Source organism: Eptesicus fuscus, chromosome 22 (genome assembly GCF_027574615.1).
Source record: "Eptesicus fuscus isolate TK198812 chromosome 22, DD_ASM_mEF_20220401, whole genome shotgun sequence".
Classification (NCBI taxonomy): domain Eukaryota; kingdom Metazoa; phylum Chordata; class Mammalia; order Chiroptera; family Vespertilionidae; genus Eptesicus; species Eptesicus fuscus.
Genome location: NC_072494.1, coordinates 35,708,765 through 35,779,648, shown reverse-complemented (window position 1 = coordinate 35,779,648; position 70,884 = coordinate 35,708,765). Strand labels below are relative to the sequence as shown.

The window sequence follows — 70,884 nt, the reverse complement described above, 5'->3', positions numbered from 1 at the left end:
CTCCCCATCTTAGGCTTTTTTAAGGGGAAGAAAGACCACCGTTTTTCTCAACAACCTGCTTCTCACTTACAGCAACAGCTTGGGACAATGGAAGGGGAGGAACATTTGTTGGACACCTATTGTTTTCTCTGTTTATCACCTGATCTTTACAGCAATCTTGACAGGAACAAGCATTACCAGCTGTTTACCCTACGGAGACAGAGACTCAGAGAAATTAGAAAACTCACCAGACTCTCACAGCTCATCAAGAGGATCCTGAATTCAAACTCAGGTCTGTCTGACGCCAAAGCCCACATCCTCTCCTCTCCAGACCACCAGGCTTCTAAGACGAGCTCCGGCAGCCCAGCGAGGACCCACCCAAATGGCTATGGGTTTGGGCGTCCCCGTGAACGACAGGGGAACTGGGCTCCCCCAGCCTCAGAGCCTAGTCGTTGGGTGAGGGGAGTGCGGGCCACAGGCAGGAGCCACCAACATGACATCAGTGACAGCTCTGACAACGACACATCATCACCCCTTCCCCCCTCCTGCTTGCTTCCTCATGGCTTGCTATCTCTTTTCATCACTTATTAGCTTTCCTTCGGGAAGGTTCAATTTGCATTTAAATAGGATATCTCTGCAATGGCTCCGATATAACGTTAAGGCACTAATTACAAATGCATTCCTCTTTAAATATTAAGGCACTGCGGTTCGTCTCTGGGGTGATGGAAAGCAGCAGGAATGCTTGGTATTTATGAGTAATGAATATTGAGCTGTTTACTGCAAGGCTTTTATAACTCCCCACCAGCAGAGGGCAGAGAGGAGGTGTTCGCAAGACCCAGGGGCAACGAGGTGGGAGGGGTGCAGGGTGGGAGGAGGTCTTGGGAGCCTAAAATCAACGAAAAATAAACGTGCAACAATAACAATCTTTGAAAGAAGTTGGAAGACAGTCAGCAGCATAGAAGCACAGGTACGTCTGTAGGTGGCTAGATCCCCAAGTTGCTTATAAGCATCTCAGGGCTGGGTCCCTGCCTCTCTTGTTCATCGGTCTCATCACCAAGCCTAATGCCCGGCATGCAGTGGGGGCTCCAGAAATATTTGCCGAGTGATGGATGAGTCAGCCAATCAATCAATTATGGGAGAGAGCATTCATTCAAAAACTACTATGAGTCAGGTGTTGTACTAGATTTTCTTGTCTCCTTGTCAAATGATTTATTTCTCCACATTTCCCCCAGAGCCGTGCAGATGATAGACTAATTCCTCTTTATCTCAAAGAATAGCACTTTGCATTTTACATACTGATTTATAATTTAAAAAATATATTTTTTTAGTTGATTTTTAGAGAGAGAGAGAGGAAGGAAGAGGGAGAGAGAAACATCCATCGGCTGCCTCCTGCAGGCCCCCTACTGGGGATCGAGCCCACAACCCATAACCAGGGAAGTGCTCTGATTGCAATAGAATCGGTGACCTTTAGGCGCATGGGATGATGCCCAACCAACCGAGCCACACAGGCCAGGGCTGATTTATAATTTCGCCTTCCTGTGCCTTGGTAAATAATGACCGTATAAGTGTGAGGTAAACCAGATTTTAGTATTCCCACTTCACAGGTGAAGAGATCAGCCTAAGAACACCGGTTCAAGTGGAGGCTCAGGCAGGACCTGGACCCTGGCCTCATGGTCCCCAGCCTGAGTCTCATTCAAGTGTCACCCTCCTCCCCCCCCCCCCCTCTGTGTTGGGCTGGTTACTCTAGTATTCACAGTGTCACACCCCAAACGGGGAGCCGAGAAGAGCAGAAGACCAAAAAGTTTAGCCCGGCCCCTCGCTGGTGCCCAGGAGGCCCCCACACCTTGGCTTGTGCTCTCTGGGGCAAGCACTCTTCCCAGCGGGCGGAAATCCCATTCATTCTTCAGTGTCAGCCTTAGGGTCCTCCAGGAGCCGCCCACTCTCCCTACAGTAACAGTGATCTCTCCCTGTTTCTAAAAAACTTAATCTGTGCCCTGATTTGGCTCCTTGGATAGAGCGTCGGCCTGCGGACTCAAGGGTCCCAGGTTCGATTCCGGTCAAGGGCATGTACCTTGGTTGCAGGCACATCCCTGGTGGGGGGTGTGCAGGAGGCAGCTGATCGATGTTTCTCTCTCATCGATATTTCTGACTCTCTACCCCTCTCCCTTCCTCTCTGTAAAAAAGCAATAAAATATATTTTTTAGAAAAACAAACTTAATCTGTATCCGTGTTAGCACTTAGCACTGCCTTGCAGGATAATAATCACCACTGATATTTAGAGCACTATGCCAAATTCTTTACGTGTTTTACATAATTTCAACTTCATATGAACTTAATAATAATAATAGTTAAGAAGTAGATGTTGATTATTGAACGTATGTTGATTATTATCTACTGAGTGTGGCACGTGGCCTCCTCTGTCTGCGTGTATCACTAATTGGCATGAGGCCTGCTCTGTCTGTGTGTATCACTAATGGGCATGAGGCCTCTTCTGTGTGTGTAATTTCACCTATAATGTAGGCAGTTGAGGAAACTGAGGCTTAGAGAGGTTAAGAGATCTGCCCCGGGTCACATAGTCAGAATATGCAGTGAAGTCCAGCTTGCCTGACCCTAGAGTCTGCATACCCATCTGCGCAGATGTTCTATCTTTCTTAAGCATTTTGGAGGCAGGAACTGTGCTGTGTGTCATTCTTGCAACCCCCTCAGAACCAAGCACAGCTACTGGTACATAGTTGATATTCAACAAGTTCAGACCAGAAACCAAAAGTTCTGGAGGTTGTGTGTGTTGGTCAGTCTGTGCCTCAGCCAGTGATCTTTGAAGTTAATGATCTGGTTTAAAACCAGCTGGAAAGGAACCTTTGCCTGTAAAGCCAGAGGCCCAGCTGAGGAAAGAATGGCACTTGGAGAGCCGCATGCCTCCGATCCCAGGCCAGCCTGTCTGGGCTGAGCAGTCCTGCTCTCAGAACCCAGCAGGCACCAGGAATGCCAAGGTGACACTCTGCACAGAGGATTGAAGAAAACTCACCTGACCAGGAAAAGGGGACATCAGGTGCCAAAAACCAAGAAGCGGGTGCTGAAGAGGGTCAGGCAGCGGTTGGCTGGAGGCTCCTCCTAGGAGCAGGCTGGGGTAGTGTTGGCATCTGTCTGATGCCAAAGCCCACATCCCAGGTCCCCAGGGCTTCCTGCTGGATTGAGGAGCCCGCTGCTGCTGCCTCTGGCAGATGGGCCAGGATAGAGCCAGGCCCTGTGCAGACGCCCCCTTCCTCCCCCCCAGAGCGCCTGGAAGCAGTAGGGCCCCTGAGCTCCAGGAGGCAGGACTCCCACCAGGAGGCCCTCAGCCAGCTCGCCAGAGCCCCGCATCTTTGATGCTTCAGCCTCGAGGGCCTGCTCAGTAAGGAGAGGGGGTGAGGAGGCGGGCTGCTCACACACAGACAATAACGGCCAACAAAAAGGAGATTTAGGGAGCAGACTCTGCCAGATGGGGAGAATGAAGGGGGAGAAAAAGGGTTGTCCTTTGAGATGCTGCCAGTGCATTCATGCAAAGGGCAGAGGTTCAGTTCAGCCCTAATCCAATCACTGCAGGTTTCCCCTTGGGGATGGTGAGTGGGGCCGTGGGTAACAGGCAGGGGGTGGGCTGAACTTTTTGTATTAGGGTCCCCAATAGCCACCCCATGCCTTTGCCTTTCTTGCTAGGGTGCAGTTAGGGCATCACTGTTCAGAGAGGGCGAGCAGGTCCCTTGAAGACGCTCAGCACGGCTGGCAACGCTAGACAGGTTCTAGCACGCCAAGCTGAACTTTCCAGGGCAATTTGGACCCCGGTGCTTGAGGAGAAGACGGCTTGCAGGAGTTTCTTAGATGACAAGCCCGGTGTTTCACGGGGTCAGAGAACAAGGCTGCTTTTTAACCAGTTCACTGCCGCGCGTCCAAAACGGAAACCATCCCCGCGTCTATAGACGCGTATGGTGTCCAAAGGGTGAAGCCCAGCCTCTCCCGTCCCTGGGGCAGGGCAGCCTGTCCGGAGCTTGGAGAAAGCAGGTGGGGCTCACAGAGGTGAGGTGCCTGTGGCTCCTCCTTTCTGACTCTGAGCTCTGTTGGGGCGGGGGGGGGGGGTTGTCTCAAGGAAAAGAGAAGCTAACTAGGGGGAACTTTTTTATTCTCTGAGGAGGTACTGTTGGGGTAAAAATGTAAACCGAGTACCAGAAATCCCATCCAACTTTTCAGCTGTGAACCCCAGGGCAAGTTTCTTCACCTGGACAATGGGACTATTAGGGTTGTGGAGAGGATTCAATGAGCTAATATGTGTAAAGTACTTAGATCAGCACCCAGCTTAGTGTGTGCTGTTATTATTGCTATGACTATCGCTCTGCCTGGTCCTTCTTTTCCTCAGCTCTAAAATTGAGCCAGTAACACCAATTTATCTCATAAGGATTCAATGTGAGGATTAATTATGAGGCTACATTTGATGGGGGAATGGTTATAAGGGGGTATACATTCGTCAAAACCCATCAAACTATGGGTTTTATTGCATATAAAGTTACACCCTGATTTTTGGATACGTTTATATAATTAGTCATATCACTCGTGGGTGTATAGGACATAGAAACTCTTCATGCTCTTCTTATCCCCTGGCCCTCTCCCTGGGAAGAGAGGAGAGAGAGAGTGACAGCTAGAGGTGAAGGAGGAGGCTTGCACGGAGAGGAGGTGTCTGCACCTAGGCCTTATGGGTTTTGGAGACTCATATTCTGATGTCTCCTGAGGCTTGAACATCAGCCTCTCAGCTGCAGAGGCAACACCTGGGGAACTAAGCTGCCTTCTTGACCCAGCTCCTAATTTCATAACCTGGTAGAAGGGAACCGCACCCCAGTTTGCTCTGCATGTGTTCCAAGAGCCATCCCGTTAGTACCGCCCCTCTGCCGTAACAGTCTCCCAGACACCCACTCCCCGGCTCCAAGCTGCACTTGGGCCCCTGAACGGGGTAGCATGGTGACCATTGGCTGCAGGCTGTCACAACCAATGAAGTGGCCTGGGGGGACGGCCGTCCGTCACAACAGCCCAAGAATGAACGGTGTGCCGCATTGGAAATGCCTGAGACTGCTTCCCAAGAGGAATTGCGTGTGCGTGTGTGTGTGTGTGTGTGTGTGTGTGTGTGTGCGTGTGTGTGTGTGTGTGTGTAGGGACTGGAGGAGGTGGAAAGTAGAATATAATTAAGAATCAAGTAAACCTGATGCCTGGAGACAGATTAGAGACCGAAAGCAAACAGCTTGCCTGAATGATTGCTGGAGATTAGAGCCATGTTTGCCCAAAGGCTCCGAACTGGAGGGAAGCCTGCTTGTCCCTGTCTGTCCTACGGGGAGATGACTATAAAGACATGAATTCCGTAATCCAGAATCTGAGAACAATTTTGAACTCAATCTGTGACCATCCATTCTAAGCAAACGTTTTGGGGGGGCTGACTCGTCTTTATTTTTTTTATTTTGCTCGGGTTACAGGCTGAGAGACCAATGGAAAGGCAGTGGTAGGGTGAAGATGCTCCAAGTGTAAGAATCTTTCAGGATGACTTCCCTTATCTCTTCAAAGATGCTCACATTTGGGACAGGGAAGGAAAGAGGGTGAGTTGAGATTGCAACAACTAAAGCAGCCATTAAGATGACGCCCTAAGTTACAGTTCTGAGTGTGAAGTCCTGGCAATGAGAAGGTCACATTTCAGCTCGGAACCTTCCCGCTGGTGAGAAGGAGCACCAGCTGGTGTGGCCGTGGTCTGCAATTAAGTGAAAATCAAGCAAGCGCGTTCCAGTTGAAATGAGAAGGCTGGAGTCCAGGTTAAAAAGCAAACGAAGGGAGGCAGCTGTGGGAACCCTAATCAGAGAACGCCGGATGATCAAGGCCAATTTGCACTGTGCATGTGTGCAGGCGAGGATGTAACCTGTCTATGTTAATGTAGCATGCAGTCACGAATTGGCACGAGGCCTCCTCTGTCTGCGTGTATCACTGATTGGCATGTGGCCTCCTCTGTTTGCGTGTATCACTAATTGGCACGTGCCTCCTCTGCGTGTATCACTGATTAGCACGAGGCCTCTTCTGTTTACGTGTATCACTGATTGGCACGTGGCCTCTCTCTGCGTGTATCACTAATTGGCACGTGACCTCCTCTGTCTGCGTGTATCACTGATTGGCACGTGGCCTCTGTCTGCGTGTATCACTGATTGGCACGTGGCCTCTGTCCGCGTGTATCACTGATTGGCACGTGGCCTCCTCTGTCTGCGTGTATCACTGATTGGCACGTGGCCTCCTCTGTCTGCGTGTATCACTGATTGGCACGTGGCCTCCTCTGTCTGCGTGTATCACTGATTGGCACGTGGCCTCTTCTGTCTGCGTGTATCACTGATTGGCACGTGGCCTACTCTGCGTGTATCACTAATTGGCACGTGGCCTCCTCTGTCCACGTGTATCACTGATTGGCACGTGGCCTCTTCTGTTTACGTGTATCACTGATTGGCACGTGGCCTCTTCTGTTTACGTGTATCACTAATTGGCACGTGGCCTCTTCTGTCTGCGTGTATCACTGATTGGCACGTGGCCTCTCTCTGCGTGTATCACTAATTGGTACGTGACCTCCTCTGTCTGCGTGTATCACTGATTGGCACGTGGCCTCTGTCTGCGTGTATCACTGATTGGCACGTGGCCTCTGTCCGCGTGTATCACTGATTGGCACGTGGCCTCCTCTGTCTGCGTGTATCACTGATTGGCACGTGGCCTCTTCTGTTTACGTGTATCACTGATTGGCACGTGGCCTCCTCTGTCTGCGTGTATCACTGATTGGCACGTGGCCTCCTCTGCGTGTATCACTGATTGGCACGTGGCCTCTTCTGTCCGCGTGTATCACTGATTGGCATGAGGCCTGTTCTGTCTGTGTGTATCACTGATGGGCATGAGGCCTCTTCTGTTCAAGCGTCTAAGTTGCTACTGACCAGCTCGGTGGGCTGGGTTGCTTTGCACGGCCGCTTTGTGAACCTGCTTTTGTGGAGCTGCTTTGAAGCACCACTCTGTCTGACGGCTCCCGTAGTAGCAGTGGCTACTTGGTCTACAATCAAGTCTCTCCTGTACATGCCTGCGACTTCTCACATCTCTGCCTAATGCCCGGCGCCCGAGGCCCCGTGCTCCCGTGGCAGCCCCGAGTCAGCTGGGTTTGGGGTAGAGACGAGTCTGAGTTTACCTGCAGTTATCAGGATTGATCAGCCCAGGGTCTATTTCTAAGGCTCTTATCTACTCAGCAATCCCCCTCCCCACCTCCCCTCCCCCAAAGCCCAAGCTGAAATATAAAAAGGTGCTGGATCTGAAATCCTGCCTGATTTAAGCTCTGCTCACAAAGGAGGCCAGGGAGCACAGGGACGGGTGGAAATCAAGTAAGGAAATGTCAGCCCTGCCGTTGGGTAGAAGCCATTAGCCAGGCAGAGCATCCAATTAGTAAGCCACTGAATCAGAGCAGAGAAAGAGGGGGCCTGACATCAGAGGGCCTGCGGGAGGGACAGGCTAAGTGGGCAGGAAGGGGCTCCAGGCTGTGGCGGATAGAGGATTACCCTAAGATGTGCAAATAGCAGGAACCATCCAAATGACAGCCTCCCCCCCCCCCCCGCTCCCTGCCCCCCAATGCAGACCCCCTTATAAAATGCCCACATGATTCCTTTGTCCTCTCCTGGATCCTGTCTCAGGGAGCCCAGCCATCTCTCCGGAAAAGATTTCTCCCTTCTGCCTGAACCCAGAGACAAAATGAGCAGCTCTCAGCCGCTCAGACGCAGGAGGGGAGCAAATCCCTTGGCAAATAGTGTCCGGGAGGTTTCATTTCTCCGCTTTCCAGTACAAACCTCCCCAAACAGATGCTGGAATACATGCCTGCTTGTGCTCTCGAGAAGAGAGAACTGTGTTCGCATGGAGACGTTTTCATGTAGCTCGACACTGATTATTTTATTTTGTAACCAGAGGTTGCCACTGCAGAATCTTTTCTCTTTTAGTTTATTTTTTTCATAAACTCATTTCCTTGTCCAGAGGAGAAAAAGATGACTGTTTCTCCCTTTTCTCCTAAATTGGAAGAGTTCAGATTAAGTCCCTGAAAAGCTGCATATGTCAGTGATGCCCAATGTGCCACCAATTCCAGGATTTAGGGGGGCAAATCCACTCTGAAAATGAAAATAGAAAGTAGTTCTGCCCTGGCTGGCAGCTCAGTGGTTAGAGCATCAGCCTGCAATCAGAAGGGCCACAGGTTCAATTCTGGTCAAGGGCACCTACCTGGGTTGCAGGTTCCCACCTCAGTTAGGGTGCATGCGGGGAGGCAGCCAATAGATGTGGCTCTCTCACTTCGATGTTTCTTTCTCTCTCTCTCTCTCCCTTCTATCCCTTTTCCCTTCCATTCCCTCTAAAATCTATGGAAAAAATATCCTCCAATGAGGATTTACCAAAAAGAAAAAGAAAGAAGCTCTGATTTAGGACAATTGAGTTTCTTTTTTTTTTTTTTTCACTTAACAAATTGCCAGTGGGCCGCCCCTGAGTGGCATCTTGGGTATGGTCTGTATGCTCAGGAGCTCCGGGCTCCAGGCGGTAGGGAGCACAAGACATACATCTCCAGGGTGAAAGGAAGCATGTGGTTAGTGACGCGTGAACGGTCTTGCGCTTTGCACTGTGGGAGTGGAGAGAAGGAAGAAACCCTCACCCGTCTGAGGCTGCTGCAGAAGGCCCGTGGGGAAGAAGGCCTGTGGGTGGGGGAGAAGGCCTGTGGGTGGGGGAGAAGGCCGGTGGGTGGGGGAGAAGGCCTGTGGGTGGGGGAGAAGGCCGGTGGGTGGGGGAGAAGGCCTGTGGGTGGGGGAGGAGGCCTGTGGGGGAGGAGGCCTGTGGGTGGGGGAGAAGGCCTGTGGGTGGGGGAGAAGGCCTGTGGGTGGGGGAGAAGGCCTGTGGGTGGGGAAGAAGGCCTGTGGGTGGGGGAGAAGGCCTGTGGGGGAGGAGGCCTGTGGGTGGGGGAGAAGGCCTGTGGGGGAGGAGGCATGTGGGTGGGGGAGAAGGCCTGTGGGTGGGGGAGAAGGCCAGTGGGTGGGGAGAAGGCCTGTGGGGGAGGAGGCCTGTGGGTGGGGGAGAAGGCTCGTGGGTGGGGGAGAAGGCCTGTGGGGGAGGAGGCCTGTGAGTGGGGGAGAAGGCCGGTGGGTGGGGGAGAAGGCCAGTGGGTGGGGAGAAGGCCTGTGGGGGAGGAGGCCTGTGGGTGGGGGAGAAGGCTCGTGGGTGGGGGAGAAGGCCAGTGGGTGGGGAGAAGGCCTGTGGGGGAGGAGGCCTGTGGGTGGGGGAGAAGGCTCGTGGGTGGGGGAGAAGGCCTGTGGGGGAGGAGGCCTGTGGGTGGGGGAGAAGGCTCGTGGGTGGGGGAGAAGGCCTGTGGGTGGGGGAGAAGGTCTGTGGGTGGGGGAGAAGGCCGGTGGGTGGGGGAGAAGGCCGGTGGGTGGGGGAGAAGGCCTGTGGGGGAGGAGGCCTGTGGGTGGGGGAGAAGGCCCGTGGGTGGGGGAGAAGGCCTGTGGGTGGGGGAGAAGGCCGGTGGGTGGGGGAGAAGGCCTGTGGGTGGGGGAGGAGGCCTGTGGGGGAGGAGGCCCTCGGGGGAGGAGGCCTGTGGGAGAGGTCTTTGAGCCGGGCCTTCAAAGGGGTGTCAGATTTTGGCAAAGTAAAGGGCACTCAAGCAGGGACCAAGGAGATCCATGTTTGCAGACTTGGGTGTCGCCGAGACTGACTACAGGGTTGCCACATAAACTCCTGTACATTTGAGGAAGTTACAACTGTATTTTTCAAAATTAGGAAATATACCTCTCAATTGTCGAAACACAATCCTCCGAATTAAAAAACAAAACCAGAAGGCACCCACAGTTACACTAAATCGTGGTTAAAGGTTCCACAGCAAACTTATTTATCCTTCGAGGGGAATTCTATGGTACACATGACAGCAAGGAGAAGTTCAGCCACCACTTCTGTGGCCTCCCTCCACGTGTTTATTTTTCTGTCAAAATGAAATACTTGTATTGAGACATGCAAGCTATGCCGGGAACGCATAATTGCCTATGAACATGTGAAAAGATTTGTACAACTAGTTTGATTTGAAAATGATGTATAAACAAGTATATAGCAATAAAAGAAATCGTCTGGAGTAGCAACTTGAGCAGTTTGCATTTCTTCTAATCCTCCTCTCCAACTTAGTACATGGGGGAAGGCTCACAAGGGTAGGGAAGAAACCCAACCAAAGATGTCCCGATCGTCTCGGCTATTAACTGCCTGCATGTGTGGGGTGTGAGAACCCGGGCACCTCCCCAGCCCCAGCACCCCTCGCCACCCCCCTCCCCGAGCAGGGTCGGGGGGGGGGGAATATAGTGAAGGCCATCAGTAAGCAGACGATGAGCCTTGGGAGAAAAACTCCTAAAGGTGAGCCCAGACTGTAAACAGCTGCAGAGAAGCAGCTAGTGTTTTGATCGCACACAGCTTGCTGGCGAGCACACCGCCCCACCCCCCGCCCCCGGCCCCCAGCCCCTGCAGGCCCTGTTTTGCTTTGTCTTCTGCTCTCTAAAACCCTGTGCTGGGAAATCCTGGGTTCCGGTCAACTTTGCCAGCCGGCCACCCCCGGTGCACACATACGTCCTAATGAACACAGCTAGGCCTCTGGCTTATTTCTTTGGAATCGGCAGGTAATACGCTGAGGTGTTGTGGGACCTGGGCACTTTGCAAAACACTGCAGTAACGGCTGCTACCTGCTGAATGCCTACTATATACAAGCTGCGTATTACCTGCCGCACAAAACCTATGCCGGGGAGAGATTGTAACTTACATTTTTACAGATGAGAAAACAGAAGCCCAGAGTTCGTTTCCCAAGATCATGGAGGTAGTAGGTAGCAGCCCTGGAACCTGAGCCCCGGGAGTCTAATACCATATAGGTAGAAGGTTCTGCTGCATCGCTGGGCCTGGCTAATTCCCGGCCTGATTCTCCAGTGAAGATGAACCTGAACTTCACACTCGCTCCTCTTCTCTGAGCTCACTCTGAAATCTCCTAACCTTCTCCGCAGCCGTCTTCACCCGGTTCATTTCCAACCTCGGCTGCTCGGATGCCTGTGTCTGTGCCCCCGAGATTCTGCTGTAATGGGTCTTGGCTACAGCCTGGGTCACCAGCGAGCAAGAACAGGTGTCGCTGTTCAGGCCCCCTGGGCTAGGGGATTCTGATTCTGAGTCTTCAGTCCAAACCTGCCCCCGAAAGGACTCAGAGGCGATGCTCCCATCCCCACTTAGCTTTGGCCAGATCAGATGTGCCCCGAAGCTGCTGGGCCTTTAAGATAAAGAAGAAAAAATGCTCCCATGCTAAGCCTGGTGGCAGCCCAGCCAAGTCTTGCATTGTGGGTTCCTTGTCAGACAGATAAGACCAAACTGGGCTCCTCGCCAGCAATCCGGGGTCAGGCAGTTGTTTAACCGGTTTAACTGTGGTGCGAACAGAAGGCACCACTGCAGCGGTTTGTGGAATTGGAGCTCAGAGGGACCAGCTCTCCTCCCACCCCTGCCTCGTGGCCTGAACAGTAAAGACAGCTGGTTAAGCAACCTAGCTCTCTCTCATCTCTCAGCTGGCTTCTGTCCACCTTCCAAGAGCCAGGGACCGGGGCCCCCAAACAGCCGGAGAATCTGTGTCATTTCAGAAGAAAGACATCAAAGGAGAATGACAGCAGGGTGATGAGGAGCTACAGGAGACAAACACCCACGTGGCTTTCCCTGGGGTTTCTCTCTATTCTTTGCAAAACTCATAATATTAAGACACGCTGCCCATCATGGGGAATGTGGAAAAGAAAAGCAGAATTTTAATCTTCTGAGGTTTAGCCCTCATAATGCTGTAAACTGAAAGTTAAAATTCATACTCCCTTCTCCCCTTTCAGTATCCGCATACATATTATTATTAATACCTATTTTAATTTCACAATCATTTACCCAGAAGCCTCAGTCACCCAGGAAGAAAAATTATTGACTTCACTTACGCAGCAGAGGTTTATGTCTTCATTTTGAGCTCTTTACTTACATTGCATTTTCAATTCTTATTACAACTGTGTTCCAACTAGCATGTATTGGATCCCTGCTCTCTGCTAGCACTGGCTAGACATTAGAGATGGATCGATGATTGAGACATTGTCTTTGTGCTTTAAGAGGTCATAATCCAGTCAAAAGCGACACACCTACAACTTACATCATGTAACAAGTCAGATCGGGCCAAGAGATGATGATAATAATAATAATAATAACAATACCCAATCGTTCTAATAAGTCTGGTTAGATGGTTTCTCCAACCTACAGCAGATTAGAGTTAGAAAATTCAATTGCTGGAGGCAGTGGACAGCCTGAAAGCAGAGGAAAAACCAAACACCACCACCAACTCACAGAGCACAGAAGTCTGTGAGCATCGAGTGTAGGGCAAGCTGTCCTACAGGCCCCTTCAGACGTCCGTATTTTAAGGCGGTAATAACACCACACCGGTACTCGTAACAGCCAGGCTTTATTGCTGGCGCTGCACCTGTGGATGGGGTTTGCTGTGGATGATTTCATTTCGTTCTGACAACCACCCTGAGATTGACATCACTCCCCCACTCAGGGGAAGGAACTGCTGCTCAGCAAGGCCAGCAGCTTGCAAGGACCCTGGGCTGTTAGGTGGGGGGTCAGGATCTGAACCCAGGGCTGTCCCTCCTTCCACTCCATCCCCAGAGAGATGCTCATGGTTATGAGTCCAAGACACAAGAGTTGGCAGAGAGATCATCTCATTCAATGTCCTCATTTCACTGAGGAGGAAATAAGCATGAAGTCGTTCCAAAATATTCCAAGTTATATTTATCTATATTTATCTATTAAGGTATAATTGACATATAACATTATATTAGTTTCAGGTGCACAGCATAATGATTTGGTATTTGTGTAGACTGTGAAATGATCACCACAATCCGTCTAGTTAACATCTGACACCTTACAAAAAACAATCTGTTCTCTGTATCTATGAATTTGGTTTTTCTGTTTTGTTTCAAATTTGACATATAAGTGAGGTCATACAGTATTTGTCTTTCTCTATCTGACTTATTTCACTCAGCATAATACCAGCAAGGTCTGTCCATGTTGCCACAAATGTCCAAGATTTTATTCTTTTTTATGGTTGAGTAGTATTCCATTGTATATATGTACCACATCTTCTTTATCCAGTCATCCATTGATGGACACTTAGGTTGTTTCCATATCTTGACTATTGTAAGTAATGCTTCAATGACCATAGGGGAACATATATATTTTTAATTAATGTGGGGTTTTTTTCCTTCAGACAACTACCCAGAAGTGGAATTGCTGGACCATATGGCAGTTCTATTTTTAATTTTTGAGGAATCTCCATACTGTTTTCCATAGTGGCTGCACCAATTCACAATCCCAACAATGGTGCACTCAGGTTCTCTTTTCTCTGCATCCTCGCCTGCACGTGCTATTTTTTTTTTTTAATATATAATGCCCATTCTAACAGGTGTGAGGTGATAGCTCATTGTGGTTTTGATTTGCATTTCCCTGATGAGTGCTATTGAGCATCTTTTCATGTACCTGTTGCCCTCTATATGTCTTCTTTGAAAATATGTCATTCAAATCCTCCACCCATCTTTATTCAGATTTTGTTGTTATTGATTGTATGAGTTCTTTTCTATATTTTGGATATTAACACCTTATCAGATATATGATTTGCAAATATTTTCTCCTACAAAAATTATATTTAGAATTCTTTGCTTTAAAAGGCAAAGGGCGGGATAACATTTCAGGAAGATTTCTATCAAATATCGTCCCCATAACAATGGCACAGGTTGGGTTCCTTAGAAGCAGCGCCTGAGGTAGGCACTTGGGACGTGTGGCATCTTACAGAAGTGCTCTTCAGAAAGACCTGCAAGGATCTGGAGCAGACTGAGGGGAAAGAGCCACAGAAAACTGTGGTCCCAGGTAAAGGTTAGCCCTGGCCTGGTTCATGCTGCATGCGTGGGAGGGTGGGGTTCCCAGGAACATAAATAACATTGCAGATTGTTTTTCCATATCAGTTAGTCTTTGGCTGTGGCTGCCCAGGGTGGGCATAACTGACCAGGGGAAGCAGCCCCCATCGAATGAGGGCAACTCTTAGGAGCAGGGCACCCATAACTGTTAGCAGTCAACCACATAGCAGCGGTGGGCACACTGAGCCAGGGAAGGAGGTCTGGGCGGAGCACCAACAGTCTTCACTCACACACTCTGTTTATCTCTCTGCTTCCCCCATGAGATGGTGAACTTCATTATATCCCAGCTCCTAGCACAGGGCCTGGCACGTGGTAGGCTCTTCATAAATGTCAGCAGAATGATACAGAGTTGGGAGGGACATGGCCATGCTCTCAAAGAGGCAAACTGTCGCTATCTGGAAAAGGTTGCCAGCTGGATGCAGCACTGCGGGGCATCAGGCTACGCTGGGCCGCAGAAGGAGACAGGGAGGCTCACTGAGTACAGGGCTACAACCTTCCCATCACCACCGGGGTTTGCTGAGAGTGCAGATCTGTTCCTCTCAAGCAATACTTTTGCGTCCTCACTTTGGAAGAGCATATTAGATCAAAAAGGAGCTTTTGATCGTTTCTCACAAGCAGGAGACATCTGTGCTGTCACTGAGAATTAATCGTAGAAAGCCTCGCCTAAGGAAACGCCTAGTATCTCCCTTTTTGCTACCAGATTTGGTATAAGCAAGAAGCAGCCTGGCAGGTGATTAGTGGTGTGTCCCCTACACCGCCCCCCATGGCCTACTTTTGCAAGCACCGTCCTACCTTTAAGTAAAGCTGCTAGCAAACACAGAACGCTGTCTGTTGCTCTTTTGCTGAGTTGCAGTATTGGGCTTATACGGGAAACACCGTACAGGCGGTCTCTAGAATCTGCACGGCTGTTGATACTCTGACAACATAAAGCCTCTATATCCGGAGATCTCCATGACTGGGTTGTATTTTCCACGTTTGTCAAAAATCAAGAAAGATGCATGATATTGCCCGACTTCTGAGAATGGTGATGAGAATGGACATCAGATAGAGTGAGGAAGTTGATTGGTTTTAAAAGAGGATTCAGGAGATGGATGGCATCAAGTGTGATGCGAGAGTCAAGGACTATTTCACTAGGTTGCCATTAAGAATACAAAAAAAAAAAAGAGATAGCGATAAGAAATAGTGGAGTTTGGGGCTAGAAAAAAACACATTAGGACCCCAACATCTCTGATGGGCTCTGCTAGGCCCACCACCATGTTGATGCCAGGGTACCTGCTACAGTGGAGCATACAGGGTGACCCCCCCCCCAAAAAAAAATGTATACACACTGTAACAGCTGGTAGCTCAATTTTGAAAATGAAATGGCTTTTTAATAAACACCGCCTTTAAAATCATTCAAAGTGTGTGTATACATTTTGGGGCACACCGTATACACACCCTGCCTGCTCTGGCATGTTCTGTGGGCTCCCATGGGCACACAGTGTGGAAAGTCAGGGGACTTGTCCCAGGTACAGCTTGTTTTGGCCACTCCTGTTGCTGAGGGGGAAGTGTGGGGTGTGATTCTGACAAAGGAAGAAGAAAAGGGAGCCCGATGACACAGATGGGCTGTCTATACAGAGGGAGAGGCCAGAGGCCTGGAAGCAGAATCTAAATTGTAGATGTGCTTTGGCCCCAGTTGTCTGTTGCTGTGTGTTTTTAGAAATTTGAATTAGCTGCCAACTTGAAGAATTCAGAAATTTCAGCTAAATATCCAGAAGTTTCACTTTTCTTGAAAAACCTACCCACGTTCCTACATGGCAAGTCTTGGCTGGGCTGGCGAGCCGCCGCCCCTCCAGTGTCACGGGGTGTACCGTCATTCTGCAGTCACTGGGTCACACATTCCTGTGCACAATTTGCCTGGCCCCTGTGGCTGGGGAGACCCCTGGCATTGTGGGCTAATGCTGTGGGCAATTGCTTCTTTTCTTCTTTCCTTTCTTACAGCTGTGGTAACACAGACATAACAAAATTCACCATTCTGGCTGTACAGTTCAGCGAGATTCAGCACAGCCATCCTGCTGTGCAACCTCACCACCCTCTCCAGGACCTTCCATCCTCCCCAAACTGAAACCCTACCCAGGCGTCCTCAAACTACGGCCCGCGGGCCACATGCGGGTGTTTTTGCCATTTTGTTTTTTTACTTCAAAATAAGATATGTGCAGTGTGCATAGGAATTTGTTCATAGTGTTGTTTTTTTTTAATTATAGTCCAGCCCTCCAACGGTCTGAGGGACAGTGAACTGGCCCCCTGTTTAAAAAGTTTGAGGACCCCTGCCCTACACCATCAGACAACAGCTCTCCATTCCCGGCTCCCGCCAGCCCCTGGCATCCACTCTGTCTCCATGGATTTGTATGTCTCCCATTTAAGTGGAGTCATACAGTGTTTGTGCTTTTGTGACGGGCTTACTTCACGGAGCACAATGTCTTAACGGCTCGTCGCTGCTTAGGTTCTGACTCAGAATACCGGCGCTCATTTTACAGATGAGGAAACTGAGGCCCCAGGAAAGCTCTCAGTCCCACAAGCAACCAAGGACAGACGGGATTGGAACCTGGAACTCCCTCCCCCCCCCCCCCCAATTCCCTGCTCAGGGCACTTTCCCGCTCCTTGCCCCCTTCTTAGCCTGGCTTTCAACTTCCCAGTAGTGTAAGTAGGAAAGACATGCTCTTCATAGCGGCAGAGTGATCCTTATTCACGCAGATTTCCAATGTGCCCTTCTCCTGTTTGCCCATCTGATGGGTTGCCCAACATCAAAGGGAAAGAACTGCCCTTCGGTGAGAAATGAACATCAATTACCCCTTCTCCTCCGAAGAGGAGGGGGAAAAAGAAAGGCAAACTCATTCTGTCCCCTCCATATATTGCTAGCTGGTCCTTGCACTCCAGAGGCTTTGAACAATGGCTCTCCAGAAACTAGTTATCACATTGCTCTCTCCTAGAACAGCCCGCTTCTGCTCACGGAGATGGATTCACTCGGCAGCGTGTGTTAGGTTCCACCCACGGCGGAGAACACGTGCAGGAGCCCTGGTTCCTCAGGGCCCGTGGGCCCGTGAAGCGGGAGCTCGTGCACCTGCTGATGAGCGCTCAGCTGTCACACCTGCGCAGGGCGTTGCTCTGCTCTTCACTCACCTGCGCTGCCGGAGGGAGCGGGAAGGAAGCGTCCAGGCTGAGCGCCAGGCAGCAGGGCGGTCCTGGGTGACGGTCACGCCCCCTTCGCGGGCCCTCTTAACGGGTTCGGGTTCCGGTTCGGTTTCGTTTCTCTCTGAGCAAGCCTTTTAAAAGCTAGCGCGGCCTGGTGCACTAATTAGCTTCCCTTTCCTTTTTCTGCCGTCCAGGTTTCTAGGGGGAATCTTCCCCCGAATCAAATGCTAAGTGGGTTAGGCACTTTCTTATTTTAGCCTTGAGACATTGCTTGCTCCAGGAAAGAGTAAAGGTTTATCTTACTTCAAAGATCAGCCCCTCACCTTACTCAAATCAGCAAGACTTTTCCTGGCTGGGTGGCGGGGGTGGGGTCTGCAGAGAGAAGGAAGGGAAAAAAGCAAGAAAAGACAACCTCCCAAATACCAATACTCTTTTTTTTTTTTTTTTTTTGCATGTGGGAATGATCACCAACTACTATAGATATGAACAATGTGGTCTAGCACTGCTTTATTTATCACTGTGGCAATGAAAATAGCTTGGTACGCAACCAGTTATTTTTTAAGAGGTGGTAGCACAGTGTTTCTTTGAATGTCAAAACCCAGAAATAGAGCCTTTTAAGAATTTCTTCCATCTGCCAGACTGAACGTTGGCTGGGCAGAGATTTAAACCGCACACGTGATGGAGTCGGCCTCGTGGCCCGTATGTAGAACACAAGCCCGTGAAACCCGCCCGCCCGCCCGCCCCCGTGTGGCACGCAGCCGGCTGAATGCAGCCCGGCTCCACTTAACTGGTTGGCAGCCAGAGGGAGAGCTCCAGGCTGGGTGGCAGGTCTGACCCCGGGGTCAACAGTGACATTTACAGGAAGGAGCACTCCCCAGCCCTGGGAATGACAGCCGGTTAACAGGATACTCACCGCAGAGGAGGTTGATGGGGAACGCCTTCAACAGCAGTTTGCTCACTTTAGCAACGCCTCCCAGGAATACATAGGAGGCAACATCTGGGGTGTTGGTTCTGTGGTTTCAAATGTCTGGGTTGTAAGTGGCTTGAAAAGGAGGTGGGCTCGTGAAGCCTTCACTTTGAGGAGAGATCCAAAGATGATGGAGATGCAGTTCCCAGCCCAAGGAGCTCCAAGATTTGTACAGGAGGCAGAGGAGTCATTAGAACTAGAGAAATAAACACCCTGATGGCTGGGGGTTTGCTCTCCCAAGAGCAGACTAAATCTCTCTACCGATTCCCCTTCTGTTACCAAGCCCAGTGGGGAGAGAGCCCTGCCTGGGAATTCAATGGGCCCAAGATCAAGAACATGTCAGTGTCATGGCTTCTGCTGGGTCATGTAGCAGCGGATAGAGGGGTGGGGGTAGACAGATGACTGCTGGGAAAGACACTGGGGTAGGCCCAGTTCTGTCCTCCCCACAGTTTAGCTTCCTCCTTTGTGGAGAGCGGCTACAGTGTTTGGACAGGTCCAAGCCTCGGACTGATGAGAGGGCACAGTCCTCTCGTGGCCACGTGCAAGTCCCAGCTTGGAGGGCAGGGCCCTCCCAGCACAATGATAGCCAACAGCTATGGTTGTGGGCTTGAACCTGTGGTCCGAACACGTGGCCCCACGTGCCTGGGTGATGTGGGCTTGATAGAGTTCAGGTGCATGTAGTTGAGTAGGATTGAAACCCACGAGAATGTTGTAAACATCTTGATCACGCCCTTACTTTGCCTCGTGGAATCTGCTATAAAATAAAGACACGGCTTGTGGGCGCTGGTCGCTGTCTCTCTCTCAGAGAAGCAGCGTCCCACCCAGACCCAGCTTTCATTCTCTTGTCTGTCCTTTCTAAGCCTTTCAGCCGCCCCCACTCAGGGTCACCCTTGGGCGTGCCGGCGCGGCACACTCCTCATGTCTCAGATGTCAGAAAAGCCTGTTACATACCCCATGCGTGTGATCGGATTGTGGAGAATTTAGGGACAGGGGCCTTCCCTGTGTCAGCCCTCTGCTGAAGTCAGCTTGGTGGCAGCACTTTCTTGTTGAGGAGGGACAGTGGCCCACGGACGGCAGTCAGCCCCGTGCCCCATCCTCACTTTCCCCAGGCTACCTGGGGGAAGGTGAGGCTTGAAGAGGTGGTGATGAAATACTTGGGTCACATCACAAACCCTCCTTCTCTCCCTGGGAGTCCCATAAAAGTACCCCCTGTCTGCTCACCAACACAGTTGTCCGAGCCACCCCACCTGGTAGCATCTACCGATTTCTCCTCTGCTGCCCTTGCTCCTAGCATTGCTATATTTGCCGTCCTTGTCAAGGGCACACTGTTGAAGTACGTGTCAAAGTGTGCCGCCTCCCACAAATGCTGAGCTGCCCACTGCTGCTGCTGCCAGCACCCAACACACAGAGAACTGACCCCCTGCTCCCAGTGTCCCTCAGGGGTTCGGCAAACAGCCCCTTTGGTTTGCTGACTCTTTAGAAACCCTCTCTCCCGAGTTCTCAGGGGAAGCCAGGGAAGCTGAGGAAACCGATGTGGAAAGTGACATGGAAACGGCCCATGTGGACGGCAATCAGAGAGGCAGGGGGTGTTAGTTCTTAGAAGACTTCCTCTTCTCGTGCGTTGGCCTCAAGATTAAAGTTGAACTCCTTGATATAGGCCCCCACATCATCTCTGACATGATCTGAATCCCACCTTCTTGTCCATCCCCATCGCTCACCACCCCCTTTAGTTTTCCTGCGGTTCCCACACTTGCCTGCTCTCGTTAATACTAGCCTGTGTACCTACTATTATCTCAGCCCGGAGACCATTCCCTCAGCTTCGCCCACTTTTCGGAATCCTGCTCATCGTGCTGGATTCAGCCATGGCACTGCTTTCTCCAGGAAGCTACCCATGTTCCCTCCGAGTGTCTGAGAAAATTGTGCTCCCAGGGCACCCTGTCCTGCCACCAGTCATTAACCCTGTAATGGCTGTTAACCTCTCCATCTCCCCTCAAGTTGTGCCTTAAATATCAGTGCCATGGCCTGGGCTGCAGAACCCATGTCAGCAGTTCTAAGGTAGCAGGCCAAGGCCTCTGTGAACCCCTCAGCCTTTCTCTCAAGCTTTTTACCTCATGGTCACAGAATAGCTGCTGCTGCTCAGTACGCTCAAGCATCTCTTAATATCACCAATTATCCAGTCCGTTTCCAATTCTCTTGATCATTTTTATTGCTTTATTTGAATCAGGTTCATATTACATTTGGCTATTTTTAACAGTGTTATATACATTCAGCTCCAAATGTCCTTTTATGAGATTAAAAATAAATTCTTATTTTTTTGAGCTGGTCTTACTGAAGTTTTACGTTTCTTGCAGCCAAACTGTAATACAGTACACAATTTCTAAAAATTAAAATTTACTTTCTCTCATTAGCAAATTAACACACCCTGCTTATAGGAACCTTAATCTAGAATAGTAGAAATAAGGCAAAGAAAATCAAAGTCCCATCACTGAAATACGGGTAACATTTTGACATATTTTCTTCCCGTGTTGTTTGAATAGTTGTGATAACACAGTAGTAACAAACTTGTTTCCTTTTATTGTTTGTCATTTTAAAAAAGCATTTTGGGGGTGATAGAAATATTCTAAGATTGATTTTGGTGATTGTTGTACAACTCTATGAACATACTAAAAATCGTTGGATTATACATATTAACTAGGTGAATTATATGGCATGCGAGTTATATCCCAATGAAGCTATTACAAAAAATTTTAAATAAGTATATCTGTTATGATGAATTCAATGTTAATATTTTTAACTATTGCATAATCATCTATCAAGAGGCTTAACTCCAGTTTATTAAACTATTCTCCTGTTGTTCAATATTTGGGTTGGTTCTACATTTTGGCTATCATAAAATTTCTAGTCAAATTCTCTGTGCTTAAGCGTTCTCTTTATCTAGAATTAGTTCCTCCCAGCAGTAAAAATGTTGTGCCAGAGTATAACACTATTTAAGCATTTATCGAGCCTATATTGGAGGCTTACTACCAGTTCGGTATGGACCACACTAAGTACTTTTATATGCATTATTTCCTCAAATTCTTCATCACCCTAAGAGGTCTATGCTACCTCTAGTTTCAGAAGTTGAAACTGAAGCTCAGAGAAGACAACCAACTCATCCAGATTCACAGCTTCAATATACCGAGGAGCCAGGGGCCTACCCAACTCTGTCTGGTCCCAGAGGCCATGACCACTCCCTCATCAGGCCTTCATGAGTTCAAACCTTGCTTGGTTTCAATGGTGAAAATGCTGTCATTTTCTAAATTGTTTTTGGGTGATGTTGGATAGTTCCTTGTGTTTGCCACATCAGATACACCCTTTTTTTTGTTAATTACCTGTTGCAGCCTTTCCCATAATTGACGATACAATTTGAAGAGTGAATAGAGTGAATAACATGTAATCAATGGCTTGTTACCCTCATTAAAAAGAAAGATGCAGCCCTAACCGGTTTGGCTCAGTGGACAGAGCGTCGGCCTGCGGACTCAAGGGTCCCAGGTTCGATTCCGGTCAAGGGCATGTACCTTGGTTGCGGGCACATCCCCAGTAGCGGGTGTGCAGGAGGCAGCTGATTGATGCTTCTCTCTCATCAATGTTTCTAACTCTCTATCCTTCTCCCTTCCTCTCTGTGAAAAATCAATATATTAAGAAAGAAAGAAAGAAAGAAAGAAAGAAAGAAAGAAAGAAAGAAAGAAAGAAAGAAAGAAAGAAAGATGCAGGCTCAGCTGCCTTTTTAGAAGCACCTTTAATGATGGCCGGCATGCCTCCTAGAAGTACCTTTGATTCAGCTCTCGTTCTTCCCCTTGTTCCTTCCACCTGGCTGAGCCCGGGTACGGAACTGGGAGGGGCACAGTGCTCGGGAAGACTACCTGGCTACAGGGCTGGCCCTCCCCCTTCAGAGCAGTCCCGTTCTTCCTTGAAGCAGGAGGGCTTGAGGCAATCATTGCTCTGCTCCTAAAGCCCTGAACCAAAGAGCGGCTTCCTTTCCACGGTTATGTAGACAAATATCACAATGATGAAGATGCCAAACACAGCAAGCTTCAAGCCCGCGGGAAACCTTTCTAGGCTCCTGCTCCCCGCACTCCCGTTGACTGTGCAGTAGGCGTTCTCTTCGGTGTTACTCCATTCTCTGAACCTGGTGTACAGTGCTCCTGAGGCCCACCTGTGAAAACATTAGTGGCTCTTAGGGTTGAGTACAGGACGAACTAGCACCCCCTGAACGTGTGTGGCCTTGGGGCTCAAAGGAGCAGCCCTAGTGGGGCTTTAGGGAGCAGGCCTCTATCATGAAAAACCTGTGCTCATTTTAACAAGTGATGTTAGCCGGGTATCATGAGGATGTGAGTTCTCAAATGTCCCACCAAGCATTTCTTGATGTCTATCAATGCCGGCACGAGGCCTGGCACGGGGACTTACAGATCCCCTGGTCCCTACTGGGGAGCCGTAAAAGCCGAATGGGGGCCATCAGTACACAGTCCTTTCTTCCCAGTCTACACCCAGCCTTTCAGGGTGCAGATGGGAAGTGCTTTTGAAATGTGCTTATTTTGCATTTAAAAGAGCAAGAGGATACTTTCTGAAATCTTTCAGAGAATCTTATGTTTTCACTAGTTTCAAATTGGCTGATGTTTATTCAGAAGTTAGGGAACTTTCCAGAAAGCTTTACTTTCTGACTAATAAAATGGCCAATCTTGAGCTTTTATTTCAACTACCTGCTCTTTTTTCCCCCCCATTTTCCAAGACACAAAGAAAAAATGTCTACAAATCCAAAACCTTGGGTTCTGGTCTCAGTTCATTGTGACTTTGCACATCCTCCTCAGCCTCTCTGGCCTCTAAACCTAAGTGGTGAGCGAGGGATGATGTAAGGCCCCTTTAGCTTTGAAATGATCCTATCTAATAAAGAGGGAATATGCTAATTGACCATCACTCCGTCACAAACATGGCTGCACCCACAGCTGAAGCCAAGTTCCCATAAGGAGCCTTAACGAGCAATCAACAGGGACCTGAGGCTATGCCCTCCCCCACCCCCATAGGGCTTGACAGGGGACCTCAGGCCATGCCCCCCACCCCAGTGCCAGGCCAGGGACCTGAGGCCATGCCCCCTGCCCAGAGGGGCTTGACGGGGGACCTTAAGGTGCGCTTCCCGTCCTGGTGCTGGGCTAGGGGACCTCAGGCTGCTCCCCCCACCCCAGCACCAAGCCAAGGACCTGAGGCTGTGCCCCCATGCCTGGCTGGGCTTGACAGGGGACCTTAGGCCGTGCCCCCCACCCAGCGGGGCTTGACGGGGGACCTCAAGGTGCCCCTCCAGTGCTGGGTCGGGGGAACTCAGGCTGTGCCCCCTGCCCAGTGGGGCTTGATGGGGGACCTGAGGCTGCACCCCCCTGCCGGTGGGGCTTGACAGGGGACCTGAGGCTGTGCCCCCTGCCTGGAAGGGCTTGACGGGGGACCTCAGGCCATGCCCCCCACCCAGCGGGGCTTGACAGGAGATCTCAGGCCGTGTCCCCCACCTGGTGGGGCTTGACAGAGGACCTCAAGGCATGCCCCCCACCCTGGTCTGGGCTGGGGGACCTCAGGCCACGCTCCCCGTCTTGGCGCTGGGCCAGGGGACCTGAGGCTATGTCCCCTGCCCAGCAGGGCTTGACAAGGGTGGGACTGGCCAGGTCTGGATCTAGCCCAATGGGGGAGGGGCTGGCTGGGTCTGGGTCTCACATGATTTTGAGGTGCATGTGGGTGGGCGGGGACTTGACTCTGGGTCCCATGGTGCATCCCAGACTCTGACAGGAGGAAGGTTTTCATATACATTTTACTAATTTTCTTTCATCTCTGACACTTCTATAATAGATAAAGGGCAAATAGCAATATTAAATTATTTCCTCTAATTAATCCCCTTTTAATGTGCACGAATTTTGTGCACCAGGCCACTAGTATATTATGAATCTTTCTTCTCTCTCAACAGATTCTTTTTCAGACTCAAACCCTTCACAAAAATCTGAATAACAATTTTTTTCAGGAGTTACATATGTCAGTAATATCTCCTCATATGCTAAGAAAAGTATTACCTTATTTTCTCAGCGTGCTTATGATGCTGACAGTAGATATGTTGGAGTTTTGGTTTAGTGGTGAAAGCCTTGGGTCTCTAATGAACAGAAAGAAAATATCAAGAAGAACTTATTTATCAGAAAGATAATACCAAATTATCAAGAAGAGCCCTCACAGCTTCCAATGTCTTGTACAAAGGACCTTATTTTTTGTTCTAGAAAATAAACGTGTCCTGGCCGGGTGGCTCAGTTGGTTGGAGCATCATCCGGTCCATCAAAAGGTTGTGAGTTTGGTCCCAGATCAGGGCACATACCAGGTTTCAGATTCCATCCCTGCTCGGGGTGCTTACAGGAGGCAACCAATCAATGTTTCTCTCTCACATTGTTCTCTCTCTCTCCTCTCTCTAAAATCAATAAAAACATATCCTCAGACAATGATTTAAAAAGTCAACATCTTTTTTAAAAATTGTATAATCTAGGGACTGATAAAGTTTTTGGTACAACAGGTAGTTTAGTACTTCATAATATAAAATATTTTGAAAGGGGAGGGGGAGACAGAGAAACACCAACAAGAGAGAAACTTTGATAGGCTGCCTCCTTGCACACACACCCCCACTGGGAATGGAGCCCACAACCCCAGTTATGTACTCTGACTGGGAACTGAAGTGGCAACTTTGTGGTGCACAGGATGACACCCAACCAACTGAGCCATACGAGTGAGGGCTCATGGACTAATATTTTACATCAGTGACTCGCACATGAACAATAGACACACCAGTGTCAAGGGTCACATGACACAAGCAGCATTCCGTTCTTAAATATCATCTTTCCATTTTGCACTTTCATTGGTACTTTTATTGCTTGGAGCTTTTTTAAAAAATATGTTTTTATTTATTTTAGAGAGAGAAGGGAGAAGTACAGAGAGATAGAAACATTGATGAGAGAGAAACATTAAATGGCTGCCTCCTGCACAGCCCCCCACTGGGGATCGAGCCCACAACCCCAGCATGTGCCCTGACCAGGAATTGAACTGGTGACCTCCTGGTGCATGGGTCAACGCTCAACCAGAGGTCACACCGACCAGGTGCTCGGAGCTTTTTTTAATGAGCATGAAGCATTTTTATACAAAGAATAAAGTTATTTTTTTTTAAAGTTGGCTATGAACAAGGACTAGAAAATAATTTAGGAAAATGAAATGTTCTGTATGAGGGATAGAAGTAAGGACAATCATGTTTTCTTTTCCTTTTCCAAAATGTTCTTTCATGTTGTCATTTTTGCAATAAAGTAAAAATGCATAGTTCTCTATGTTTTTGTTTCCTCTCTGTGAAATAAAGTTGTAAAGATTAAGTGACTTCATCTATGCAAAATGATTAAAACATTTCCTGATATATAGTAAGCACTTAATGAAAGCACTTAGTGCTAATGATAATTATTGTTAATTTCATGTTGTCATTTTTCCTCAACTGTCTGGTTGTCCTTGATTGTCTATTCAGACTTCACTAGAGGCCTGATGCCTCGGCCCTCTCAGCCCTGACTTTGTCTGGAAGGTCGTCCGGATGGTCGTTCTGCTGTTTGGTCTAATTAGCATATTAGCTCTTTATTATATGGGATATTCAGGCCTTATCATCCTCAAGTGTCTGCAATGTCCAAGAATGTGAAGCTGTGGTGTCAGATGATGTTGCTAACCACCATTTACCAAGTGCCAGGCCCCGTTAACCCACTAACTCACCGAGGCCTCCTGGACCACCCTACCCTCATCCGGGAGGCACTGTCATTGCTCCATATGGGAGATGATGAGTCTTGAGGCACAGAAAGCTTAAGTAACTACCCTAGGGTCACACAGTATTATCCTTCAGCTTCTAAAAATAATTTCCCTCCTGCAAGAAGTCTTCTCATTCACTCAGGTCAGTTGTCTAGTCTATATTTCTTCAGCCCTAATACACATGGTCTGTACTTTATTTCTCTTTAATCAAGGCATGACATCTACCATGTAGGGGCATTGGTAAGTTGGTGTTTATCCCCCTTCCCAGGGACCCAGCCCCCCTGAACATGAGAGGGGCCTCGGACACCTCCCATGCTGCCAGAGGCCTCACACAACAGTAGGCCATGGACAAGCGAGTCGGGGACTGGAGCATTCCCCAGTATTCTCACAAAATCATTACTCATCAAAAAATGTATCTGGTTTTTGAAAAATGATCTACTTTGACTAAAATGATTAATATTTATCCATAAATAAATACAAGTTTGCTTGCATTATGCAAGATGTGTATTTTACAGTGTGGACCCAAACCTGGCCTGAAATGTCATAGGCTGGCGCCTTCCATTATGGGCAATCAAAGAAGGGGCGCTGAGTGCTGTGGCCCACCCCCCTCCTTCCGCTTATTCTTCTAGGACTTCTGACTGTTGGAGTTTAGGGAGCCAGGAGGCAGTGATGCTCCCGGGAGGTGGGGATGAAATTCTCTTCAAGCTGAAATGTGTTACATTTTTCAATCACTCTCCTTCACTAATGCAATTGTTGAAGAAAGGCCTGTACTTAGAGCCAGACATTTTTACAAATGACTTGGCAAACTGGCAGTTATGGCCTTCTTACAAGTGGGGGAAAAAACCCTTGATTTAGAGCTCTTTAATATCGAGTTAACCCCAAATCCCTTATTGACTAAAACTGATTAAGTTAATAAAGATCTGGCAATAATTTCACTCTATTGTTTTTACCTCAACCTTGCTTCAATAAAGCTCTAATTTAAAACATTGTGTTCTTTTAACCTAAATAATTATTTTGAATTAATTAAAAGTCTTTTAAAATAATCTGCACTACATTATCAAAAAAAAAAAAAAAAGGTTAAAAACTTTATGATCATCTGTATTCCTGCTTTAAAATATCTTCTTGCAAACCAGGAATGAAATGGGAACTTCCCAACACCTACACCAAAAATTATACTCAAAGGTAAAATATTAAGCCCGCTGACGTGGCTCAGTGGCTGAGCATTGGTCTATAAACCAGAAGGTTAGGGTTTGATTCCCGGTCGGGGCACCTGCCTGGGTTGTAGGTTTGATCCCCAGTGTGGGGCATGCAGGAGACAGCCGATCAATGAGTCTCTCTCATCATTGATGTTTCTATCTCTCTCTCTCCTTCTCCCTTCCTCTCTAAAATCAATTAAAAATATTTTTTCAAAAAGGTAAAATGTTAAAAGCATTTTCTTTAAAATCAGAACCAACGAAAGTATTCCTACTATTATTACTTACATAATATTGTAATGAAAAGGTCTTAGAGGCACAGGCAAACAAAAAGAAATTAAAGGTATACACATTAGACTAAAAAGAATCTGCAGGAAAATTATTATAATTGCTAAGAGTTCATTGTTATAAGACAAAAGGTACTGACAAAAGTCAACTGCAATTCCATATACCAGCAACAAACCATTTAAAGCATATTTTTTAAAAGATACTGTTCCCAACAAAAGAATTCTTCTTATTTCCAACAAAATTTGGCAACAAAAATCAAAAGCCTACCTAGTAATAAAGCTAACAAAAGTTGAACGTGACCTTTATTGAGAAAACAATAAAAATCTTACTGAAGGACATTAAAGAAAATTTCAATAAATGTAAAGATGCAACATGTTGATGAGCAGGAAGATTCAATAGCGTAAAGAGTCAGCTTTTTCCAGATTAATTTATAAAGTTAGCAAAATTTCTATCTAAATCACATTCTGAATTGTTCATGGAACTTGATAAGCTTATTCTAAAATTTATTGGGAAGAACAAAGGGGCAAGTGAAAACCAACAACCAATGTAAACCAACAAGATGGAGAGGGGTTGCTCTGGTAATGAAGACATTCTTCTAGGAGCACAAGCTAGACACACTGATCAGGAATAGAGACCCCATTGTACTAGTAATCACGGTTTTTGTGTTCTGTATTTTATGATGCTTTGGCATCCTGGGGCCTTGCTGACCCTGGAGACACTGCCTCTCTGAAGGCCTGCCCACTCCTAGGGATAGTAAAGACTCCTTGTGACCAAGCCTTCCATGTACAAGCCAACCAACCCCTCCAACCTTCTCCTTTATCTAACTTTCACTTGCCAAGCCCAGGGCCAGATATTGGCCACCTAGGGTCCACCCTGAAAGCCCAGAACTGCTGAAATTAGTCAAACTAGCCCATCCTAAAATGCTTACCTTGCCTCAGCCATTCCTCCCTGCAAAGGCCACAACAAAGCCTTGTGCCCATGCCTTCCTCTCACTCCTGCCTCCTGACTGACCCTGCTCCTTCCCCAGGTGGCCCATTGGCATGATATAATCAATTCTCTGGAGTATTGTAGGCAATACACTTCCTTGGAAGGCAGCTATCTCCCTGCCTGTCACCTTATTATACCTGATTAAAACAAGTCCTCGGTGCATTTTAAAACTCCTATGGAAATTTGATGAATGACAAGAGCTAACATTGCCAACCAGATGAGAAAGGACAGACTATTCAAAATGGTATTGGGAACAAGATGAGATAGATATACTTCTCCAAAATTCTTCTGCTCAATATAGCCAAAATCCCTGTGTTAGCACAGGCAGCTAGGAGTTAACAAAAGAGAAGGGAGCTACACTGGCTGGGCCTGATTGAGTCTGGAAGTTACACTTAATCAGGCTTAAGTCTGGAAGCTACAGCTTCAGACACCCCAGGGGATAGCTGATACCCCAGAGAATAGTGAATAGCTGTCCCCCCCCCCCCCCCCAAAGGGGATTAACACCTCTCCATCCCCCTGTGTAGGGAGGAAGGACCTGCTTTCCAATCTCCCCCAGGTACAAGGGGTCCACTCGCTGGTACTATGTGGGGGAGGAATCCTATATAATAAAAGCGTAATATGCAAATAGACCGAATGACCAAACAGCAGAATGACCATCCGGGTGACCATCCGGGACCATGCTATGACACCCACTGGTGCCAGGCCAGCCAAGGCGAGTGTGATGCAATTGGTTGGGGGCCTGGCCATCACCCCATGATCACCCCACAGAGGGAGGCCCAGGCCACTGACAGGCAGGCTGTGACAGGTGTGTGGGGCCTCCCTCCATGAGGGAAGCCCAGGTCCTGGGTGCCAGCAGCTGGAGGGAAGCCCGGGTCCCAGGTGCCGGAGGGAAGCCGGTGCCGGCAGCCAGGGAAAGGAAGGCCTACTCTTGCACGAATTTTGTGCATCGGGCCTCTAGTAAACAATAAAGGGGGGATTCCTTTGCTAGGCACATGCGCAGTAGAAACCAAGATGGTACAGAGGAAGATCCTTCTACTTTGAGGCATTTGCACTAGGAGCCAAGATGGTGACCATAGAGGGGAGGTGTCTGGCCTGGGAAAAGGATTGGATTGGATGCGCATATGAAACCCCAGAAGATGTTTTGAATCTAGATCGAGGCAGCATTGTGAATATACTATATGCCATTGCATTTTGCACTTTAAAACAGTAAATTTTATGTCATGTGAATTTAACCTCAACAAACATTTCTGCCCAGCCAGTGTGGCACAGTTGGTTGAGCATCATCCCATGTATCAAAAAAGGTCATTGGTTCAATTCCCTGTTAGAGCACACGCCCAGGCTTCAGGCTCAGTCCCCAGTAGGGGGCGTGCAGGCGGCAGCCCATCGACATTTCCATCTCTCCCTCCTCCCTTCCTCTCTCTGAAAGCAATCAAAACATAAATAAACACACACACACACACACACACACACACACACACACACACAGAAAATTTCTGATTCTCATCATTGTAATGTGAATATCCTTATGTTTTTAGACTAAAGAAATATATACTGAAGTTTTGGGAAGAAAGTAAAAGATTATGATATCATAAATTAGTTCAAGAAAAAATAATAAATAGATAAAATTATAAAACAAACGTGGTAAAATGTTAACAATTGGTAAATCTGGGTGAAGGCCATATAGGAATTCTTTGTTGGAAACTTGCTTTAAGTTTGAAATTGTTTTAAATTACATTTTTAAAAGGCAAGTAGAGCCCTAGACTGGTGGCTCAGTTGGTTGGAGCATCACCCCATTCACTAAAAGGTTGCAGGTTCGATTCCTGGTCAGGGCGAGTTTGGAAGGCAACCAACTGATGTTTCTCACATCAATGTCTCTCTCTCTCTCTCTCTCTCTCTCTCTCCCTCTCTCACTCTCAAAATCAATGAAAGCATACCCGCAGGTGAAGATTTTTTTTAAAAGGCTAGTAGAAAAATGTGAAAAGACAAGCCCACCGTGGGAGATGTTAATAATGGGGGAAGCTAGCCAAAACCGGTTTGGCTCAGTGGATAGAGCGTCGGCCTGCGGACTCACGGGTCCCAGGTTCGGTTCCGGTCAAGGGCATGTACCTTGGTTGCGGGCACATCCCCAGTGGGGGGTGTGCAAGAGGCAGCTGATCGACGTTTCTAACTCTCTATCCCTCTCTCTTCCTCTCTGTAAGAAATCAATAAAATATATTTAAAAAAAATAAATAAAAAATAATGGGGGAAGCTATTCATGAGGTGGGGGGCAGAGGTTATATGAGAATCTCTGTACCTCACTCTCAGTTATGATGTGAACTGCTGAAAAAACAAACAAACAAAAAATTTAAGACAACCCCAAACTACTAAGAGATCTGTGCTACACTTATGACTGACAAAGGGTTAGTATCCAAAATATATAAGAGCTCCTATAAAGGAATGAGAAAAAGATAAACAACCTAACAGAAAAATGGGCAAAAAATATGAAGAGACATTTTACAGACAACAGAACATAAATAACCAACAAACATGTGAGAAGATGCTCAACCTTATTAGCATAAGAGTAATACACATTACAATCATAATAAAATACCATCTTACATCCACTACACTGACAAAAATGAAATCTGGCAATACCACATTTTGAAGAAGATTTAGAATAATGGAGCTCTTAATATGTTGCTGGTAGGAATATAAAGTGGTGTGTCCACTGTAGAGCGATTTAGCATGATCTCTTCAGTCCTTCAAGTCAGCAGTCCCCCTTCTGGGTATATTCATTCAATCAGGAAAAAATTCTTGCACATGTACACAATGGATTAAGTGCCACGATTGTTTGTAACAGCATTGTTTGTCTTAGGCAAACCTGGCAACAATTCAAATGTCCCGTAAATGAGGAATGGATAAATAGATTTTCACAATAATTATATAGCAGTGAAAATTAATGAGTGAGAGCTACAAGTATGGGGTGAAGCTCATAACATAATGGTGAAAGGTAAAGGGAAGTTACCGAAGAATACTTACACTACGATATCACTTAAATTAAATCCAAAATCATGAGAAACTAAAGTTTGTGGATACTGTAAAGAAAAGGAAAAGAATAATAAGTAGAAAATTCAGGGTAGTGGTTACCTTGGGGGAAAATGAAGGAAGGGGAATATGATCATTGGGGTCTTCAACCGAATTAGCAATGATTTAATTTTTAATCTCTAGGGTGAGAATCTAACCATTTATTACATAATTCTTTATGCATTTTTAGATGCATATGTTATAATGAAATTTCAAAAAAGGTTTTCAGGCCCGACTGGTGTGTTTCAGTGGTTGACCGTCGACCTATGAACCAGGAGGTCACGGTTCGGTTATATCCCTGGTTGCGGGCTCGGTCCCCAGTAGTGGGTGTGTAGAAATTAGCCCGTCCATGATTCTCTCTTATCATGGATGTTTCTTTCCCTTCCTCTCTCTGAAATCAATAAAAACATATTTCTTTAAAAAAAAATAAAAAGGTTTTCAGGTTTGAATTTTCTTCTGTCTTACTTGAGCAAATTCCAGGTACCCATGTGCATAGAAGCCAGTCCATTTTAGCTGTGCTGGTTTCCGTACCATGGCTTTAATGTGCGGACGGCAGGGCCAGTGAAAAAGGCCTCAGAAGGACTCTCATAGCAAAACCAGAAAGGAAGCCTTCGCTGCCATAGGGGACGAGAAGCCCTGCGTCCTGGGAGACCACGAAAAGAGACACTGGAGGGAGCTGTTTCACCGCTCAGGGGCCTGCTGTGGCTCCTCTTCCTTTGGCGGCTCGGTATAATGGGAAAGGCTGCGACATGGAAACTAGAAGACTGGAATGCCATTTCCAGTTTTTCTGCTAACACTGTGTGGTCTCAGACAAGTCATACCCCCTCTCTGCTTCTTTCTGCATCTGTAAGATGCACCACAGAGCCTCCTCCAAGAAGTGAGAGGAAATTCCAGGATCAATCATTATAATAAATCATGCCTGGACTCATGCATCCTGATGAATAGTGCCTGGTACTAAGGAAGCCCTAATAAATCCCAAGAGATCAAAATAACTCAGGGGTGCTCATCGTGGAGGTAAACAGGAAACTCCTTTCTTTAAAATGGATACATATAGCTATACCCATCATGCAAATGATAAACTAGCTGAAGTGAATTTGGTTAAATATTCTTTTTTTTATTATTATTTTTTTTATTGATTTCAGAGAGAAAGGGAGAGGGAGAGAGAGAGCTTGAAACATCAATGATGAGAGAGAATCATTGATTGGTTGCCTCCTGCATGCCCCCTACCAGGAGTCTCGCCCACAACCCAAGCATGTGCCCTTGACTGGAATCAAACCTGGGACTCTTTAGTCCGAAGGCCGACGCTATATCCACTGAGCTAAACCAGCTAAGGCTGGTTAAATATTCTTAGTTGAAAATGAAAGCAAAGCTGGGTTTTCTAAACAAATGCATATTTTTTTCCTATAGAAAGAGAACACCACTGCTCATAATTTGGCTTTAAGAAAATAAATAAGTTTACCTTTCTTATCATCTTAGAATCATTGTAATGAGTTTGGTTTCACTAACTCTTCCTGATGCGCTTGCATTTCAAAGACTGGGTTCTATTACACAGAAAGAATCAGCATGTAATCAATGAGATAAAGACATGGATTATTAGCATATTTAAGCAGATATACTAGGAGGTCAGTAGTTTTACAGGAAGAGTGTTGCATTCCTTGTAAATATGGTATTTAGCTCCCATTAGTACATGTCAAAGGTAAGAACGAAGGGTTTATTAAGTAGTCATCAAATATGTAATTTACTCTTCACATTGACCCAACTGGAATATACAACAACTATTGGGAATAAGGATGCTTTTCAATTAATTAAGGAAGTATTATAGAGATGTTTAACATCAGGTTGCCTAAAACCTTTACATGCAACTCAAACCACACACTTAATGGTAGTCCTTTAATATATATTCCCTTGGTACACTGGGTCTTCCGATTGTAGCAATTGGGGTAGGCCCTGCGCATGCACAGTATAGGCCTACAAAGTATCTTACCAACAACAACAGTAACTGAGACACAAGAGTAAAAATCCTATTGAAGTTTTGGCACAAAGACCTTGAAACAGACCTCAGAATTGGGAGCAAAAAAAGAAACTTGAAGCTTTCCTTTCCTTCCTTGTCCTTCCCTGGGATGTCATGTGTCCTACACAAGAAGTGGGGCAGAGGCAACACGAATGAGGGGTCAGAATCCCTGGAGGCCAAAGAAATGAAGGAGGAGGGGCTGTGTATATTGGGGTTCCTGGTGGCTGAAGAATGGCAGGGGGAGGGAAGGGGACAGCATGCAGGCTTCAGTGTGCCCTGTGTCCAAGGAAGAGAGACAGTGATGGGAGGCCACAGGGAGGTGTTGCCATGTCCAGTGGTGGAGGAGGTGGTGCTGAGGGTTATGCAGAGAAGGAGGTGGCTATTATGATTGGGAGATCGGGTTACACTGAGGAAGTTAGAAAGTGGAGCAAAATGCAAATCTATTGAGGGTAATGGGAGCCAGGTTTCTCACTGAAGCGATTTACAAACAGAAAGGGGAAAGACAGATTAGAAAGAACACTGACATATTGGATTGTAATTGAAGATCAATATGCACTTAAGATTTTTAAATTTATATATAGAGAGAGATATAAAAAGTTAGGATGCATATGTGCAGGTGTCCATATACACACACATTTATTTTCTAGCTCTATCCACCGAGAGGGCCTAGAAGCAATGACTCCCAGTAGCAATGAGCTCACTGAAGACCTAGATCTTTTTTTTAAATGTTTTTTATTGATTTTAGAGAGGGAGGACAGGAGAGGGAGAGAGAAAGAGAAAGAGAGAGAGAAACACTGATATGAGAGAGAAACATCGATCAGTTGCCTTCTGAATGCAACCCTGGCTAACTGGGGACTGAACATGCAATCTAGGCATGTGCCTGGACTGGGAATTGAACTGGCAACCTTTCAGTGCACAGGACAATGCTCACCCAACTGAGCCACACCGACCAGAGCTAGATCCTGGTTTTTAAATACCATCCTACGGGAAAAGTAAACACAATCCTGCAGTAGACACCATCCAAGGCCCCTGGGGCAGAAAAAGCACCAGATGGGTCTGAAACATCTTTTTGTGCCAGGAATTCAGGACATGCTCAAGGAATGAGGAGGATATATCAAACAGAAACAGTACCCATATTGGAAAGGTTCCCACTGGCCAAATCTGGGACAATTTGAGCATTCAAATATATAAAGATATCAAGGTATAGTCCGTTTGATGAAAAAGAATCAGAGTCCATACTAATATGACTGAATGTAAGAACAAATGAAACAAAGAACAAACAAACAAATGAATGAATGAATACGATGGGGGAGGAGGGAAGGTCTTCCTTATGTTGACTACCACTTAATAAATGGACAGGGAATAATAGAAATAGAAAGTCTCAATGGGCATCATTACAATGGAAGTTGATTCAGGCATTCGTCTAGGGGAGCTAGGGCTAATGGATGAGGTTTGAATAGGAGCACTATGTTAGTGTCATTTCAGAATATTTCCCCACAGAATACTGTTTGATTACAAATGGGGAAAAAATGATGGTTTTATGGAGAAACCTGACAGACACCAACTTCTCCAGGTGATTAAGGTTAATGTTACCAGCGGTGGAACAGGGTGGCCTTGCTACCTGGTGTGATGCTCTGAGAAGAGCACAGCATCCTTCTGAGGATTTGCCCAGAGGACAGGCGCTGTATGAAGAGTCAAAATGAAAAATCAGACAGAAAAATCGCCCTACAGGATGAAAGGCGTGTACTCTTTAAACTGTGTACTCTTTGGTGATGTTTGAATGGGATCTGAATATTAGATGCTAGCACTGAATCAATGTGAATTCCTTATTGGGAGTGTTATTCTGTGTACATGTAGGAAAGTGTCCTTGAGGGGTAGGCAGAATACATGCCAAGGGCGCCCTAGCTGGTTTGGCTCAGTGGTTAGAGCGTCAGCCTGCCAACTGAAGGGTCCTGGGTTCGATTGGGTCAAGGGCACATTCCCCGGGTTGTGGGCTCGATCCACAGTAGGGGGCGTGGAGGAGGCAGCCAATCAATGATTCTCTCTCATCATGGATGTTTCTATCTCTCTCTCCCTCTCCCTTCCTTTCTGAAATATATTTTTAAAAACAATTTTTTAATGGTCAAGGGTGTGAATGCCAGGGAAACATGGAGGCACTGTTGTTCTAAACTGAAGGAGACAGAAGAGCCATGACAAGCAAAGGCAACATGTGCTCCTAGACTAGTCGGGGACCAGAAGGCAAAGACATTATGGGATAGTTGGTGATGTTTGAATGGGATCTGAATATTGGATGCTAGCACTGAATCAATGTGAATTCCTTATTGGGAGTGTTATTCCGTGTACATGTAGGAAAGTGTCCTTGAGGGGTAGGCAGAATACATGCCAGAGAACTGAGGGGCTTCATGCCTACAGTTTGCTCTCAAATCATTCAGAAAGACACAGTAGACACACACACACACACACACACACACACACACACACACACACAGCAAATGTGGTAAAAGGTAATAATCTGGGTAAAAAGAATTCTTTGTACTATTACTTGCAATTTTTTCTAAGTGAAGTTGTTTTTTTAAATGTTTAAAGAGGCAAAGGAAAGAAGAATTTAAGTATCAGACTAAGAAAGGAGTCCTATATACCGGGAGGGCACATATGACTTTTTTTAAAAAGCTTGGTCTGCTTCACGAAATGCACAGCACTTCCAGAGAATAATCTTTAATTGCATCTGTATATTTAATTATATATCTGTAGGCACTCTGATAAACCACAGTCTGTAGAGTTCAATACTAAAAATGTAGCTTCCATTATATTATTGTTTGCTTAAATACATTGCTTTGTATTGCAGATGACTAAATACCATGCTTCTTATATAATAGGAATATTAATGATAGTAATAGTTCTTATTTGTACTTGGACAGCTCTTACTATGTGCCACATCACTACTCTGTTTTACATACTTTAACTTAATCCTCATAACACGTTATGAAGTAGAGACTATTATTACCCTTATTTATAGATGAGGAGCTAAGAGACAGAGAGGTCAAGTGTCTGGTCGAGGTTAGTGGCAGAGCTGGAATTTGAACCTAAGCAGCCTGTCTCTAGAGCCCCAATTTTTAAAAAATTCTATTTTTATTGATTTCAGAGAGGAAGGGAGAGGGAGAGAGAGAGAGAGAAACATCAATGATGAGAGAGAATCACTGATTGGCGACCTCCTGCACGCCCCACAATGGGGATCGAGCTGGCAACCCAGGCATATGCCCTGACCAGGAATCAAACCCTGACCTCCTGGTTCATAGGTCGGTGCTCAACCACTGAGCCACGCCAGCCACGCTAGTCCATATCTTTGATACACATATTCGGTGTTTCAAGAGCTCATTTTTAAGTTTCTTCAGGACAGGAACAAGGTCTAGCACAATGCCCTTTATTTCATAAATTGGTGTCCACTCACAGGCTGGAAGCTCTGTTGCAACCCTTCCCTGGATGGTCATCAATTCACTATGACCTAAGCATTGTCTCTCAAGAGAATACATTAAGGCATGTCCAAAAGACAAAAGAGATGGTACAGGATAGGAAAACAGAAAAGGAAGATCATCAACATCAATATAGGACAAAAGTTCCTTTCAGTTCATCCAACAGGGACCGAGTAACCACACACATTCTCTCTCTCTCGCTCTCTCTCTCTCTCTCTCTCTCTCTCTCTCTCTCTCTCTCACTCTCACACACACACACACACACACACACACACACACACACACACGCCTGGCTTTGCATTAAATGGAGAGGGTTCAAAGACATAGGTTTACCATCAACATTTATAGCCTAGAGCAAAAGCTCTTGGACAGAAGGTGGGAATAGGGGCTGATGGAAAAAGGCAGATTCCTAGGGCCAGACCCACAGAACACATTTTGAGAAAAATCCTAGGAGAATATGTATGACAGGTGGCCAGATGAGGAGAGTCTTCCAGGCTGGGAGAACAGAATGAACATGGATTCTAGCAGGAAAGAGCATGTCTTGTCTTGGGATGAGTAAGGAAACACCCAGAAGGGGCCCGGGGTGCTCAGGAGCACCCCTCCAGGGCCAGCCGCCCTCTGCATGCAGCAGCCCCCTGCAGACGGGTATGCACATGCAAACACTTCAGCCCTTGGGACCACGCCCAAACCCGGGATGACTCGATGCTTTTTTGCCAGGACGGTTCTGCTTTATTCCTGTCATCCCAGCACCCCTTCTGGTTAGCGTCCCCTTTCACTTTCAAAAGCATCCTGTTTGTAGTGATAAATGACATGGTCATCCGAGCAAACCCCACTTTGTGCAGCCTGACGTAGGAGGTCCTTCTGCCTTGCCTCCCTGCCATTCCTGAATCCCATCTCTCCTCTTTAGAGGTTTTAGGAACCTGACTTACACACATTGGCTTCATTCCCTACTCCATCAATGGAAGCTTAAGCTATGTCTCGAAACTATCTGATGAGAAAATCCTCAATTAAAAAAAATAATGACTTAGCTTTCTAAATGGCCTTAGTCACTGAATCAAATAGGCTGCATGTGTGATTTAATAAAATATACATGTACACTTAGCTAGTGTCGCTCGGTTGGGCGTCGTCCTGTGCACCCATTTGCCGGTTGGATTCCCCGTCAGGCATGTGCCCCAGTTGCGGGCTTGATGCCCAGTAGGGGTCGGGCAGGAGGCTGCCAATCAATGTTTCTCTCTCACCATAGACGTTTCTCTCCCTCTTCCTCTCCCTTTCTCTCTCTCGAAAAATCAATAAAAAATATTTTAAAAATAAATAAAACACACGTACAATGTTTAAAAGTATCCAAAAATTGGCATAATCCAAATCTCAAGGTGATTTGTGTTTCACTAGAAACCTACTGAAATGAGAGGAAAATACGTGTGCATTGATGTTTCCAAGAAATGTGTAATACCCTTTCCGGGTACTTAGAGAACTGTTAGGTACGGACCAATGCTCTTAAGTAATTAAAGTCCATGGTGCCAGACAAGTGTCTCAATAAACACACGTTCCACCACCTTTTAACATGGAAATTTAAATGCTTATTTACATTGACTTTCGGATTTAAAATTGAACAGATGTCTTGCGGCTCTTCTGAGAATCAAAATGGCTTATATAATCCTTCAGATCAAAACATTTTATGCCATCACAAACTCTCCATTTAATTCTATTGCCAATTCAAAATATTGATGTGGTTTTGTTTCAGGTTTACGTAAAGCAACGCCTGAAGGGCCATTGGCCCCACCTGCTGCCTTTTAAACACTCAGGTTGCTTTTCTCCTGTAAATGTCTCGGCAGGAACTAGGCTAAAGGGTTTTCTGCAGAAACAAGGTCCACGTGAAAGATTTAAGAAATGTCTTTTAGCCAAAACCGGTTTGGCTCAGTGGATGGAGCGTTGGTCTGTGGACTGAAGGGTCCCAGGTTTGATTCTGGTCAAGGGCATGTACATTGGTTGCGGGCACATCCCCGGTAGGGGGTGTGCAGGAAGGAGGCGGCTGGTCGATGTTTCTCTCTCATCGATGTTTCTAGCTCTCTATCCCTCTCCCTTCCTCTCTGTGGAAAATCAATAAAATATATTTTTTAAAAAAAAGAAATGTCTTTTAGAAAGTTTGCTATCAGAATACTTCATCAAAGGTGAATTAGGTTCAGATGGAAAGCTAAAGTAACGACTTACTCCAGGAATGTTTACCTGGAGTTTCTTTCATTTATTTAAACTCAACAAGTATTTTAAACATTAGACCCTATTTTCAAACTAGCCCCTGTGCCACTGGAGCTGTTTGGTAGACTTGATAAAGTGATCTTTGGGCTCCCGGTCTGTGCAAAGCCCTGTGGCAGCTACTGAATGAGATAACGTGCAATTTTAACGGGATGCACGGGAGTGGCCTCTAAGACCATCGGAAAACACAGATATTTACATTACGATTCATAACAGTAGCAAAATTACAGTTACGAAGTAGCAACGAAAATAATTTTATGGTTGGGGGTCACCACAGCATGAGGAACTGTATTAAAGGGTCACGGCATTAGGAAGGTTGAGAACCACTGTAAGTGATCACAGAATTTTAACAGGAAGACAGATGGGGTGGGTGAAAGCATGAAAAGAATTCTAGGCATAAAGAACGGTTGAGGCAATGAAACCAGTTTGGCTCAGTGGATAGAGCGTCGGTCTGCGGACTGAAAGGTCCCAGGTTCGATTCCGGTCAAGGGCATGTACATTGGTTGCGGGCACATCCCCGGTGGGGAGTGTGCAGTAGGCAGCTGGTCGATGTATCTCTCTCATCGATGTTTCTAGCTCTCTATCCCTCTCCCTTTCTCTCTGTGAAAAATCAATAAAATATATTTCTTTAAAAAAATTATTAAAAAAAAAAAAGAACGGTTGAGGCAAAGGTGCGTGGGGAGAGGTGTGAGAGGCAGAGAAACAAGGTAAGTGGGCATTGGGTTGGTGAAGGAGATAGATGCACAGGAGATCCTGGTGTCTCTTCCCGCTGTACAGCAAGTTTCCAGGCAAATGAAAGACATGATTCAAGCTCTGCTTGTAGATCTGAACTGGCATTGGTAAAGGTTGGAGGCAGAGACCAATTAGGAGGGTATTGCTAGTGTTCGAATTAACAAACAAACAAACAAACCCCAAAGTAATATGGGTGCAAGCTGGGAAAGCAGCAGTGGGAAGAGAAAGGAGGTGTAGATTTTTGAAAATTGTAATTCAAATCCATAGGACTTGGCAACTGTTTTTGTGTGAGGAGCTAGGGGGCATGGGCCTTCCAAGGTAGCGATGTGATTTCGAGACTGGAGCGTGGGGAAGGAGGTGGAACCATCAAGATAAACGGAGGCCACAAATGCAGGTGGTGCTGGAGTGAGGTGCTGGGGTGACCACAGGAGAAGTATAAATAACCTGTATAACCCATGAAGCATCCGCAATTATAAATGAGCGTTTGTGGCCCTGGCTGGTGTGGTTCAGTTGGATGGAGCATTGTCCTGTGCACCAAAGGGTCACGGGTTTGATTCCTGGTCAGGGCACATGCCCAAGTTGTGGGTTCGATCCCCAGTTGGGGCACGTACCAGAGGCAACCCATCAATGTTTCTCTCTCACATCGATGTTTCTCTCTCTCTCTCTCTCCCCTTCTCCCTTCCTCTCTCTCTAAAACCAATAGAAACATGCCCTGGGGTGAGGGTGAAAATAAGTAAGCAAATAAATAGCCATTTGTTGAATGAATGCAGGAAGGAGGGAAGGAGCTTTCCAGGAGGCAGGCCTGTGGCTCAGGAGAGAGGGCCTGCGTGGAGGGGTATATGTGGAGTCACGACACAGAGGTGGTAAGTGAGTGAGACGACCCCGGGGAGCGATGCAGAGCAGGAAGGGAAGTGGCTGAAGACAGAGACCTCAGGAGCAACGTGCAGTCAGGGCCCAGAAGACAGAGTGAGAACGGGCACAGGCAGGGGGCAGAGTCCAGAACCTAGAGAGAGCAGAGTTGCCAACATGGAAGGAGGCAGGTGTCTCTAAATAAAGAGGGACCCAGCACAAGTCACTAGCGTTGCTATCTTGGAGTTTAGGGGTGGAGTGAAAGCATTATGTGCCGTGTTCTATGCTAAGAGCTTCACCTGCCTTTCCCTCACACTCACCCTCGGAGGCAGGTCCTGCTAACTAAACCGGGAGGGGAGGTGCAGGTCCATGCAGTGACCCCCCTCCCCCCAGCGTCACACAGCTGGCAGGTGGAAGGGTACCCGAAACCTGTTTGTCTCACACACTTGGCCAAGGGCTCCCATATGGTGGCGGTGGTGAGGGTAGGAGCCAGATCTCAGCGTCTGGGCGAGAAGGGGACAGGCACTCGCACGTGCTCTGTGCTCCCTGTGGGTCTGGGGCTGCGCGGGGTGCTCTGTGAATGCAGACCGCAGGTGGTGGACGCAGAGAGAGGGCGGGCAGCTGGGGAGGGAAACGGGGCGCTGCTCTTTCAGAGAGGGGCCGTTAACTCTGGGGCCTGCGCTAGAACCTGGTCAGAGTTTCGCAAAACAGAAACCTGCCTTCCCACGAGCTTCTTTAAACTACATTTCCCCGCCACAACGCAATGTAGTGCCTTGCTACTTCCTTACACGGGAAACATGCCGTCTCTTACATTTACTGCGTGTCCAAGTACCCATGCATTCCAATGGTACATACTTTTTTGGGTCCCTTCTTTTTTCCTGATGAGAGTATGATATTTCCTTTCAAAACGATAACGCCCCTCAGCTCTGGATTATGGGAAACAAAAGGAAAATAGGCCATTGAGGACATACGAGCCAGCCACGAAAATCAGCAAGCAGTGAATTCTGTTCATCCCGGGGCAGGAGAGAGCTGCGAGGATTCGCTTTGGACGATTCGCTTTGTCCTGAGGGAGAGAGCATCTGTGCAGTGGCCTTTGTGGAACGCACCCAGGCCTTCCCCTGGAGACATGGGGGGCCCTGTCAGGGAAGCTGTGGTGTTGGGGGGCCTCCGAGAGCAACGCATGCTGAGCCCGAGCGGGCTGCTCCGCTGGGCGGTTGCTTGCAGCCCAGCCATTGCCCGTTGGAGCCAGCGGGAAGCCTGGCGTATCTCTGAATGCCAACATAGGGCAGAAGAAGTCCTTCTTCTGTATCCAGAGAGGCACCCAGGGGAGGGAAGGCCAGACCTGTGCCAGGGCAGAAAGGTTGTTGTAGATCAGCCCTCGCCTCAGGCTGGGAGGAAGCTGTTTGATAAGCTTGGAGCAATCACTGCTCTTGAATATCAGCGAGCTTTTCCTGGAGGGGATTCTAAATGAGCTGCCAGGTCAGAAATATTTGGGAAGGTTGAAAAAAGGGTAGATCAGAAAGCTGTGCCCACCCAGTGCCAAAACAATGAACGAAAATGAGAAGAATCAAATCCACCCATTGATTGGATGCCCTAAAACTGCTGCCCCTCCCTGCTACCCCAGGACTAGGTATCTCTGTGAAGTGCTCAAGGCTGAATCTCCACAGGACCCCCTTAGTTCCATGTCAACCCCTCCATTCTAATGGCACCAGGGTCTTTGAGGCCCCTCCAAGGAGCAAGTTCAAATGTCTGATCCAGGCCGGTTTCTGAGAAGCAGGGTTTTGACTTGTACCCACCACTGGCCAGTGGCAGCCTGCGCCGCATGACAAAGCTAGGACTGAAGCAGACCTCCCACCTCTGGCTTGATGGCCCACGGAGAGCTAGCATCAGGCGGCCACAGCATAAAGCAATGCAAAGCTTAAACCGAAGGCCCCGTTTTCTTCCGGTCCTAGCATGACGGCCCCTCGGTGGGGGCTGTGTGGAGGCCTGCGTGCTGGGACCCAGGGCAGCTTGGACGGAGACTACGGCAGCGTTGACCTGCAGTCCTCAGCGTCACGAGCAGTGAGTGCACACGCTCTCCTCCCTGGAATCTTCGAGCCTGGCACTGCTTTTCATCGGAGGGCTGGTCTCGTCCCTTCAGCTCCTTCCCAGGCGGGAAACAGAGGCAGCCCCAGGGCTGGGACAGGACTGTGAACACATCCCACATCCAGAAAGGGTCTGGGGCAGCCACCTGCCCTGAGGCACCCCCAGGCTAACTGTCCTGCTGCCCTCTCTACACCAGGCCAGCCATTCCAGACTCTTGGGGGCGGCTCAGTACCCATGCTACCTTTAATACCATTGCGGGGCATGTTTAGAGGGCCTCGGGCACTTCTAATGTTTGTTGAACTATGAATTTGAACTATATGAAATTGCCATTTTTTTTGGGGGGGGGGGGTAAATCCAACATGGTAAAAAAAAATGTAATGTGTCTCTATTCTCACAATAGAAATTGTGAGAAAAATATAGGGTATGTGGTGGAAAGAGCACATTTATGAGAGCCAGACCTGGGTTCAAATCTCACTTCTATATCACTTTTATTCAACAAACATACTGAATTCCTGCTATGGGCGTGGGCCTGCCCTGCCAGCTGGCCATGTAGTGCTGACGAAGACAGATGGGCCTTGCTTTCATGGCCCCTTTAGTGGAGACTTATCTTCTGGGGCCACTTCCTAGCTCTATGATGCTGGGCCCATGACTTGGCCTCTCTGAACTTCAGCGAAGTGTTGTGAAGATTAAATGAGATCATGCAAGTTAGGCCAGAAATGCATTGGTGGCCTTTAATGAATGGCACTTCCTATTATTTTACTGTGGCTCATAGAGAACTCCTAATAAATATTTACTGAATGAAAGAGCTTTGGGATGTACTGTGAGAATCTTTAAGTCAACCCTCTCGGAGCCTAAACTAGATGCCCCCACAGGGGAAAGGTGCACCTGGGCAGGGGCCACTGTAGGGGAAGCTCTTGCATCCCAGAGACCACCACTCCCCACCCCCCTGGGACCTGGGAGAGACCGGCTGTGGTCAGCTCCCATGAAGTCAGGAGGGCAGTAGGCATAGGGAGGGAGGGTCTGGTTCATCTTTCTTAATGTATGTGAAATCATTTAATCCAAAGAAAATAATTATCAGATTTATTGACTGAGGCAAAGCAGAGGCTGAGACCTCAAAGGAGACCTGGAAATTATCTGTAGGATCTTCTGGTTTTAGAAATCAAACAGATTTGCCACCCAACTGAGTCACTGGCGTGAATATATACACGGAGTTAAGCATTCCCTTTGCAGCCCAGGGCCTATGTCCAGGCTTTGTGTGCAAACAGGCCATGTGGCTATTTCATTCATGCCATTAAAAGTTGCATAAGTCATGCTGGACAAGGTGTTAATAAGTGCAAAGTTGCCCTAGCCCAGTGGTCAGCAAACTCATTAGTCAACAGAGCCAAATATCAACAGTACAACGATTGAAATTTCTTTTGAGAGCCTAATTTTTTAAACTTAAAACTTCTTCTAACGCCACTTCTTCAAAATAGACTCGCCCAGGCCATGGTATTTTGTGGAAGAGCCACACTCAAGGGGCCAAAGAGCCACATGTGGCTCGAGAGCCGCAGTTTGCCGACCACTGCTAGCTGGTTTGGCCTTGGCTCAATGGATAGAGTGTCGGCCTGTGGACCGAATGGTCCCAGGTTCGACTGTGGCCAAGGGCACATGCCCAGGTTGTGGGCTTGATCCCCAGAGGGGAGTGTGCAGGAGGTAGCCAATCAATGATTCTCTCTCATCATGGATGTTTCTATCTCTCTCTCCCTCTCCCTTCCTCTCTGAAATCCATAAAAATATATTAAAAAATAATAATAAGTGCAAAGTTGCTATCGAGCAGTATAGCCTCTAATGGTACCTTTCCTGTCTTCATAGTCTTGAGTTCTGTGCTGCTTTCCCGGTCCATTCATTGTAGGTGATGCACAGGGAGGTGAGACCAACAATTGCATTAACATGTTTTCATACAGTTTTCTGGTGGAAGCTGAGGAAGAATGTGGAGAATAGATTAAGTTGTTCTGTTTGTATATGGGCTCTTTCTGGGTTCAAGGTATTTCACAACTCAGATCCTTATTCTTTTTATTTAATACTAGTAGCCCTGCGCATGAATCCATGCGCCAGTAGCTCTCTGCCGCCCTCCTGTAGCTCTCTGCTGGCTGCCCTGCACTCCTACAGTTCCCCTCCATCCCCTCTCCCCCCTCTCATAGCTTGCAGCCCTGCCCCCTCCTGTAGCTTTTCACTGGCCCGCCTGTAGTTCACTGCCCCACCCTCCACTACCCCACCCTCCTGCAGATCCGTGATCTGGTCCTTACTCAGTTGGTCGTTATGCCTGAGGGCATAACGGATAATGCCCTGTAGGAACATTAGCATATTCCTCTCTTATTATATAGGAGGATGTTTTTATTGATTTCAGAGAGAAAGGGAGAGGGAGAGAGAAATAGAAACATCAATGATGAGAATCATTGATCAGCTGCCTCCTGCACGCCCCACACTGGGGATTGATCCTGCAACCAAGGCATGTGCCCTGCCCGGGAACAGAACCATGACCTCCTGGTTCCTAGGTTGAGGCTCAACCCCTGAGCCATGCCAGCCAGGCTCAGATCCTTACTCTTATACTTACATTATTAACTGTGTTTTTCACAATGAGGTGGACCTCACAGCTACTCAACTCACTCTGTCCCTTCCACAAACACTTCAGGTGAAGCCTCTATGAGTTAGCCATAGAGTCAGGCATTGGATACATCTGAGAAGACTGACAAAGTTGTAATTCTGTCTATGCCATGGACTCTATGGGGACTATGGACAATACATACATGCATAGTTAGCACAGTGCACATACTAGGAATGAAAAAGAACCCAGGGTGATATAATCAAGAGTAACTGGGGGAAAGGAGACGTATATACTACTATTTGTAATACTTTAAACAATAAAAAAATAAAAATAAATAAACCATGCCAAAACCGGTTTGGCTCAGTGGATAGAGCGTTGGCCTGCGGACTGAAAGGTCCCAGGTTTGATTCCGGTCAAGGGCATGTACCTTGGTTGCGGGCACATCCCCGATGGGGGGTGTGCAGGAGGCAGCTGAACGATGTTTCTCTCTCATCGATGTTTCTAACTCTCTATCCCTCTCCCTTCCTCTCTGTAAACAAATCAATAAAATATATTTTATTAAAAAAAATAAAAAATAAGCCAAAAAAAAAAAAAGAGTAACTGGGGGAAAGAGATTTTTTTTCTGTCTGACTCCATACTTACTAATCTGTATGAAGTATCTGAGTGTATTTATCACCTCTTCCCTTCTTTAGGGCTTTTCTGCTTTTTTTTATTTTCCTATTTCTAGTTTAATGATTTTTATTGCACATGTTTCTTCCACTAAAAATAAATTTAAATCTTCGAGGTAGTCTATGAGTCATAGTCTCTTATATTTGCTGCATACATACTTAGAAGACATACATAGAATTGGGCCAGGTGAAAATCCAAGCTTATTAAGTTCATTCTGTAATTCATAGTCACTCAGACATTTCACGTCCACCATGGTGATGGAAGCTTGGTCTCTTTTCTGATAGCGAGATCTCTGAAAGAGTAAAACATTAAGTTCATTAAGACAGTCTTACAAGGAAGAACTCAAATGTCACTAGTCCGCCGACGTGTGTCCATACCGAGCTCCCCAATCTTGGAGGTGCAAAGGCAATAAAGGAAAAAAATCACAATTTTTTGCTGTTTCGGCCACAAATCTATTCCAGATTTGTTTGCCTTGATGCAAAGCTTTGGATGGGTGTCACTTTCCCCCATGTTGGGGTTCAATTATTTCTAACTTTTCTACTCAACTAATGTGAGAAAATCTTCTGCCCAAAATGAACGAATGAACACTTATTTCTATTACTGCTTAGGAACTGAGAGAGACTCAAGTTCTGAGAAGATAAGAAGTTAATTAAATATGAAAGAGCTGAGAGCGATTTTTTAGTGAGTTAAATAGAAGTTATTTATCCCAGCCCGCCTTTTGATGAGAGTACAGAGAGTACAGAGCATTCAGATATTGCAAACAGTAGTAGTTTCCACACTTGTAATTTAACTCTGAATGTAACAAGAGGGTCGTTTTTAATTAACCGACAGCAGACTCGGTAATTGCTGAATTGGCATTTGAAAAAGTCAGCTGTTCATTCGCTCGCACATGAATTGATTTATATAGATTTACGCAAGTCTCAATGTGGCTTCCCTAACCTGCACAGCCTCCCGTTCGACCAGTGTTATCCAGTTGATCCCTCTATCCACCCAAACCGGCCCCTCCACCCACTTAACTAAATCCTAACAGACAGACCCATTTGTCAAACCTTTTAACAGAGATTTTTAATTTAGGGGTTTATTTATTGTACCTCGTTTCTATCATGTTTCCAGGCTTTTTAATATCACAGTGAAAATGACTTCAAGACAATTACTCAGCATTGGAGGATCTGGACCAATTTTAAGTAATGACTTTGCCTTTATTGGTGATCAGTCAATGTCCAATTAGGAAGAACATTGTACACAGCTAGAAAAAGCTGCGAATTGTCATGCATACCACGGTTGTTTGAGAACTCCTAGCTGAACGGGTCTCCACTTTTAAAGCTATACTCGGGCCAGGGTCACACAGGTGTTTAGTAAATGTGTTCCCCGCTTTTCTGTATGTTTGAGAAGCTGAATTAACACTTTCAGGTCACTAGTAAGCATCCTAATGTTAGGAAGGAAAAGGACAATGCGCTTGCATTTTTATTTTTATTTATTTATTTATTTTTTTGACTGGAAGCTAGCTTAGGCAGATCCTGTGACATTTCCTCCAGAGAACAGCTGTCTGTTGTTTCACCACCTTCCCAAAAATAACCTCCAAAAGAGCCCTCATCAATTTCAAGTGACACTAGACAGTTGCCTAGAGGGAACACACATACGGAAGAGAAATATTCAAACGGGGTCCAACTGGATGACTCATCCACTTACCCCTTTACATGGCTGTCTAAAGTCTGTGCAGTTGGGTTGGTTACTGAAGCTGGGTGAGTTTCACCCAAGGGTTCCCACTAGCAACCAACCCCTTTTTGCCTGTTGGATATTATGATAATCATAATACTGACAGTGTGACATCAATAACCTCCTTAGCAACAGACTGATGTGCAAGTCTGAGGACTGATTTAACCTAGGTTCAGACAGAGGCGGCCCTGGTTGACTTCACAGGCTGACTGCCGTGGTAAAATGTCAAGGGATGCAGGGGCAGTTATCAGCAGGCACAGGAAGTGAGGAGAAGGAGCTGCCACCAAACCAAACGCTGCCAAGAAACTGGGAAGATAAAGGAGAAATCAAACGTCAAGCATCTAGGCCATCATAAGACCCACAGTAGTAGATGGGTAGTTTGGCCATATCCTCTAGGGAAAATGAGAAAATGAAAGAAACCTGTATTAACTTGTTAAGGAGTTGCTCATTTAAAAATAGGGATCCGGATAGAGTGCAGATAACTAGTACGTTGCAGAATGTTGATGGTTTTGGCCTTTTCAAAGCACACTCGTATCTCGTTTCATCCTCGGCACACTCCTGTGACAACCCCGGGACAGACAGCATCTACGTTGCAGGAGGCCAGTTCTTGTTGTAGCTGCTTTAGTTTCTTTAAGGAAAGATCCCTTAGACTATGAGCTTGAGTTTGCTGAGACAATCGTGCAAGACAAATTAGGATGAAACAATTATGCAAGACAAAATGTAACTTTGGCAAAACACATGCCTTAATTAAATACCAGGGATCGGAAGGAGTCACCCGAAAGGGGTTAGGGGGACAGTGGAGCCAGCCTGACTGGAGCCAAATCCCAGCCTGTCTCTTTCCAGCTGGCTGATGGATGCCAAGTAGGGGAAGTTACTAAACCCATTGTCTCCTTTGCTTCATCTGCAATGGGGGTGACAGGGGTACCCACCTCACAGGGCTGTTATGTGCATTTAATGAGTTCTACCACACAGCAAGCACTAATTATGCATGTGCCCTAGCCTCAGAGAGATTCCACATCCAGCCTCTTCTTCAGGGGGCTCCATTCTATCTACGCTTACCCGTGGGACCCTATCATGTCTATACTTTCCCGATGCTGGGAAAGGACTGAGCACCTTTGGGTGCATGGTCAGGAAGGCTCCTTGAGTGATCCAAGCTGAGGCTCTGTGGTAGGCCATTAGACAGACATGAACAGAGCAAGGACGATGGGCCAAGTACAGAAGGTGGAAAGCCCCCGGTGCCTAGCAATGGGCAAAACTGGGAAAACAAGACCCCCCACCCTGAAAGGACACACCTGGAAAGCTGCTGGATATTCTGAGAGCTCCAGATAAATACTCTCAGGTCGAAGGACCCAGTGTGCTCTCTCTCTCTCTCTCTCTCTCTCTCTCAAGAGCACACCCTCACCTTTCTCGTTCTCCTCCTCTTCCTCCTCCCCCACCCCCACCCCCAGTTGCATGACCTTTACCTTTCTCGCTCCTACGCTCTAAGGGTCCCTTCGTTTGCCTCTGTAACTTGTTTCCTGAGCCCATTTCTTCTACCACTCCCTTCTTCCACCTCGGTGGCTTTCTAAATAAACTTTCTCTTCTAGGTTGAGCCTTGCCTCAGAATTCTTTCTTAGCCAGAACTCAAGTACTGAGGTTGCTGAACCGAGGTCCGGTTTGACTCCACTGGTCTAACACCTGGTGCCATTCCGCTGCCAACAGTTCCAAGAGCCATGGCTCAGTTTCCAAACAAACATGTAATACACGCATTTGCCAACATGCAAACATTGGATGCACCAGACAAAGACTTTGAAAGTTGGCACATTTGTTTCAATCAAAGCAAATAAATGATAGGCTTGGGTTATTAGGATGCACAAGCATTTTGTTTACATTTCCCAGAATTGCTTTCCACAAAAAAAAAAAAGCAGATAGCAGGTGGAACCCCTTCCATTTAAGCAGTTAAAATATTGGAATGAAACAAGCATTTCTAAAATAATTTTTGGTCAGACCTCTGGGGATTATAACAAGCGAGGCTGACAAAGGATTCAATCAGATGCTTTCATTGGGTGGAGCCCTCTATTATGTGCAAACTATTCTGTCTGAGGTAATTCTCTTAAAGATCCCCCACCAGCATATCCATGGCTCTACTCTCATCATTATTCTGTTTAAGAATTCCTGTACTCTGCCTGACTGGCATGGCTCAGTGGTTGAGCGTTGACCTATGAACCAGGAAGTCAAGGTTTGGTTTCTGGTCTGGGCACATGCCCGGATTGTGGGCTTGGTCCCCAGTGTGGCGCGTGCAGGAGGCAGCCAATTAATGATTCTCTCTCACTGATGTTTCTCTCTCTCCCCCTTCTCCCTTCCTCTCTGAAATCAATAAAAATATATATTTTTTAAAAATGATTCCTGTACTCTGCAGGATGCTGAAATATTCAGTTTTGATGTTTACAGCCCCCATTTCCCTTGGTTGTACCTGTGAAGTCTTGGGCATTAGCTTGTTTTTTATTTCCTCCATGGCTGCGAACATATTTTATTCCAGTTCTTGAGGGAAGTTTTAATTGCCAATCGACTAGGTATTCAACATGATAAGGTATCTAAACCCCGAGAGCTTCCTCCTTTCATTAAAATGTGGATCCAATTTCTTTTCCCTTAATGCCACATGCTGTTATTAAACTGAAATAACGGAAATAGTAAAAGCCAGATGTCACTTCAGTCTCAGGTCTGATGCGGGGCACAATTTCCTCTCCTCAAGTTCAATCTGCCCTTATTTACCAACCCCATCCTTTGGAAGAATGCACAATTTAAATGTAAATGCAATTTACATAGGGGAGCAGATAGTAGATTTGCAGTTTCAATTGCCAAAGAACCGTTTGCAAAGGGGGAAATCAGCTAGAGCAAAGATCAGCAGCTGTCAGGCTGCAGTCCCATCACTTGCCATTCTCCTGTGACTTTCCTCCTGAAGCCACCTGCCTTCGAGCCTCAGCCAGGCAGGCAAAAGGAAGTGGAGAACTCCGGCATCTTCCCAGATATTTCAAGGAGCATTGACTATTGACTGGGGGAGAAAAGAGAAAGTTTGGGTTTCAATGAGCTAATCTGGTTGGTATCCTTGTTGAAATCATTAACTGACCAATTTCTTTCAAGAAATATTGATTGCCTGGCTGGTGTGGCTCAGTGATTGAGCACCAATCCAGGAACCAGGAGTTCACAGTTCGATTCCCGGTCAGGGCGTATGCCCGGGTTGCAGGCTCGATCCCAGTAGAAGGTGTGCAGGAAGCAGTAGATCAGTGATTCTCTCTCATCATTCTCTCTCTCTCTCTCTCTCTCTCTCTCTCTCTCCCTTCTCCTTCTGAAATCAACAAGAAACATATTTTTTAAATAAAAATAAAATCAATAAAAACATATTTTTTAAACAAGAAATATTGATTGATCATCTCCTGTGGAGCAGACATTATAGTTGGCCTAAATTAGGGAGAAGTAGAAGAGAATACAAAGATGCAAAAGCTATAGTCTTTTCAAGGAGCTCATTGTCTCCTTAAAGAGAAAAGAAAACAAATAATTACAAGAAAATAAGCTGTTAACAGGAGCCCAGAATTGGAAGCCCATAGGGTTTGAAGGTTTCATTTAGGCTGAGACTTCTAGAACCGGCAATAGTTTGCCCTATAACAGGGGGCTTGGGACAGCCATTCTAGGAGTGTGGTGAGCAAGAGAGGAAATGGGCCAGGTGAGTAGGTTGGGGCCAATTTGGGGAGGACCATGCTAAGGATCCTCCAGGCACGTTTGAAAGTGTGTAAACGGGACATGACATGATTAAAAATATATGTCTGACACTGGGTGGAGAATTATGTGTTTATACATTTGATACAATTGAGGCTTGATTCTGAATGGAGAATGAGTTGGTAAGACAGAGTCTAGAAGCTACTTGGGGACATTATCACACAGTCCACAAAAGAGTTGTTTCAGACTTGGGCCGGACCAGTTTGGAGAAGGACTGGAGAGGAAGACACACGATTCATGAGTGATTTAGGAGCTGGAATAGTCAGGCCAGGATGCCTGATTAGATGGTTCCTCTTTACTTCACTTGCACAGGCCCCACCTCGGTCTAAATCTTTTGTCTTAGCCATGAGCCTGCATACACCAGGAACCATATGGAGTTTGGTCTACACAGCACTGACCCTTAAAACATTATTCTGCCCTCCTCCAGTCAGCCCTTGATTGTGCACACTGTTTGAAGGCAGCAGCAATGCAGATAATCCATAGCACTCCTCTATTTGGCTCTGGAATTAATTACACCTCTTAGAGCAAATTTGCCTTCTTAATTAATCTTTCTTAGGCTAATATTAAAATTAACTAATATTCTCTGAGCCCATGACAGCTGGGCAGGGGAAGGAGGGAGCAGGGGAGGGGAGGGTAAAGCCACTCCACGTTACAGTTCAGTGTGGATCATCCATGGAGGCCACGATGGAGCTGGGTCTGGCCCATGGAGAGGTGGCTGTATAACTAGAAACTCAGATCCCTTGGGAGTTCAGTTACTGAGCACCTGCCGCGTACCAAGCGCCCTGCTCAGACCGAACAGAAGAAAAATAAAGCAGAGTGTCTGCTCTCAAGGAGCCACCCATATAACGTGGACAACGGGTGAGTGAGCAGATCGTTTAATCAAATGCAGTGAGGGTTCTGGCAGAAGCTTCTCCTTATGAGACTAAGGCATGGCCCTGGCCGGTGTGACTCCGTTGGTTGGCTCAGTTGGTTGACCTGTGCAAAGAAAGGTTGCCGGTTCAATTTCTGGTCAGGGCACATGCCCAAGTTTCAGACTCGATTCCCGGTGGGGGGCACGTAGGGGGCAGACCTAAAGAACAGGTAGGGTCTGAATAGGCAGGAAGCAGGAAGGAGGAAGACAGCATTCTAGGCAAGGACACATCGTGAACAAAGGCTTGGAGAGGGAGGAATTGGGACCAGACTAGGCTTTTGCAAAGGTTTACTTTAGATAAGTGGATGGATATGGTTGAGCCAGGGAGCCCCAGGATTTCCTAGGTCCCTTCTACCTCCAGAAGCCTCCCATTCTGGGGCCCTCTGATGCCAATGATGGCTTGCACGTTCCACCCCCCACCACCACCACCACCAACAACAACAACAACCAGGCCTCTGACAGAAGGTGCTCATGGATAACAACAAAGCCATCAGGAAGACTAATCTGACCTGCAAGGCAAGATGCACGATAGGGGTGGGGGTGCCAGCAGGGAGGCAGCGAGGGAGATGCGGTGGGTCCTTCCCCTTGTCTCCCTGTGAGAGGATAATGAACGCAGCAGAGGGAATGCAGGGAGGCTTTGGGTGGTCAGGCTCTCAACCAGAAGAACCTTGAGAGGCCAGAGCAGAGTGGTTAGCAGCACAGACTCCAGGACCAGACTGCTCCATTTGTATCCTGGACCTGCCGCTGACTATAAGCTCTGTTACCCTGGGCCCTGGCTTCCACATCTGCAAAAGGGAAATCCTATATAATAAAAGGTAATATGCAAATTGACCCTAAAGGCCGGACGACCAGAACGACCACTTGACCAGTCACTATGAAGCACACTGACCATCTCTTGGTCCCTTTCCCTCCGGCTGGCAGACTCCATCGCCCAATGGCGAACAGGGAAGTGGGGGTGAGTGGCGGGGGATGTGGGTGGCGCCAGGCCAAGGCCCCCACCCTGCCAGTCCCCCCACACACAGAGGGCGATCTGCAGCAGGGGCAGAACAGATGACCTCTTGGTTCCTCCCCCCAGCCAGCAGGCTCCGACCACCCGATGAGAACAGGGAACCGGGGGTGGGTGGCAGTGGGGGGTGGGACTGGCTGCCAGCAGCCAGGGAAGATGGCCCTGATCACAGGCCAGGCCTAGCGACCATACCCACACACAAATTTCGTGCGTCGGGCCCCTAGTATAATAATAATAGTGCATTCTTCCTGGAATTGTTGAGAACTGAGTTCATGCATCGCAAGTGTTTAAAACACTATCTTCAGTAAGTGCCCATGGTAACTGCTCACACGTGTGGCTGTGATAAGCCTCATTTTGATGTCGTGGCCTAACCCAGAGTTGTTGGTGGGGAGGGGACACAGGCGTCCTCGCCTCATTTAGTACCATAGCCCACCTTTCCCTGTGAACTCGGGGAAACCGAGAGTAGCTTGTCCTACAAAGACTGGTCAGGGCTCTGCTTTTCCTCTAAGAAACATGTGGAAGAGAGAAAAAGTACTGGAAGGAGTTGGCAGTATTGTTCAGTATAAGGAACAACTAAGTTTAACGAGAGACTAGATAAGGCAAGTTGGAGAGGGCATGGGACATCCATTCCTGTCCTTAAACCAGGTTCGGTGAATTCCATGGCTTAAAGGAGACGCTGTACCGTGACCAAAGTGGAAGCTAAAGAAAAAAGAAAAAAAGTGGGAGCATTAAATGAAGCCAAGAATGAAGCAACAAGAGCTGGAATCCCTAAACAACCATATAGACCTTTATTGTACATGCAGGGGGATCTCCAACGTGACCCAGATTTTTAGCAGCCACACAAAAAACCTACCATTCCATACTCGTAAAATGAAAACAAAACAAAGTTCGGCTCCAGAGAATCTAGCCATTCTGACACTTGAGAAGAAGTTGGGAGGCAGAGGTCTAAGTTAGATTGGGTTGTCCTGCTTGTGTTCCTGAATCAAGAAGGTCAGGATGGCTGGAGCCGCAGGAGCGAGAGCACAGTAGAGATGAGAAGGGAGAGGCCAGGTGAGAAAGGAGGACGGCCTGGCCCACGGTGGTGGTGGTGGTGGTGGTGGTGGTGGTGGTGGTGGTGGTGGTGGTGGTGGTGGTGGTGGTGGTGGTGGTGGTGGTGGTGGTGGTGGTGGTGGTGATGGTGGTGGTGGTGGTGGTGATGGAGAGCAGTAGATTTGAAGGAGATTTGGGAGGGAGAACCCACAGGATTTAGTGATCGATCAAATGTGGAGTAGAGCGTTGGGGGTGTCCAGGATGACTCTCTGGCCTGAATCAAAGGATGATTACCCAGGTGGCCCCCTCACAGCCTTTCAAAGTGAAGGCCTGGCAAAGTGAAGCCAATTCGCCTACCAGCCCCAGTCCAGAAACCAACTATCGATGCAGCTTCCAGATCAAGACAGTTGCCGAGGGCAATGCCAAGTGATCATCACCATGCCCCTGATTCTCCAAAGCTGGCACCACAGCCCCCTCCAGCCATGGAGCTAGTACGGAGGGCCACTTGTGGGTCCAGCTAGGCAGTGGAGGAGACAAAGGAGATGCCCCACTATTTAAAACAGCCGTGGGCCCGGCCATGTGGCTCAGTGGGTGAGCATTGGCCTATGAACTGGGAGGTCACAGTTCGCTTGGATTCCCAGGCAGGGCACATGCCTGGGTTGCAGGCTCGATCCCCAATGGGGGATGTGCGGAAGGCAGCCGATCAATGATTCTCTCATGATTGATGTTTCTATCTCTCTCTCTCTCTCCCCCTCTCCCTTCCTCTCTGAAATCAATAAAAATATCAATATAAAAAACCAAACAGCCTTGGGGGTGGGGGTGGGGTACAATCATTGAGCTGAGTCAGAGGAATGCGGTATTCATGGTGATGTTTTTATCATGATAGCAGGGGTCCTCGGAAGCCATGGCAGTGTCTCCTGCCATTTGGGGGCTTGGCTCATCTCAATGCCCCATCTCGAGTGGCTGTGAGGACTGAGATTTGAAAGGAGCAGGATTTTGCTGAAGGACAATATGCAGGCCTGGGGGAGGGAGGGTCTGGAATTAGAGCACTCCTGAGCCCGCAGCCTGTGACTGCAGCCTGGTGCAGGTTTATTAGAAGGGACACAAAAGGTGGCCTGGGGTGGGGAGAAGGAAGATGCCCCCAAATGCAATCCGGACAGGAGACCACAATGGCCCGGACAGGCGTTGTTTCAGGGACTGTCTCCTCCATCTCCTTTGCCTGGTTCTTAGCTGCGATCTGTCCTTGCAGCCTCTTGCTCCACAAGAGCATTTCTCCCCAGCGGTGCCTTTGTGGGGAGGGAGGGAGCAGGGGACGGGGACGGGCATTCCGGGTCATTGTCTGGGATTGAATCCTGGACAGCAGGAGGCTGCTGCCCTCCTTCCTCAGCCCTGTCATCTGTCACCCAGCGAGGGCAGCGGCGGCAGGCTGCGGACTGCCTAATGAAGACAGAGAGGTGGTTCCGGCTGTGCACAGGTGCCGCTTCCCCATTAGCAGAGGTGACATTCCGAAACACTACTCATTACAGAGCAGACATTGGACAGGGCTGGGACACATATTGATGACAGCAGGGCCAGCCAGCGTCTGTCTCAAATCCCACTGCCCCCGAGAGAGCCAGCGAGAGCTAGAAAGAAGCGTCATGACTGTCAAGCCCGCAGGCCCTTCATTTTGGGGGGGGGGGGGGCAGGAGAGGATGTTAATTCTCCACATTCCTGATATTTAAAGCTAAGTCATTCGCTCCACTGCGTGTGGGCCAAGGGTCCTCAGCTTCAGCCCATTGAACACTGGCCAGCTCCTGCCCGCCCAGAAAGGCTGATGGTGTGGATGCATGGGGTGGGGAGCCCAGGAAATCTTGCTTTAGAGATGGAATGGCCCGGGGTCGCAGCTAGGAGGGGTGGAGTTAGGCTACGGAGAACTTCCAGACTGAGGGTAATCAGGGCCGGACCAGGCGTGGAATCTCCTTTTCCAGCAGACGGGGAGCACAGGGCGGAACCCCACCTGAGCCAGGATGGGATGCCCGTTGCCCTGGAGACCAGGACGGCCAGGAACCGCAGGCAGGCAGCCGCCAAGTTTCCGCAGCTCCCAAAGTCAGGAGCAAAGTGGCCATAGGAAGAGGCAGTGGCCCCCCGAGTGCGCACACAGCCGGGTACATCCACTGCACCCACAGCCCCCACGCAGCCGGCACCCCGCAGCAGGGCGCCCCGCCCCCGCTCTGCCGATTGTAAACCCGCAGCAGACAGAACTTGACTTAAAAATAACTGTTTTGACAGTTCCTATGTAAATATGTGAGCGACGCCTGGGCCTGGTTTTCCGTCACACGTGCCCTCCTCCCCTCATCCCTACTCCAGCCCCGCCTCTGCTGAGGCTGAGACGACGGGAGAGCGCCGCCTGCAGGAGGCTCCCCAAAATGTAGCAGAGGAAAGTGATCTGTACAGCAAGCATGTCAAACCCAAAGGCTCACACGGGCCAAATAAACCAGGCTTAAGTTTATGTGGGCCGCAGAACAACAAAAGCTTCAATTTTCATAGGAGCGTAGGTTTATTTCGATAGAGACATGCTGAATACAAAGGGCTGAAATAAATGAGTCATCGTTAACATAAAATAATAGAACATTTTAATAAAAATTAATATTTTTTCTTGAACATTAACTTACCAGACGCTGAATAACTGCACAAATTAATAAGCGTCACGCAAATAAGCCTATTTTTCTTGTTCTCCGAAAGCGAAATATTTCCTGTTGCGCACACCAAACAAGTCAGTCCAAGACTAATGATGGGGCAATTGGCTGCTAAAATATTCGCTGCTGGTATTAGTGGAGAGAAATGGTGCGCCTGCGCGTAAGGCACGTAAGGGAAATGAATGCAACAGGATTATAGTAATCAGTCATTAGTGAACGTTGTAGTTCGTTATTAGTAGTTATGTATAACAGGATATTGTAAAAATTAAGTTATGACATTTTTATTAAAACATTTCTTACAGACTGTTATATTGGCTGGGCCACCAAAATATTCATTGTGGGCTGTATCCGGCCTGCGGGCCGCGAGTTTAACATGCTTCGTCTAGAGCAGTGGTCGGCAAACTCATTAGTCAACAGAGCCAAATATCAACAGTGCAACGACTGAAATTTCTTTTGAGAGCCAAATTTTTTAAACTTAAACTATATAGGTAGGTACATTGTTATTAACTTAATTAGAGTACTCCTAAGCTGGCCTTTGCTAAAAACTCAAGGGGCCAAAAAGCCGCATGTGGCTCGCGAGCTGCAGTTTGCCGACCACTGGTCTAGAGTGTTCAGCCAGGTGGAGGGCAGGGTGTGGGGAAGAGGGCTCGGAGAACCAGAAGTTAGAGGAACCCCAGCTCAATGTCACCGCACCACCACAGGGGCAACCCTCACTATGCACTATTTCTTGTCTACTACCTGGGAATGAAGAAGTTACCTAGGACACAGGTGAGCCAATGTAATAATCCCTGACATCTCCATACCTGTCTTCAAGTCATAGCTGTCTTCAATTCAGTGTGACTTGTTTTCGGAATCTCTGTCCTCTCCCCGACACTGTGCTACAAGCAATGCAATATGTGAGGTATGCAGTATCTCTTGCCATTTGTAGTTCTTTCAACTAACCCTCTCCAGGAACTTGTATTGAACCCCTGCTTTGTGCCAGGCATCAGCATATATTATTTGACCCTCACACAAGCCTACAGGGAGGGTGTGACTGCAGTTGACATATGGAAGGCAGAGGTTTGGGGAGATGAGTTGGTTCTCTAGGCTGCCACAGCTCTTGAAGAGAATCGAGATCAGAACCCACGTCTTGTGCTCCCCCGACCACCATAGCTAATGGGGAGGAAGGGAGGCGGACGCAGAGAGCCAGTCATCCTACAAGGAGGGAAACTGAGGCCCAGACAGACAACGTCACGTGCCTATCTGGCCACCAAGAAGTACCTGAGCTGGGGCAGAGCCAGGACCGAAACACGGCAGCTCTAGGACGGCCAGCCCGTGCCGCTGTCCCGGATCTTCAGGATGGGACATCATATGATGTCCTTGAGGTTCCCTGACAGTCTCTTTGGAAGGAGGGGAGGGGGAAGGTAGTTGGAGAGAAGAGGAAGAGAAAAGGGAGGAGGGGGTCTGGGGAGTGAAGGAGCATCAGTAGGCACAGTCCTGGCCAGGCAGAGCTGGGAGCTAGGGGAGGTTCGTCGTCAGAGCTCCCAGCTACCCCTTTCTTTGCCCTCTGTCCCTACGAGGTGCCCCCTCCCCCAGCCAGATGCCCACCGATGCGCTCATGATTTCCCCCTCCATCCTAATGAAACCTGCTCCAGGGAGGGAATCTGATGCACTCGTTGATGCTGTGGACAAATGCCTGATAACTATCAGTCCCAGAGGATCGAAGCCTAAAGTAAAAGAGAGGAAGCACTAGTGACATTTCAGGGGCCACACTGCTGGAGAGGAGAAACGTTTGGGAGCCAGAGGGCCCACCTGTGACAGGAGAGGCTGCGTACAGCACCTGCTCACACGGTTCTGTCTGGCATCTGTCTGTAGATATTGGCATAGAGAGGTCCCCAGGCTCTGTGCTCTGAACACTCCCCTCTCCATTCTTCAGGGCTCAGATCAAATGTCACCTCCTCTGTGAAGCCTTCCATGATACCTCCCCTCTCTAAACAGCTGTGCTCTCAGGCCACTGCAGCCTCCACGCACTTTGCTTGTCCTCTGAGGCATCTTGCATCCTTTGAGCCTTGGCATGCTGCTTTTTATTAAATTGTGAGTTCCTCCAGGGGAAATCAATGCCTGGTTTTCCCGTTTCTCCGGCAGCTCCTCCCACCGGGCTTTGCACAGTCGGGACTCAATATCAATCGAATGGACTGAGTTGACAACAGTACCCAGCACACACACATTTCCCCCCACCGGGAGGTGAGGACTGGGGTGCGGAAAGCAGAAGCGCTAGGAGAAGGCATCCCAGCTGACTCCTGAAGAGGAGGGAAACCGAGGTCCAGACAGATAGAGTCCCGGGCCTATCTGACCAACAACAAGGCGGAACGGTGTGGGGCGCTCATCTGTCCCAGATGGTTAGGGAACTCATTGCGTGCTTCTGTGCTGGGCACCATGGCGGCCGGCTGGGAGAAGAGGCGGCCGCCCCTCTCAGGAGCAGCTGGCTCTGGAGCTGGACACAATGGCCCCAGCTCTCCGGCCCTTCGGTGACAATCTGAAATCTCTGTCCCTCCGATCCAAGTGGAGTTATAGAAGGATTCTTTTAAAAAAGAGTTTTATTGATGCTTCACATACCATGATAGAGTAAATCTTGTTCGTAATATTATGCCACCTCATAGCATCTTTCTCTCCTTGTAAGTCTGCAGATTCCCATTTGTTCTGTCAATAGTGCTGAGGAGCCCAACCAAAGGTCTTTATTCTTTCTGTAAAAAATAAAGGTATCTTACCCGGCCTGTGTGGTTCAGTGGTTGAGCATCGACCCATGAACTAGGTGGTCATGGTTCGCTTCCCCGTCAGGGCACATGCCCTGGTTGTGGGCTTGATCCCCAGTGCGGGGCATGCAGGGGGCAGTTGATCAATGGTTTTCTCTGATCATTGATGTTTCTATCTCTCTCTATCTCCCTCTTTCCTCTCTCTAAAATCAATAAAAACATATTTAAAAAATAAAGGCACCTTTAAGTCCATGTGATCCTACAGTCCCAAACCACCTTCCCTATTCACCACCCCATCTCCTCCAGCCAGTTTTATCCCACGGTTTCTCTGTGATGCGAGGAGGCAGGAGGCCTGCCTTCGCTCAACTTGTGGAGAGCACAAGTGAGGCTCAGGGCTCCGGGGCTGTGTCCCAGGAGCCTCCTCCTCGGCCCCACCACCTCCCTCGTTCATGCTGCTCACTTCCTCCCAGTCTTTCTCCCTCCTCCCCTTAGCAGTTGGCGGAAATGTTTGGCTTGTGCTGCCGCAGTGTATCCCAGTGCGAAATAAACACGGATGCCCCATCCACCCTGACAACATAATTCATTTGCTGCAAAGGGATATAATAAAGTCTGTTTATTACAGCAATTAACAGAGCGGCGTCTGCCGGCACGCTTTCCAGAGGCAACCAGAAAAAGTGCTTACTCCAGGTGCACAGATCCCGGAAACCGTGCAACGGGAGCCAAAATGAACCCAAGTGGAGGCTTAGTGAATGGGTCCCAGCCGCCCTAGAAAACAGCCGTCCAGGAGCAGTTCGGCGGAGGTAGAACTTCGATGCGGGAGTCCAGCACAATGAGTGCTACGTGGCTGGGTTAGACCTGGACCGGTCTCCAGGGTCATGGTCTGGAAGTCGTGCAGGAAATGCACCCCCCCAGCCCAACCGCCCCAGCCGCGGGGTTCATAGTTCACTGAGCTTCTAGGTGGGGAATGTTAGTACCATGGGCTCTCAGGGCACCTTGTTACTGGGGTGACGTGGGGGTATGGGGAGAGGACCAGAGGCTGGGACAGAAACTGAACAGCTCTATGAAATCCTCTCATTAAATCCTGGCTTCACCTCAAGCCCCTGAAGGGAAACATGGCTGGAGGGGAGAGGGAGGGAAGGAGAGGAACCAGGAGTCGGCTTTTCGGCCTGGAGACAGATGCTAACTTGCTTTGGGCATGAAGACTGGACATAGGCACGAAGCCCCGTTGCCCCATCCTCTGGTGGAGGGCAGAGGGAAGGGAAGTGCTGGTTTGGATCCCCCAGTGATGTTACGTGTATTGATGGTTGACGCACACCTGGCCCTCCATCCCCCGTCAAGGGGACAGTTGGTTGTGCTAACAGGACGTTCTTCAGAACCAGGTCTGGTTTTCCCGGGCAGCGCCGGTGTCTCAAGCACGTGGAAACCTCGTCCGGAGCGGCATCTCCTTTTCGCTCTGGGGCAGCGTCTCAGGGAGACGTGGGGGAGTTCGATCCTGAAAATATAAACCTGAGCGCTGAAGCTGGAAACTAAAAAGGCTCCCAAGTGCAGGGCAACCCACCCTAAACAGTCCCCTGGTGGAGGGGTGCCCCCGGGGTGCCCCTTCCCTCCATCACTCCTTTTCCGCCCCAGGCCTCGGGGAGAGGGCGCTGCATCGAAGGGTGAGGGCAGAGCCAGCCTGGCCTCTCTGGAACAGAGAAAGTGAGGGCTTTGAGCATCATGAACAACGAGATAAAAATAGCAGCATTGCCATGGCAACGAAGGCTGGGAAGAGTCCTGAGGATCTGGTCTGGGTCCTGCCATCTCCCCCTCCAGCTTCCCTCTGCTTCTTGCTCCTCGGATAGAACAGGAATGAGCTGAGTGGAGGGAAGGCTGCCCAAGGAAACCCCAGAACTCCAGAGCTTAGGCTGCCCAGTTCGGGGGCGGTAAGGGGGTGGGCCTCCTGCCTTGTGGAATTTCTTCCTCAGCATAATGAGTTTCTCCAGAGATAGCCTGAGCCCCACGCCTCACCCGCCTTGAGGGTGGTCCTGGCGTCCTGGGCTCCCCTGCGAACAGCCAAGGTTTCTGTTTCCTCTTCATGGTCTGTGGTTCTGAGAAGGGAGCCCAGGCAGGACTGGCCAGAAGCCTGGCACGGTTGGCACTGGCCTGGGGGCATGGCCTGGGCGGTGGATTTACTCTGAAAAGCCATACTCTCTGCTCCTAGGTTGTCTAGCAACACAGCCTTGGGGAACTGTTTGCATCGGAAATAGGGAGATGCTGGGGAGGGCGGTCTCTAGTTCTGGAGTCAGAGGGAGGGGGTGTTCACTCTTTGGGAACAGATCCTGGTTCTCGGTTCTGGCGGTGTTGTCACCCCAGCACCTGTCGGGCACAGCGACCGCCTTCAGGTTTTCTGGACCAGCCTGCAAAGAGCCCACCAAACGCAGGAGCCAGAGATTCCCTCCCCTGGTGAAAGCCCATCTTCGTGGTTATGGCCAAGTGTCTGTCTCCAAAAATTCAAGCCACATCAGATACAATGTGCCCTTGCAAGGATACGCCTCCCGGTGAGGTAGCGGGGCGGGGAATGGGTCCGGTCACCACCTTTTTACAGGGGCTGGGAGAGAGGAAGCCATTTGCAAGGTCAGGGGTCAGCCATGGAGGAGCACTGGGCAATGGGGGGGCTGCAGCTCTTTATCCACAGCCGGTCACTAGCCCATCCTGCCACCAGCACACCCCAAGCCACTGGGCGAAATGCATATTCAGTCTGCAGACCGACCCGGGCAGGTTGCAGCCTGAGGCACTTCCCCTTGCAGATGGCAAGGTGAGGAGGTGGGGTGGGTCTGGTCAGCTTGGAGAGGGGCTCACCAGCAGCTATGCAAAGCGAAGCCCACGGGTTCCATAAGTGGGGCAGGGAGTGGGTCTTTGGGACCCCATCTGCAAGGAGTGGTGTGTGTGTGTGTGTGTGTGAGAGAGAGAGTGAGAGAGAGAGAGAGAGAGAGAGAGAGAGGACAAAAGTGGCACTTGTGATGGTCTAGACAGGGCCTGGAGTTGGGAGTCCAGGCTGACACGTACTCCCTTGGGGCCTGGGTATAGGAAGGCGGCAGATGTACTGGCTCCCTGGGCAGGGAATGTGGGGGGAGGACAGTAGCTTTCCCTCTTACTACCCCCCATTTCTTGGATCTACCATATCACCCCCATTTGCTCACCAGCGGGGTCACAGGAAACCCGTACTCCAGCCCTGAACCCCACTGACGCTCAGCTTCCCAGACCCAGAGCCCTGGGAAGGGGGGAACCTAGAGAACATGAATGCAACCCCCTCTTTGTAGTTCCTCAACCCGAGTCGCAGAAGTAGGACGCGATTAGCCTAAGGGCACACGGTCATCAGTGTCCACGCAGGGCTGGAATCCAGCCCTGGCTCTTTGCACCCCACTGTGCTACCTCATGCATATTTCAGTTAATTAAATTATTGCTTTTTTTTCTCCCCCAAATAATCTCCCTATATATATATTTCTGTTGACCCATATGCTACATTCAAAGCCCCCACCCCAATAGGAATGGAGAAGGAAATGACATTCTAATTAAAAAAAAAAAAAAAAAGACTTCAACCTGAGACAGGAAGCCCCTCGGGGTCTCGGGCCAGGGTCCCTGACCGCATTCAAGTCACAAGAGCCTTAAGTACCACCCTTCACATCTTTATCCCCCACTCAGCAGCCACAGCACAGGAAGGGAAATGGCGTGGGGCGTTCTCCCTTTAGAGATGGGAGAGGGGAGGCCCAGGAGGCTACGGTTCCACCTCTTCACAAGGACTCAGGGCCATGCCCCACAGACAAGAGGCCAGACCGTCCTCAGGATCATCTCCTCACTGTGCCTCCCTCCTTCTCCCCCTCCCCCCCCCCCCCCGCTCCCGAGCCTCACCCCAGGAGTTCCCAGTCCCCACCTCCCAGGTGGAGTCTGGGAGAGATTCGTGGAAGGGAGGGAGTTTGAAACAGCAGGGCAAGACCATCCAACCTAACCCACTGGGGAGGAGTGAGGCTGGAACCAGGGCCCAGGCCCCGCCCCCTCCTCCAAAGAGCAGGGGGAAGAAAAGCCTGGACGGCCATCAGAGGCTCTGGGCCGCACCCGCCTTTCCGGATGAAACCTCTCCCCTGGGCAGCCCAGAGGCGGAGAGGTGGGAACTGGTCTCCAGACGGCCCCCCTCGAGGCTGAGAAGGAAGCAGGGACAGTAGGCGGGGTGTCTGGCTAGACGCTGCTATGCCTGCTACTCAGGCCTTTCAGCTGCAGTGCTGGCCACAACCTTAGCCTTGGACGCAGCCAGGACCACTCGCTGGGAGACCAAGGGCAGCGGTCTGTCTGCAGGCACCGCTGGGCTTCCACTCAGATATACTAGCACCTTGTCCTTGGGCCCTCTCCCGCGTTCCCACAGCAGGGGCCTGGTAGATCCAGTATCCCTCCAGAGCCAAAGGAGTGCTGGGGCGGGGGGGGGGGGGGGGCGCGGAGAAGCTCTCAGGACAGGCTCAAGGCCAACCCCCTGCGGCTGACATCCCTGCCAAGGCCTGAGTGCCCGCGGGGGAAGCGCTCGCTCCCCACCCCTCCCGCCTATGTTCTCCACTCTCCTGACCTTTCCTCGGGGTGAGCCCGTGTGGTCAGGACAGAACACTCAACACCTCTGAGTCCCGGGGATACAATTTCATCCTCCACCACAGCAGCGCCTTCTCTGGGCTTCAGCCCGCAGGAGCCGCTAGGACACTGGTGCCCTGGGGGCCGGCCCGCCCGCCTCTACCCTTGAAAGCTCGCCTGCCCATCTCTTTGCCTCTTCAAGGCCGCTGCTGTCCAAGAACCAGGGCGTTTTCTTCTGTGCTTGTGACCCCGCGGGCCTTTATTGCTGTTTCCTGGAGAGGAGAACTTGTGTGTGTAATTCTTTGGATATAAAAGGGAATTGCAGATCTTGGAAGGCTGTGATGGGGGAGAGGGGCCAGGGCCAAGGACGGGAGGAGAGAAATCTTAGCTTGTGCTCTGGCTTCGCGAAGATGCCCCGGGTCCCACCAGAGCTGCCAGAAGCCTGGGGACTGCTCTGAGCAGGAGCTGGCCGGGCAAAGGCGGCCCGGATGGAATGTGCCCCTGCTCCTCCCAGGCTCCGGAGGAGCCAGCAGAAGAGGTCTCCTGCCCCCCCAACGGCCCAGAGAGGCCCACATCCCAAGGAAAGGAGCACCCAGCCCCTCTTCCTGTCCCGGGCCCTGATGTCCCCTGCCCAGGCCACCTGTGCTGTGGGAAAGGCTGTGTGTCCCTGAGCAGAGGGCTGCTGGGCTGCCTGCTGCTGTGAGGAAGCAGAGGGCAGACGGGATGCAGCCGCAGGAGCTGCTAGCGTCTGCGCGGGCTCTGCTGTCTGCGTGGCCCTCTAGGCCCAGGACAGGCTAAGTTACATCAAAATCGGGGGAGGGAGGAAGGGAGGAAGTGGTTTTTTGTTTGCTTCCTACCTCCTGGAAATAGGCTGGGAACGGGGGCAGAGACTGACCCCCAAGGTGAACGGGGGAGGGGAGATTAAGGGGAAAGTCAAGGAAAGTCCTAGAGGGCCCCCTTCCCCCAGAGTTTCCCCTAAAGGCATCACATGCAAACATTTCCCCTCTGTGGCTTCTGAGAGGAGAAGAAAGAAGCAGGTGGGGGAGACAAGGAGACAGGAGAAGGGAGCGCACGGCTCAGTCCGGGAAAGGGCCGCTCAGTCTGGCCCTGAGGGCAGTCGGGGCCTAGGGAACAGCTCCCCGACCTGAGCTGCAGCCAGAGCCGGAAGGTGGACAGAGGCCAGGGCTGCAGGGGCAGTTGCTCCGTGGAGTGTGGGGAGAGTGGGGCAGAGGGAGACACACCTGGCCACCCTACTCAACCAGCCTGCCCCTCAGGCCTGGCTCCACCTGGCCCAGGGGATGCTGGGAAAGGACTCATCTCCCACAACCACAGAGGCTCCTGCCGCGGGTCCTAGGAGAGACCCCACCCTGGGCTCGATGGGCCCGTCTCTATGTCCAACGGGCCCAGCCGAGCTGTGGCCTCCTGAGGAGTCAGCGCTGCTGGGAGCTTCTCTGGCGAGCAGCCAGTTTCCAGTTTCCTCGTTAGCAACAGTAAGGCTGCGGTCTCTCAGGGGAGAGGTACCCTGAGCAGAGCCTGGAGCCTCAGGGCAGGAAAGAAGTCTCTCTCCAGGGGCCTCTCGGGGCTCCTGGTCAGGTCCTGGGCTTCCCTTGGAGTGACTGGGACCTCTCCAGGGAGGTCTCCAGGGACTGGAAGCCAGGGGCCTGGGCTGATGCCCTCGGGTTGGATGCAGTCAGGCCAAGCGGAGAAGGGCCGATTCTGCTCCCGGCCTCAGCCAGAGGTGCCCGAGGCCCGGCACCTGCTCACACCGCGGTTTCCCGCTCCCTGCGAACGTTCTCCTTCTTCCTCTTCATCTTGCAGAAGCCGTGGAAGCCGCAGAAGCAGGCGAAGGTGAACTGGGGCATGCCCTAGGCCAGGCCGGGGCGCTCACCTGAGAGCTGCAGAGAAAGGCCGGGAGGGCAGGGGCGGGAGAGAGACAGGAGAGAGAAGCAAGCTGTGGTTAATGTTCCCAGAGCCCTCCAGGTCTTGCCAGAGTCATCGCCACTCCCTGGGGCTGCCCGCGCCCTGCTAGACCTCGCAGACCTGCCGGGGCAAGGGCCGTGACACCGAACAGCGACCTGTGCGGAGCTGGCGGCATTCCTTGAGTGGAGCGGGCTGAGTCCCGGGCAGGGAAGAGAAACTGCCCGCTGACCGCACTGCTCCCCTCCCGCCCCCTCTGCCTAACCTCATCACCACGCCTGTGGTTGGGGGACAGGAAGCAGGCGGACTCAAAGCAAGCTCTGCCCAGCCGCTGTACACAGGTTGGGAGGGAGCACTCCACGCACTCCGTTAGGTCACAGGGTCTGATGATGCCAATGCAGGACTGTGTGGCCCTTGAAGAAGGCCCCTCATCCAGCACAGCCTCGACCTTGACACCTGGAACCGAGTCCCGGCTTCTTCCCTTCCCTGGCAGCCCCTGTGTCTGATGCCCTTGGGGAAGTCTATAGGGGACATAATGCACTTGCTTTGATCGCTCAGGGCAACACACATCTGCGTCCTCATGCAGAATACAGAAAGCAGCTCGGCGGTGTGGCTCAGTGGTTGAGCGTCCACCCATGGACCAGGTCATGGTTCGATTCCCAGTCAGGGCACATGACTGAGTTTGGGGCTCAATCCCCAGTAGGAGGCAGCCAATCGATGATTCTCTCTCATTGATGTTTCTCTCTCTCTCCCTTCCTCTCTGAAATCAATAATACCATCTATATATTTCTTAAAAAGCAGTGTTCTTCTAGCCAACAGGCTATTTTATTGAGCACCTATGCTGGGCAAAGGGCTTAGGAGGTAGGGACATCAGGGTAAAAGTATAGTTTCTCCCCTGGCACAAAGTAAGTCTGAGGTTGAGGCTGCACTTGCCCCAGCTGGGTACGTTGTCCCCCACCTTTGGGGCCCCCCGGTGTCTGAGGCAGTCAGTCTGTGAGAGTACCCCTTTCTCCACACTCCCGTGGGCCTCCCCAGCCTCAGCACCTGCCGGCACATTCCTCCAGCTCACTTCTCTGCCCTCCCGCCTGCCCCAAGGGGGCAGAAGTGCATTCACGGCAATTCAAGCGGAGCAGCTGGGCCCAAAGGAAAGCCCCCTAAAGGGCCAGAGGCCTTCATCCACCCCGCGCCTGTCTGAGTCACTCCTCCAAGAACACAGAAGGCAGCCCAGCCCGATACCCAGAGGAAGGAGGAGGCAGGGGCTGTGGAAAAGCAAGCACGAGGCGTGCCCCTGGGCCCCAGCCCCTCTTGCAAGAGATTGCTTGGATATCCCAGGCCCCAGATGCTGGGCACCCCTGCAGTGTGTCCACCGTGTCTGAGGAGCCTGGCATGTGCCCAGGTGGTGGCTCTCTGGACTGTTGCACAAGTCTGGCCAACCTTGTTCTGGTGGACAAGCTCCTTCGTGTTTCTCCAGGTTAGGGCAGGGGGCCCAGCTGGCAGGCCCTCCCCAAGCACAATGCCCACAGTGGGGCTAGGTCCCGTCACCCTCACCCCTCAGGGTCCCGGTAATGCAGTCACTGACTGTAATTTATAGGTGCGATGCGTTCGCAGCGGCCAGCTGGGTGGGCAGGAGGCCCAGGGTGAGTCAGCACGGGTAGGTAGACGGGTTTAATCACCCGCTTCCCAGCGCCGTCCGGACACCCACTCTCCTGGAGTATATATAGAAAGCAGGGGCAATCTGCCCGCTGTATATATAGCCAGAGCCGAGACATAACTACTAGATTTCTAGATCTCTCTACCGCAGCTGTCTCTGGATCCCTCCGTGACAAACCTAGAGAGAGGCAGGTATCTTAGCTGGGGCTTAGGTGGCCGGGCTATTCTTGGCTGACGCTGGCATGCTGTGTCCCCCCTGCCAATGGCTGTACTCCACTGGGCTTTCATTTCCTCGTTCCATTGTTCCAGGAAGCTCATAAAGGTTTAACACTTAGACCCCAAACCACTGGGAACCCTCGCTTGATCAGGGAGGGAGGGAGAACAGGGGGTCCCCTTGTAATGAGTAATTGTACATTTTCTTTGCTGGGGGATGTGTGTCAAGGGTACTATCAACAAAGCATTCCCACGATTATGGGGAAAATATCTGGGGTAAAATCAACAAAGTGGACGTGGGGGAAGGAACTCGTGAGGAAAACAAGCCAGGCAAGTAGCTCGGACCATCTCTGCCCTCTTGCACCCCACCCCTGAGCTCAGAGCAGAGGGTCCCAGGGTGCAAAATCCAACCCCGCTCTCTACCCCCCTCCCCTCCAAGGCCAGCTTTCTTAAAAACAGCAAAACGTGTCCCCTGACGTGATGGGTCCTACTGGCTCCTTTGGGAAGGTGAGAAAACCCTGAGGATTTGGCTCACTGGGGGGAGTTTGGGGGACGCGGAGGAGGAGCCAGGACATTCCAGAGGAAAGGAGGTTCATTCAGGTGCTGGGGCTGCAGTCGGCCTCCCGGAGTGGTCCAGAGCTGACTGCCTCACGGGGATCCCTGGGCCCTTGTTTCTAAGGACAGAGAAGAGCCTGGTTACCCTGCTCAGGTCTTTGGTTCAAAATGCTCTGGGCATCCTCTCCCCTCTCCACCAGCCTGCCAGGGTCCTCCCTGCGCGGTGCATGCTCCAAGCCCTGGAGGCAGCCTGGGCTGTCTGTGGCTCACAGGTCCCTGGCCAGCCCCAGAAGTGGGGGGACATGGAGCAGAGAACCCCTTCCCATTTTAGTTCACCCACTGTGGGGCCCCTCCTCCTCCCTCGGCCCCACCAGCAGGTGCCTGGGGAGCCCCTTTGCCAGGGCTGTGGTCTCTGCTGCTGTCTGCTTTGCCCCCCCCCATCTTTCTCCCTTCATTTGGCAGAATGCTCCAGCATTAGCTGGAGGGCTCCCTGGCGAAGTCAGATCCCCACCATCATCCCAAACCACCAGGAGGGTCCCAGCCTCCCTGCTGATCCCTTCCCTTGGTCCTCACCCGCACATCTCCTCTCTTTGCCAAACACCCCCCCGGGGTCCCCCACCCACCCAGAACCTCCAGTGCAAATGGGGCAGTGGGTCAGAACAGGTGGAAGAAGCAAAAGGAGGAAGGGACTCCGAACAGGCGAGACGCTAAGATGAGGAGACAGCCAGGGCTCCAGGCTTGCAGACCACAAACTCCTGGGTGTCTCCAATTTTGGCAGTGTCCCCTCAAAGTGGGCGGCAGTGGGGGTTGGAAGAGAATTATAAGTGTTGGGGCATGCTAGGAATTCTCTGACAAACAAGAAAGGGATACTGTCCCTCCCACCACCCACCCCCTCACCTCCCAAAGCAGCAGCAGAGTAGCTTCATCAAGGCTCCCCTCGTCTTCCACCCACCCCACCCCCTACCCCAGGTAGAGGGCAAAAAGAGAAGTGACCCAGGGAGGAGGGACACCCTCAGCCTCTAGAACAAAGCTGAGCCCCCCTGCCCCGCCCCACCCCCTTAGCACCGGGCCTCAGTAATTAAAATATGAATTCACCTTCCCTCCCCGAGCCATTCATCACTGCGAAGGGAAGCAGCTGCGGCCTGGGAGACCGGATTTGGGGGATTAACTCGGGCGCTGGAGCAGACACACCAGGAGGAAGAATTAGAAAGGAAGGGGGTGAATTGGGTTTTCTCTCTCCTCACCTCCTCCCTCTCCCGCCACCACTGAGCCTCACACCCCACCCCTTCCCCCAAAGCCTGGCCTCTGTAGGTTTCTGGGAACTGTAGTCTCCAGGACCGTGTTGATAAACAGGCAGGCCAGGGGTGGGTGGTGGCACAAACTACAGATCCCAGGACTTCTTCCCGGAGTTGGCAGCAGCAAAGCTGGGCACAGGCCTCGTCTGGGAGAAGCCCGAGTTCTCCTTGGAGATTAACTCCTTCTTGGCCTGCTTGAGGCTGAGTCCCTGCCTCTGGCTGACTGAGCACTCTGGAACCTGCAGCCAAGTCCTCTCTGCCCTCCATGGCTTGCCCACGCATGCAGAGTGGGGAAGCTCCCCCGCACCTGTCAAGACTACAGGGGCACCCACACACTGACCATTGGTTCGGAGGGACCCAGCCGTGGGAGCTGGAGGGGTCGCGAGCATAAATGGGGGGATCCACTTGACCAGCACCAGCAGCTCAGAACCCAGTGGTCCAAACTGTCAGTGCCAGCAGGGCCTCCCCTCCCCCCGAGGTCACACGTGAGTGCCACCCCCTTGTCAAGATGGGCCAGATTGTTTTCAACAGAAAGGGGTGGTTTTAGCAAACTCCGTTTCCACTAAGAAACAGGACAAGTACAACCAGAGATCCGCTTGGACCTCGGTGTAGTTAAACACGGAAGCACTTTCCCCATGGAGGCCTTCTGCTGGCTGTCTCTGAGGACGAC

At 49.3% G+C, this 70,884-nt stretch overlaps 2 protein-coding genes across 2 annotated transcripts; both read right to left on the bottom strand.

Annotated features, from left to right (window-relative positions):
• Positions 1-21,930: 21,930 nt before the first annotated feature.
• Positions 21,931-47,914, bottom strand: LEMD1 (LEM domain containing 1). Its single transcript, XM_028129182.2, has 6 exons — positions 47,863-47,914; positions 46,345-46,465; positions 44,755-44,877; positions 41,691-41,761; positions 24,252-24,328; positions 21,931-22,360 (listed from the first exon to the last, which is right to left on the bottom strand). The coding sequence occupies exons 2-6, from the start codon at positions 46,424-46,426 to the stop codon at positions 22,153-22,155; spliced, it is 561 nt and encodes a 186-aa protein (XP_027984983.2). The 5' UTR covers positions 46,427-46,465; positions 47,863-47,914; the 3' UTR covers positions 21,931-22,152.
• An 18,430-nt stretch (positions 47,915-66,344) lies between these two features.
• Positions 66,345-66,446, bottom strand: BLACAT1 (BLACAT1 overlapping LEMD1 locus). The gene has a single exon (XM_054712006.1). It carries the CDS (start codon positions 66,444-66,446, stop codon positions 66,345-66,347), a length of 102 nt encoding a protein of 33 aa, XP_054567981.1.
• Between the last annotated feature and the right edge of the window lie 4,438 nt (positions 66,447-70,884).

Bases quoted from the DNA above. Each gene is read 5' to 3' on its own strand.
- LEMD1 (XM_028129182.2), bottom strand. From the start codon at position 46,426: ATGGTGGACGTGAAATGTCTGAGTGACTATGAATTACAGAATGAACTT. The intron at 24,329-41,690 runs GTATGTACCATT...TCTGTTCATTAG, and splicing joins AAAAGAAGGGACCCAAAAAA to AGACCCAAGGCTTTCACCAC. The intron at 22,361-24,251 runs GTAATACTTTTC...ATGTTTTCACAG, and splicing joins AAGCACGCTGAGAAAATAAG to GTGGGCCTCAGGAGCACTGT.
- BLACAT1 (XM_054712006.1), bottom strand. From the start codon at position 66,446: ATGCCCCAGTTCACCTTCGCCTGCTTCTGCGGCTTCCACGGCTTCTGC.